General features: G+C 36.7%; 1 protein-coding gene across 2 annotated transcripts; it reads right to left on the reverse strand.

Moving 5' to 3' along the window:
- Nucleotides 1-8,945: 8,945 nt before the first annotated feature.
- Nucleotides 8,946-49,327, reverse strand: LOC144437039 (solute carrier family 35 member E3-like). Of its 2 annotated transcripts, none has more exons than XM_078125910.1 (6): nt 48,932-49,327; nt 38,866-38,976; nt 26,256-26,417; nt 24,643-24,725; nt 18,097-18,282; nt 8,946-10,238 (listed from the first exon to the last, which is right to left on the reverse strand). In XM_078125910.1, exons 1-5 carry the CDS (start codon nt 49,325-49,327, stop codon nt 18,099-18,101), a joined length of 936 nt encoding a protein of 311 aa, XP_077982036.1. In that variant the 3' UTR covers nt 8,946-10,238; nt 18,097-18,098. The 2 variants fall into 2 exon arrangements, with proteins under 2 accessions (XP_077982036.1, XP_077982044.1); XM_078125918.1 differs by having other exon boundaries at nt 18,114-18,282; nt 48,932-49,249.
- Between the last annotated feature and the right edge of the window lie 18,852 nt (nt 49,328-68,179).

Genomic DNA, 68,179 nt, shown 5'->3' on the forward strand with positions numbered 1-68,179 from the left:
TTGTAAAATATCTTCAAGGAGATTAATCAATGCTAGTTTAGTGCTATATGTTTATGGAGATTAATCAATGCTAGTTTAGTGCTATATCAATTAATCAATGCTAGTTTAGTGCTATATCAATTAATCAATGCTAGTTTAGTGCTATATCAATCAATCAATGCTAGTTTAGTGCTATAGGTTTTTCTGAAACCATACTGATGGGGGTAAATCACGGAATGTCTGTCGAGAAAAGAAATTAGTTGCCTGTAAATAACTTTTTCAAAAACTTTGCTAAGTTGTGGAAGGAGGGAAATTGGTCGATAGTTACCAGTGTTATATGGGGACCCTTTTTTATAAATTGGAGTTACTCGAGCAATTTTAAGACTATCAGGAAAAATACCACATGAAAATGAAAGATTTATGATATGACAAAGTGGTGTAGCAATGGCACTAGTGCCATCATGAAGCAATCGGGCAGGTAAGTTATCGTAACCAGTTGCTTTAGAGGGATTTAGTAACATGATTTCATTAATGACATCTTGTTTTGAGATAGGGTGAAAATAAATGGATGAGTTGCATGACGAATGAATAAAGTTCCTATAATTAGAATTACTATTTACATTGTCAGCTAAGTTTCTACCTATGTTTGAAAAGAAATCATTGAAAGTTTCTACAATATGGCGAGAATCTGTTATAGTGTTGTCAGGGTGACAGGTGTGATTAACATCTTTATTGATATTAATTTTGCTAGGAAGACGAGACTGGGGTCCATGAGTTTTACCTCACGAGCCATTGATTTCTTTCCAGAGCTTGGTCGAGTCACCACGGCAAGCTTTAAGTTTGTTACTATAATACAACTTTTTTGATTTCCTCAGAAGGGTAGTCAAAATATTCCTGTAATTCTTGTATTTGACCTTCAGTCCGTATTCAAACTTTTTAGCTACAAGCTTGCGATAGAGTTTATACTTGGTACTGATTGGTTTTTTGAGACCATGGGTGATCCAAGGTTTGCTACGTTTGGTGTGGTTTTTCTTTGGTTTAACAAAGGGTGCGTGTTTTGGAACAGATGTCACTGAAAGTGTCAGTGAAAATTTCATACACTCTGTTTACATCATTGGAATTCAACACTGAATACCAATTAGTCTCTTGGAGAACATGGCAGAACAAAGACTTGTCATATCCTGAAAAGTTTCTTACCAGGGGTAAATCGTCACCATTAAATATTGACATTAAATTGTCGAAAGACGCAAAACTAGGAAAATGGTCAGACATGTCTGTTACAATGGTTCCACAGTTGACATAGGAGTTTGTAAAATTACAGTAAATGTGATCTATTATAGTACTGGAGTGATCTGTAATACGAGTTGGTATAGTGATAAGTTGTTTAAAATTAAATGCAGAGACGGAATTCATTAGTTGTTGCTGTATATTTCAGACAGGGCAATAACATGGAATTTTGTCTGCATCATACTGTTGTGAAATAAATGAAAGTCATCAAAATTCTTCTATAAATATCACTTTATGATATCTTGCTAAAACAACACAACAAAGAGTAGTTGATCACTGTCATTCTCACGATATCACAACAAAGAGTAGTTGATCACTGTCATTCTCACGATATCACAACAAAGAGTAGTTGATCACTGTCATTCTCACGATATCACAACAAAGAGTAGTTGATCACTGTCATTCTCACGATATCACAACAAAGAGTAGTTGATCACTGTCATTCTCACGATATCACAACAAAGAGTAGTTGATCACTGTCATTCTCACGATATCACAACAAAGGTACAAATCATGTAATAGGAGTAAATTTTAAGGAGACAAAATAAATTGGCAGTAAAACGATGTACTAACTTACAAGTATGATTATACAGTGAGGAAGGTTAAACATTAAGTACAATAATAAAATTATCTTTGAAGGCAAAGGATAATAATTTTACAGATACCGGATTAAACAAGCTTCAATGCCATAACTTTTAAGTTCCCCAAGATATTCAAAACCCAGAAAATATACCCACATTTGTGAACAAGTCTTCATAGAAGCCCCCCCCCCCCCCCCCCCCATCAAATACTTTACTTCTATGTGACTGAATAGAGGCATGATTTAAAAGAAATGTGTGGCAACAATACATACTACAAAGCAACTGTGATATTGATGCAGGAAATTGCTGAATTTCAATAATTGAACCTGAAGATCAGAGTCAAGGCCAAAGGTCAATGTCTCAAAAGAAAGTTTAAACCTGGCAATATGGAGGTAGACACTTGGATGTAGTCTCTATGTAGTCACGTTTTTGAGTTAATTGGTAAATCATGAGTATTCACTACAAATACATTGTACAAATGTATAGCTGTTATTGAGTAAAGTTATATATGACCACACAAAGTAATGCATGCGTATGTTTATCTGCTTCTGCATTGTCTATAGACATGATCTAAAAGACATTAGTCATGCATACTTGCTACAAAGTGTCTGCAATATGTAAGCAATAACTTAATTTTGATAGTCTACCCTGTAGGGTCAAGGTAAAGGTCAACTATCACCCATACAAGAAAGCTTGCATCTGATAATATGGGGGTTAGACACTTGAATTGAGTCTATGTATTGAAGTTTTTGAGTTATGCAGTAATAATATACTGATTTTCTACTACAAATATGGCTGTCATTTAATAAAAGTTTATATGAGCACCAAAAATAATGCTTGTATATATTGCTTGTAAACATGATTTAAAAGAAATTGGCAATATGTAAACACTACAATGTGTCTATGTGGTCAAAGGTTTCCAAAGATACCTTGCATCTGATAATATTAATAGACAGTGACACATTTAGATAATTATATCAAAACAAAAATTGACATGCATGTCCAATATGATGTCACTTTTGTGTCAGGTTTGAAAGACATCGGAACACATGAACTAAAGTCGTAGGAAGTTATAATTCCTTAAAGCATGATGGTAGTTGCGTAAAAATTGAGTTGTGATATACTGTTTACTCTGTTGAACAGTTACCATGCATGGCGAATGTTCTATCAAATCACTATGGATACTAGCAAGGTTGCACATTTGCACTATTGTTCAATTTAGTTGACTTTTCCACAGCTTATAAGGAATTATAAGCTGTGTTCAGCAATAAATAACATCTCTTGGCCCTTGAGTATCACAAATACACCTGTAGTCATGCGCGTCTTTGTACGCGCTGAAGACTGTATAAGACCTGTATGTTGTAAAGAGCTCAACCTCTGCTTGAACGTTCCTAAAATCGGCAAAAATCTGTATATTTTTGAGCATATCTTTTTAATTTGCGTCTTTGGTGTTCTCTATTTTAGTTGTGAGGTTACTCAATTATGTTGTCGATCGTAAGGTGTTGTTGGGGTTTGATTTTGTGGTTTTTGATTTGTTGTGGTTTGACTAGAATCGTTTGGCCTGGGAAGCTTCATCCCTTTCCTACATTTATATATTTGTGTACAGGTGACAGTGTTGTTGAAGTGCGTGCCATGCCATCACCAACTGTGAAATGATGTCGGTGTTCTGTAAATAACTAACCCATAATGCATATGTGCACATGCGTCATTATTTGTACACACATTTAATCCATCTAACTAATCAAGTCACACATTCTCGATCTATCAAAAAAAGAACCCAGACTAAGTATTAATTCATTTTATCTCATTTTATTGTATATTCTACATCATGTGTTTATTATTGCAACTTATTCACTGTTGGACGATGAGCTCCATATGGTTTTGCTTGATGTTATTAATAAACTCAGTCATATATGTTATGTAAGTTAGTTGGTGTCTGTAAGAGCATTTTGCCCAATGTTTGGTGTTCTATGCCTTGGATATATGTTGAAGCTTTTAGGATGTTGTCTACAAGTAGTACAATACACAAAGTGTTATGTACCAATGAAGTATACCATGGGTAGTACAATACACAAAGTGTTATGTACCACTGCAGCATACCATGGGTAGTACAATACACAAAGTGTTATGTACCACTGCAGCATACCATGGGTAATACAATACACAAAGTGTTATGTACCATTGAAGTATACCATGGGTAGTACAATACACAAAGTGTTATGTACCATTGCAGCATACCGTGGGTAGTACAATACACAAAGTGTTATGTACCATTGCAGCATACAATGGGTAGTACATAAAGTGTTTTGCACCATTGAAGTATACCATGGGTAGCACAATACACAAAGTGTACCATGGGTAGTACAATACACAAAGTGCTATGTACCATTGCAGCATACCATGGGTAGCGCAATACACAAAGTGTTATGTACCACTGCAGCATACCATGGGTAGTGCAATACACGAAGTGTTATGTACCATTGCAGCATACCATTGGTAGTGCAATACACAAAGTGTTATGTACCATTGCAGCATACCATGGGTAGTGCAATACACAAAGTGTTATGTACCACTGCAGCATACCATGGGTAGTACAATACAAAAAGTGTTATGTACCACTGCAGCATACCATGGGTAATACAATACACAAAGTGTTATGTACCATTGCAGCATACCATGGGTAGTACAATACATGAAGTGTTATGTACCACTGCAGCATACCATGGGTAGTACAATACACAAAGTGTTATTACCATTGCAGTGTACCATGGGGAGTACAATACACAAAGTGTTATGTACCACTGCAGCATACCATGGGTAGTACAATACACAAAGTGTTATGTACCACTGCAGCATACCATGGGTAGTACAATACACAAATTATTATGTACCACTGCAGCATACCATGGGGAGTACAATACAAAAAGTGTTATGTACCACTGCAGCATACCATGGGTAGTACAATACACAAAGTGTTATGTACCACTGCAGCATATCATGGGTAGTACAATACACAAATTATTATGTACCACTGCAGCATACCATGGGTAGTACAATACACAAAGTGTTATGTACCACTGCAGCATACCATGGGTAGTACAATACACAAAGTGTTATTACCATTGCAGTGTACCATGGGGAGTACAATACACAAAGTGTTATGTACCACTGCAGCATACCATGGGTAGTACAATACACAAAGTGTTATGTACCACTGCAGCATACCATGGGTAATACAATACACAAAGTGTTATGTACCACTGCAGCATACCATGGGTAGTACAATACACAAAGTGTTATGTACCATTGCAGCATACCATGGGTAGTACAATACATAAAGCATATCATGGGTAGTACAATACACAAAGTATTATGTACCACTGCAGCATACCATGGGTAGTACAATACACAAAGTGTTATTACCATTGCAGTGTACCATGGGGAGTACAATACACAAAGTGTTATGTACCACTGCAGCATACCATGGGTAGTACAATACACAAAGTGTTATGTACCACTGCAGCATACCATGGGTAGTACAATACATAAAGCATATCGTGGGTAGTACAATACACAAAGTGTTATTACCATTGCAGTGTACCATGGGGAGTACAATACACAAAGTGTTATGTACCATTGCAGCATACCGTGGGTAGTACAATACACAAAGTGTTATGTACCATTGCAGCATACAATGGGTAGTACATAAAGTGTTTTGCACCATTGAAGTATACCATGGGTAGCACAATACACAAAGTGTACCATGGGTAGTACAATACACAAAGTGTTATGTACCACTGCAGCATACCATGGGTAGTACAATACACAAAGTGTTATGTACCACTGCAGCATACCATGGGTAGTACAATACACAAAGTGTTATGTACCACTGCAGCATACCATGGGTCGTACAATACATAAAGTGTTATGTACCACTGCAGCATACCATGGGTAGTACAATACATAAAGTGTTATGTACCACTGCAGCATACCATGGGTAGTACAATACACAAAGTGTTATGTACCACTGCAGCATACCATGGGTAATACAATACACAAAGTGTTATGTACCACTGCAGCATACCATGGGTAGTACAATACATAAAGTGTTATGTACCACTGCAGCATACCATGGGTAGTACAATACATAAAGTGTTATGTACCACTGCAGCATACCATGGGTAGTACAATACACAAAGTGTTATGTACCACTGCAGCATACCATGGGTAATACAATACACAAAGTGTTATGTACCACTGCAGCATACCATGGGTAGTACAATACACAAAGTGTTATGTACCACTGCAGCATACCATGGGTAGTACAATACACAAAGTGTTATGTACCACTGCAGCATACCATGGGTAGTACAATACATAAAGCATATCATGGGTAGTACAATACACAAAGTATTATGTACCACTGCAGCATACCATGGGTAGTACAATACACAAAGTGTTATGTACCACTGCAGCATACCATGGGTAGTACAATACACAAAGTGTTATTACCATTGCAGTGTACCATGGGGAGTACAATACACAAAGTGTTATGTACCACTGCAGCATACCATGGGTAGTACAATACACAAAGTGTTATGTACCACTGCAGCATACCATGGGTAGTACAATACATAAAGCATATCATGGGTAGTACAATACACAAAGTGTTATTACCATTGCAGTGTACCATGGGGAGTGCAATACACAAAGTATTATGTACCACTGCAGCATACCATGGGTAGTACAATACACAAAGTGTTATGTACCACTGCAGCATACCATGGGTAGTACAATACACAAAGTGTTATTACCATTGCAGTGTACCATGGGGAGTACAATACACAAAGTGTTATGTACCACTGCAGCATACCATGGGTAGTACAATACATAAAGCATATCATGGGTAGTACAATACACAAAGTGTTATGTACCACTGCAGCATACCATGGGTAGTACAATACACAAAGTGTTATTACCATTGCAGTGTACCATGGGGAGTACAGTACACAAAGTGTTGTGTATCATTTCAGCATACCATGGGTAGTACAATACACAAAGTGTTATCACCATTGCAGTGTACCATGGGGAGTACAATACATAAAGTATACCATGGGTAGTACAATACATAAAGTATACCATGGGTAGTACAATACACAAAGTGTTATGTACCACTGCAGCATACCACGGGTAGTACAATACACAAAGTGTTATGTACCATTGCAGTATACCATGGGTAGTTCAATACACAAAGTGTTATGTACCACTGCAGCATACCATGGGTAGTACAATACACAAAGTGTTATGTACCACTGCAGCATACCATGGGTAGTACAATACACAAAGTGTTATGTACCACTGCAGCATACCATGGGTAGTACAATACATAAAGTATACCATGGGTAGTACAATACATAAAGTATACCATGGGTAGTACAATACACAAAGTGTTATGTACCATTGCAGCATACCATGGGTAGTACAATACACAAAGTGTTATGTACCACTGCAGCATACCATGGGTAGTACAATACACAAAGTGTTATGTACAACTGCAGCATACTATGGGTAGTACAATACATAAAGTATACCATGGGTAGTACAATACATAAAGTATACCATGGGTAGTACAATACATAAAGTATACCATGGGTAGTACAATACATAAAGCGTACCATGGGTAGTACAATACATAAAGTGTACCATGGGTAGTACAATACATAAAGTGTACCATGGGTAGTACAATACATAAAGTATACCATGGGTAGTACAATACATAAAGTATACCATACATAAAGCATACCATGGGTAGTACAATACATAAAGCATACCATGGGTAGTACAATACATAAAGCATACCATGGGTAGTACAATACATAAAGTATACCATGGGTAGTACAATACATAAAGCATACCATGGGTAGTACAATACATAAAGTATACCATGGGTAGTACAATACATAAAGTATACCATGGGTAGTACAATACATAAAGTATACCATGGGTAGTACAATACATAAAGTATACCATGGGTAGTACAATACATAAAGCATACCATGGGTAGTACAATACATAAAGTGTACCATGGGTAGTACAATACATAAAGTATACCATGGGTAGTACAATACATAAAGTATACCATGGGTAGTACAATACATAAAGTGTACCATGGGTAGTACAATACATAAAGTATACCATGGGTAGTACAATACATAAAGTGTACCATGGGTAGTACAATACATAAAGTGTACCATGGGTAGTACAATACATAAAGCATACCATGGGTAGTACAATACATAAAGTATACCATGGGTAGTACAATACATAAAGTATACCATGGGTAGTACAATACATAAAGCGTACCATGGGTAGTACAATACATAAAGCATACCATGGGTAGTACAATACATAAAGTGTACCATGGGTAGTACAATACATAAAGTATACCATGGGTAGTACAATACATAAAGTATACCATGGGTAGTACAATACATAAAGTGTACCATGGGTAGTACAATACATAAAGTATACCATGGGTAGTACAATACATAAAGTGTACCATGGGTAGTACAATACATAAAGTATACCATGGGTAGTACAATACATAAAGCATACCATGGGTAGTACAATACATAAAGCATACCATGGGTAGTACAATACATAAAGCATACCATGGGTAGTACAATACATAAAGTATACCATGGGTAGTACAATACATAAAGCATACCATGGGTAGTACAATACATAAAGCATACCATGGGTAGTACAATACATAAAGTATACCATGGGTAGTACAATACATAAAGTATACCATGGGTAGTACAATACATAAAGTATACCATGGGTAGTACAATACATAAAGTATACCATGGGTAGTACAATACATAAAGTATACCATGGGTAGTACAACACATAAAGTATACCATGGGTAGTACAACACATAAAGTATACCATGGGTAGTACAATACATAAAGTATACCATGGGTAGTACAATACATAAAGTATACCATGGGTAGTACAATACATAAAGTATACCATGGGTAGTACAATACATAAAGTATACCATGGGTAGTACAACACATACTAGTGTTATGAACCATTGAAGTATGCGATGGGTGATCCTTTCATGAAAATACAAAAATAGTGTAAGTGGAATCCTATGCCTCTTCATTTGCTGTTGACACAGACAAGATATGAATCTTAGTATGAATCATGTGATTCAGACTTAAAGCAGTGACAGTGAGGGAGGACTGTGATCTCATTGACATTGCACATAACATTAATGTATGAATCATTTATTCACAGTATTTCTAATCTCTCTTTATTAGTATAAATACATTGAATAAGCAATAAACTGGCAAATGGCAAATGATTGACAGATTTTATGCTTACAGATCTCTGCAAAGTAACACAATGTAGCATATATAATGTGTATGTTATACATGTAGTTCAGTGGATATGCCAATCATTCAGGAAACACTGTACATGTTAGCCTAAGTATAGACACTGGTAACATATCCTATCAGTACCTACATAAACATATTAGTATTCCATACACACATTCCATAAACACCTATATGTACATGTTTATAGGGTGTTCAATAAAAAAATATTGCATGTAGAAATTCTAATAGGAGAACTCAGTGGCAAACCTCTCAAGTATCAGAAACACTGATTACTCAATCACACAATGTCACACATGCTCAATCAATGGACTTTGTTTGTTTAGGCCAAAACCCCCTCCCCTAAACGCACATTCCAAGTGCGGCATCAGCACATTTTATATAATTATGATGTCACCATAATGAAATTGTGGCAGTTATATAATTACGATTGATGCAATGTAAAACTGACGCCAATGGTGTTGTAGCACAACTGTACAATTGATAAAAATGTTTACCCATATTCTGATCCATTCTAGGTATAGGTGTTCATTTACTGAATGATTATCCAGTTGCCCATCCAGCCCTGTTGTTATCTTTGCAATATACACAGTCATTTGGCTGTTGCTATGGGTGTGGTCATGTTGCTAGATATATTTGCATACATTTTTTGAATGTTCGTTCACTTATCTATGAATCCCTGATGGTATCTTTGCAATATATGTGATCATATGGCTGTTGCTATGGGCATGGTTTTGTTGGTAGGTATATTTGCATACATTTTTGGAATGTTTATTCAAACAATGTTCGTTTATTGAGCTTGCATGACATCGTGCAATGTCCCTTTGTGTCTTGACAATGATATGGTCCAAGGTTATTGTTAGAGTGGTAAACCTCTCCAATATGAGAAAGAATGATTCCTAGTGTCTTGGGATTAATATCATCCAAGGTTATTAGTACGGGAACTACTCACTCCAGAATGCATGAATCATCATCAAAGACTCATTTTCTGTGAAAAGATAGAGAAGAGAATTAATGAAGGACTGTGATATCAGAATGTAATAAGGACTGTGATATCAGAATGTAATAAGGACTGAGATATCAGAGTGTAATAGGGACTGAGATATCAGAATGTAATAAGGACTGAGATATCAGAATGTAGTAAGGACTGAGATATCAATGTAATAAGGACTGAGATATCAGAATGTAATAAGGACTGAGATATCAATGTAATAAGGACTGAGATATCAGAATGTAATAAGGACTGTGATATCAGAATGTAATACGGACAGAGATATCAGAATGTAATAAGGACTGAGATATCAGAATGTAATAAGGACTGAGATATCAATGTACTAAGGACTGAGATATCAGAATGTAATAAGGACTGTGATATCAGAATGTAATAAGGACTGAGATATCAGAATGTAATAAGGACTGAGATATCAATATGTAATAAGGACTGAGATATCAGAATGTAATAAGGACTGAGATATCAATGTAATAAGGACTGTGATATCAGAATGTAATAAGGACAGATATCAGAATGTAATAAGGACTGAGATATCAGAATGTAATAAGGACTGAGATATCAATGTACTAAGGACTGAGATATCAGAATGTAATAAGGACTGAGATATCAGAATGTAATAAGCACTGAAATATCAGAATGTAATAAGGACTGAGATATCAATGTAATAAGGACTGTGATATCAGAATGTAATAAGGACTGAGATATCAGAATGTAATAAGGACTGTGATATCAGAATGTCATAAGGACTGAGATATCAGAATGTAATAAGGACTGAGATATCAATGTAATAAGGACTGTGATATCAGAATGTAATAAGGACAGATATCAGAATGTAATAAGGACTGTGATATCAGAATGTAATAAGGACTGATATCAGAATGTAATACGGACTGTGATATCAGAATGTAATAAGGACTGTGATATCAGAATGTAATAAGGACTGAGATATCAGAATGTAATAAGGACTGAAATATCAGAATGTAATAAGGACTGTGATATCAGAATGTAATAAGGACTGAGATATCAGAGTGTAATAGGGACTGTGATATCAGAATGTAATAAGGACTGAGATATCAGAATGTAATAAGGACTGAGATATCAGAATGTAATAAGGACTGTGATATCAGAATGTACCAAAAAGGATAGACTATATCATACATTTTATCTAAACTTAAGTCGTCGCCGTGCTCCGATCCGGCACAATACTACTATAATCGCATACTGATATCGAGGGCCGAAGGCCTGAGTGACTGTTCTCGCTCGTGCCATCTCCCTTTCTATTACTTATTCATGATGTGACGTCATTTAATGGGGCGTTACTCTATCGTATGATTTGCATACAGTTCAATGTAAGGTCACTCAACATTCAACACACGTTAACTGCAGCGCAAATTTGACCTCATAAATGCATTTTGATGGTCATAATCAAGTACTTTTTCCTTTTCTATCTTTTTTTGTTAAAGCTTGAAACTGCACGGTTTTTTTTAACATTTGTAAATGACGTCATTGACGACCTCGACGCCCAATACATTGTCATGCTCACTAGTCTATGGTGCCGTGTACAGTCTACTAGTACAAGTAGTAGAAGTACTAGCTAGCTGCGAGTCGAAGGAGCTCAAATGGTTCCGACTCATGGACTGTTATCATGCATGTAATTTTTGTGTATTATAAATTTTATTGCTTATTTAGTGTGTGTAAATAAATATTTATAACGCCTTCACTTGTTCGACACTCACTTATTTCAAGTTTGATGATTTTGCCGATGTAGTAAGTTACCTATTACCTCCTATCCTTACTATCATTACATGTAAAAACTACCGGCGGCATATGAACATATGATGGGCTCTCAGAATACAATTCACGTGGCCGACTTGTTCTTTCATAAAGGCCCGGCTTTCAATCCCAGGTTCTCACATTAGTGGCTACTCCACCCCACAAACATCGCCTTATCTACTATCAGTAAATCGAATGCCTAACATATACATATCAATTTCAAGTTTTACTGTCAAAATATACCAAAGACAAGGTGAAGCAGTATCACTATTTTCAATTTTCCACTGCACAAGATTGGGAGTGTTCGTAGCCATAGCTAGGTTACCGGTTGTGGAGGCAACTAGATTAGCGTCAGTGGCCTGAAAGGGACGTATGCTGTGGACGGCATGCAACATCTATTTTTAGTGACACTTTCAATGGAATGGTTTTGACTCTCACCATGGAAGTATAAGTGCGTTATACTTCCATGCTCTCACCAACACCATGAAAATGTAACGCAAATGGGTTATATTCTGAACTCCGTAACTAAGATTACGGTCCGAAGAGGAAAATCACGTTCTATCAAATCATTGCAATGTTATACTATTGTCTTGTTTAGCAGCTGTTACAGTGGTAGCGAGAGAGTGCTACGGAAGCGACTTAAAATTGTACCAACTCTGACCGACACACCACTCAAGAAAGAGATGTTTTGTACACCCTTTTTTACCTTCCCTCCACTGCAGCTAGCATATTATATAGTAATAAAATTCATGTATAAAATGTGTGATAGTGAGGCGTAGATAATATTCAAATGTGTAAATGGTAGACGTTCTACCTGAAACAAAAACAGAAATGTTTAAACCTCTCGAAATGTGCCTCCATATTTACCACAGCTCGGAGATCGTGCTCCGATCCGACACATCTTCAACTAGTGCCTCCTCGGAGTACGGAGTCTATATACCTAAAGCTATGCAATAATTGCACCCCATTATTTCAGATTCTGATTAAGGAGTCAATTTATGTAATCTTTATCACAATGCTATATGATATGACAGTTTGTTGTGTCTTTTCCTCCTTGATGTTTTCTTTTTATGTGTTGTTGATGTCGGGGGTTGAAACTTTGGGTCAGCCAGATAATGAAAAACAGAAAAAAAGAATAGGGTGACCCTAATAAATTGAAGTACGTCAGACAACAATTTAGCATTTCATGATCATCTGATTTGTTAAATTTTACAGTTGAAGAAAGTTCAATACAGGCGATCACGAGTAAAAATACCCAATACCATACCGAACTTCAGGCTCATTTACTTAGTTGAAGTTTTTGCTACACTGTGAACATTTTATTGTTACATATTTAAACAATGCGAATCTTGTTGTTATATTCAGAATTGAAACCATTTTCAAAAGAAATGCGATACTAACAATTACTGTATGATACAAAATCGAGACAATATAAACTTGTAATTTATATACTTCCAGGTAGTTTGAATTTTACACATACTGTGTTGTAAATTAGAACAATGCTGATAAATGGATAATGGTAGGGCAACTGTTCTTCTTTCGACATATGGCACACTTCCTACTTTATTGGCCATGGAAAATATCATTGAAATTTTATGATAGTCAACGCCACGACCGTACGAACAGTAGCTACAGACGTGACATGGACAGAAGTTCTATCTATCAACATTTCATAGCAACGGATCGCGTACACCAAGGGTGCACAGTTGGTTGTGTATAGAAATGGATGTGAAATGATGGTACAACATTGTAACATGTTATAAACTGTGCAGTCAAAGTTTAGAACAGTCAGTCTGAACTTGCAGTCAGGATGAGTAAGATGTCAATTATTGTCACCGAAGATCAAAGAAAGGCGGTCAACGCGTTTTGCACTCATTCTGATTGGGATTGGTCATTGTGCAAGACACAGAGAATATCTGTACTCGATGTGCTCATAACTTGGTTCCAAGCAAAGAAGAAGGCTAGAATTGACATCAATGACAAATTTACTTTTGTAATCGTGTACATGTATATGGCACACTATTTTATTTTTATTTATTTTATTTCAGCTATCATGTTTATTTTGGAGATAAATGTATGCATCATTAGGATTAGTTCGTGTGTGTGTACTACATGTTGATTGACAGCTGCGTAACGTTATCAACGGCAAAGTCGGCGTAGCTTTTCTGACGTCTGACCAAAAGTAATTTCGAGAAATGTACCTCAGATTTCCATGCTTATTGAAAATGAATGTGGTAATTACATACGTAGTACGTCATATATTCATAATGACTTGGTCACAGTACGGTAGATGTCAATGGTCAGTAAGAACACATGCAAAACTGCAGTTTAGTAGGAGCTCTCGCTAGGTTGTTACCACTTGCCTGTTATTCAGCAAAATGACAACAAAGGGCCTTCGCCGTTTATATATGGGATTATATAAGTGCTATCAACGGGGATACTACTAGCACACTGGTGTTGCAGATGTTGTTAGCTGTATCGAGACAATCGGAGCGACTTCATAGGCTATGTACATGCCACTTCCTGTTGGCACACTAACGAAAACATCTTTCCCAGAGACATAGGCATCTATAATTCTTCTCTGAAAGTCTTGACTCACTTGGTGACTCCGGCGACACCATGTTCATTTTGATTGACAAGCTTTGTGAACTATGACCTAAATGTCAAATAGTCTACAATAAAAATGTCCTTACTGTTATCGTGTGGGCATGGCAAGGAACAACAGTCACTCAGGCCTTTGGCCCTCGATATCTGTATGCGATTATAGTAGTGTTGGGCCGGATTGGAGCGCGACAACAACTCAAGTTTAGATAAAAAGGTAGGAAAAACAAGTCATTGAGAATGATTGGGTTTTAAGGAACTGGCAGTTTATGTTGTCATTTTCTTGATATCACTACTCTGATCACGCAACAACAATTGTGAACCTAAATCAAACAGACTTAGATATGTTGTGTCTGCTTGTTGGATATGGAACATGCCTACTCATGTTGTGTCTCCTCGTTGGACATAGGACATGCCTACTCTTCAAGATGACGTGATGGAATAAACCATTCAAAAATAAAGGGTCGGGTACAGGGGGGGGGGGGACCTGTTCAAGCATGTCTGAGTTATGGCTTTGGACATGAAAACTGCGCCAACAAAATCGCTGCCAGGCAGCCATATCGGATTGTATCACGACAAAAATGGATATGCACATATGTCATAGAACACTGTCCTAATACCAACTTTGAATGAGATCTGTTCAAGCATGTCTGAGTTATGGCTTTGGACATGGAAAATTTGCAAACAAAATGGCTGCTAGGCGGCCATATTGGATCGTATCATGAAACAAATTGATGTGCATATATATGCCATTGTATGTTGCCATTTGTGTAATTTCAAAGGAACTTCCAATATATTTTTGTCATAATCTTTCTATTATGACCTCTTTATAGCATGTAACATTATCTGTAATTGTAATTATTGTATTGTTTTGGCGATTTGTTGATAAAAGCTGAAAAATTAAGATGACCTTGACCTTGGATCAAAAAGATCATGTGTTCAATGAGTTGTCCGTCCCCTAAAACCCATGTACAGACTCTTCCGTCATATCTATACCACTTGGGACCTTGAGATCTTCAGTATTGTCATTTTTTTCATAATTGTGGATCTTGATATCAGTTGTCGTGGTAACAGAATTTTTTAATAAAGCATCTCCAAATACGCTTTCGCTGTATTTTTCCTGAAAGACTACGTCATTTCCTATTTTTGTGACTGATTTTCAGCTTTAACAACTATACCTGATGTTAGTTATATAAAACATTTCACCAGAGTTTTAATAAAAATATAGAAAAAATAAGATGACCTTGAATATTGACTTTGACTTTGACCTTTGATCTGAAAAGTCATATGATCAATGTGTTGCCTGTCTCTCCAAACACATATACACATACTTTGATTATGATTATAGCACTTCTGGAGCCTGAGATATGATGTTTTTTAATGTTTAGCATCATTCAAAATAATGTCACTGTTACCATGGAAACTGCCTCCTGTGAGTTTGTGCAAGAGAATCCAGAGGGGCAACATCAGTTTTCCGAAGGCCCAGATATTACTCTAACCAAATATGATGTCAAAAATTGTACTTCAAACTATGTAAGGTAACTCTCGTTTTAACACTTTTTGGACTTTGGCGCCCTGATTAACACATTCTCCACAGAAAAACAAAAAATATATCAGTGAGTGTATATTGTATGAGTAGCCATATCTAGTTGTTCCTCAAAGGTGATAGTTCAAAGGCCTTGTTTAAGGTACACTATTTACAGTATTACTACAAAAGGCTTTGTTCAAGAAACACTCTACAGTGTTAGTACATAAGACTTTGTTCAAGATACACTCTACAGTGTTAGTACAAAAGACTTTGTTCAAGATACACTATCTACAGTGTTAGTACAAAAGACTTTGTTTAAGGTACACTATTTACAGTGTTACTACAAAAGGCTTTGTTCAAGATACACTATTTACAGTATTACTACAAAAGGCTTTGTTTAACATACACTATCTACAGTGTTAGTACAAAAGGCTTTGTTCAAGAAACACTATCTACAGTGTTAGTACAAAAGGCTTTGTTTAAGGTACACTATTTACAGTGTTACTACAAAAGGCTTTGTTCAAGAAACACTCTACAGTGTTAGTACAAAAGACTTTGTTCAAGATACACTCTACAGTGTTAGTACAAAAGACTTTGTTCAAGATACACTATTTACAGTGTTACTACAAAATACTTTGTTTAAGATACACTATCTACAGTGTTGGTACAAAAGGCTTTTTACAGTGTTAGTACAAAAGGCTTTGTTCAAGAAACACTATCTACAGTGTTAGTACAAAAGGCTTTTTACAGTGTTAGTACAAAAGACTTTGTTCAAGATACACTATTTACAGTGTTAGTACAAAAGACTTTGTTTAACATACACTATTTACAGTGTTAGTACAAAAGGCTTTGTTCAAGATACACTATTTACAGTGTTAGTACAAAAGACTGTTTAACATACACTATTTACAGTGTTAGTACAAAAGGCTTTGTTTAAGGTACACTATTTACAGTGTTAGTACAAAAGGCTTTGTTCAAGAAACACTCTACAGTGTTAGTACAAAAGACTTTGTTTAACATACACTATTTACAGTGTTAGTACAAAAGGCTTGTTTAAGGTACACTATTACAGTGTTAGTACAAAAGACTTTTACTCTGTTTACACTGGGACATATTCCCCACAGAATCAGTGACTTAGATTAACTCTGGAGGTAATTTGCGTGTGTGAATGGTCGACTCCAGAGAATCTGTGGATTATTTTACTGCAGAGGTTTTGGTCGATTCAGCTCCGCAGATCCTCCGGAGGCAAGGATTAGCTTGTACTAAGTTGTAGGTGTGAACGCTTAATGCCGGTGTAAGCGCCCTCAATCAGTGTATTAAATGAAATCACTTCCTGTTGGCTGCAGAAGTCGCCATTCGAATCAAGGTTATCAATCGTCAATAATGAAACTCTGAGTCAAAAACCCCTTTCATTGCTCCGTCCAAATGGTCCGGTTAACCGGGCTGGTGACTGAATTCAGAATTTGTACGAATAGAAAACACATGAATTCACGTTGGTCGACATGTCGACGTCGAGCGTGTTGCATGGCTTGTCGAAAGTTAAACTGGGCATCATGACGACGAGTGAAATTGTTAACATGCATGAGAAGACGTCTTCGCTTATTTCTCGAACGCATGAACGTGTACCGCAATAAAAAACACAAGGCAGTCTCTACAACGTCAGCCATGTTGTTTACAGTGAACGCACTACGCTGTTATCGTTGAGGGCGTTTACGCCGGCAGATAAAGGTGTCAAATTCCATGTGTGAACACATACAGCTGATCCCCTCTGTTTACTAATCGTTCTCACCTATTTACGCCAAAGAAAAAACCCGCGAAAAAAGCAATATGAACATGCCTTTTGTTTAAGTTAAGATATTTACAGTGTTAGTACAAAAGGCTTTGTTTAAGGTATACTATTTACAGTGTTAGTACATAACATCAAACCCTTACTATTAGGCCCTCAGTACCATTTTAGGTTTTCTCTCTTGCTCTTCCATTTTGAAGTGAGTATACAGGATGATACCAGTCAAGGTCATGCCAATGCCAAACAGTTGGTTGACCCTCAATGGGTCATCAAATAGAAAGTAGCCTCCCATCAGAGTAAGACAGACTTTGAAGTGACCAACCATGTTGTATCTGATATCATTGGTTAAAGAAACTTTTAAAGGTTCTTTGATATTTTGACCTTCTATTCAATGCAGATGAGTGAAGATAACAATAGAGCAATGATATCTGCCTCACATACACACTTGAACTACTAAATACTAAATAACAAACCTTCAGACGTAGTAGTTTTTGGTGGGCATGGCTAGCATAATTAATGATAATTTCTATAATTAATGACACATAGTGAAGCCCTATTAATAGTAGGCACCCAATCAGGCCTAATTAGTCTTTGCATCTCACTTGTATTTGATCTTGGGGCAGACTTTGGACTTGAAGGAAATGACACCATGTGTGTGTAGATCCAGCCAGCAAGTCAACTACTTATTTTATTACATACTCATACAGGTTTTTTGTACTCCCAAATATTGATATTTCCTTTCCAAAGGTATGGGAAGACATACTAAAGATTCAAATTCGTTATTTTACAGTCTTGGCTTGTTTCACTGTAATGTTTTTCAATGTTGCTACACACAGTAAATCCATTCAGTAGGCACCCACCCTGGCCATAATCTGCCTTTGTAACATCACTTGTTGTATTTGATCTTGAGGCAGACTTTGGACTTGAAGGAAATGACACTATTATGTAATAGTGTAAATCCAGCCAGCAAGTCAACTACTTATTTCATTACATTACTCTTACAGGTTTTTTTTACATCCTAAACATTGATGTTTCATGTTCCATGATGTGGGAAAGGCATACAATGAAATTTAGTTGTGTCAATTAATTCATCCAGAAGGACTTTATCAATTGTGATGAAACTTGCCACAGATATTGATCATACAGAGATATGATAGATTTTACTGAAATTTAGTGCTGAGTCTTAATTGTTAATTTGCATAATTAATGAACTTTGGCAATTAGGGCCTATAGCAAGAAAGTTTGCACCAAATTTGATAAAACTTGGTAAAGATATTGACCGAGCAAAGATAAAATGGTATCAAGTCAATTAATTGCTTATTTGTATATTTGATGAACTTTTGCAATAAGGGATATATAGCCATGACTGTACTTTATTTACTTTTAAATGTAGAATGGCAAAACTGTTTTCAAAGTCCTTTGCCACACTGGTGAATCAAAATTCCAGCTAACCCAGACAATTAAAACAATCACTCCATGATACACTTCGCCTACAGAACGTGAATATATAGTTCACTACAAATACCCCAGGAAAATGCTAAAATGATATCTTTGAACGGGAGCCTTTTTGGTTTACTTCTAGTGGTCTTTTAACCTTGAAAATGTTTGTCAAGCTCAAAGACATGGTCATGTTGCTAGACATATTTGCATACATTTATTGAAGGTTTGATCATTTGTCTATGAATACCTGATGTTATCTTAGTGATATACATCATCAAATGGCTGTTGCTATGGGTGTGGTCTTGTTGCTAGATATATTTGCATACATTTTTTTAAATGTTTATTCATTTGTCTATTAATCCCTGTTATCTTTGCAAGATATGAAATAATTTGGATGTTGCTATCGGCATGGTCTTGTTGCTAGACACATTTGCATACTTTTTTTGAATGTTTGCTCACTTGTCTAAGAATCCCTGCTATCTTTGTGGTTGGTTGTTGCTATGGGTGTGGTCCTGGTTGCTAGGAATATTTGCATACATTTCCGGAATGTTTACTCACTTACCTACCAGATGATGTTGTTATTTTAGCAAAATATAATGGCATTTGGTTGTTACTAAGGGCATGGTCATGCTTGCTTGAGCCAACTGTGTCAAAAAATGTTCAACATCATCTGCAGAATATCACTTCTAGAAACATCTCCCCAAATTTCAGCCTCATTGACCAAGTGCTTTTTGAGATACAAGTTTTTGACCAAAATTCACATTTTTACACATAATTTGCACATCACTGATAAGATCATTAATATTTCTTCATCTATACACCCACATATACATCTCCATTAAATTTGAGCTGAATCTGCTCAGTGGTTTTGGAATTAAACATTTTTAACCAAAAAGACACAAAAAGCCATACTTTTCATATTACTGATGTAATCATCATGTAATGAACAAATCTTAATTTACACACCCATAAGAATGTTCCCACCAATTTCAGATCAATCTGCCTGATAGTTTTTGAGTTTAAGTTTTTTGACCAAAACAACATTTTTTGACCTAGATCACATGCCTGTGATGTGATCATTTTGCTTTGAACAATTTCCCAACTATAGGCACCAAAAGTAATGTCTCCATCAAATACCAAGGCAATCAGTCTGGCAGTTTTTGAGTTTAAGTCGTCCACACACACACACAGTCAGAGACAGACAGACAGACAGACAGACAGCACACCATTCCTATAGCACTACTGAACCTTATCAGTTCAGTTGTGCTAAAAAACCAACCAAACACTTGCCAGTGAAGAAGGTAGTATCCAGAGAAGTACACACTAACAAAAATATGTTTCCCTTCGCTGACTGCCGGTAAATGTTGTCATACACTATAATTACTATTTTCATCAAGGCTTTCTTGGTCACCTGCCAAGGAGAACATGTCTTCTAGAGGAAATAAGTCATTGAGAATGACATAGTCCCCGCTATGATTGGGTTTTAAGGAACTGGCAGTTTATGTTGTCATTTTCTTGATATCACTACTCTGATCACGGAACAACACTTGTGAACCTAAATCAAACAGACTTAGATATGTTGTGTCTGCTCGTTGGACATGGAACATGCCTACTCATGTTGTGTCTCCTCGTTGGACATGGGACATGCCTAATCTTTAAGATGACATGATGGAATAAACCATTCAACAATAAAGGATGGGTTGGGTACAGGGGGGGGGGGGGGAACTGTTCAAGCATGTCTGAGTTATGGCTTTGGACATGAAAACTGCGCCAACAAAATTGCTGCCAGGCAGCCATATTGGATCGTATCACGACGAAAATGGATATGCACATGTATGTCATAGAACACTGTCCTAATACCAACTTTGAATGAGATCTGTTCAAACATGTCTGAGTTATGGCTTTGGACAGGGAAAATTCACATGTATGCCCATGACAAGTAAGACGCAACCTGATTGGCTGTGTGTCTTACTGAGCAGAAATTCGTTTGCATGTGCGCCAGTTCAGATGTAGAGAAGGCGATCAGGCTAAAAACGTAAACATGTACTACGAAGGTCAATTCAGGCAAAATAACGAAGGTAAAATAGCAATGAACGATTAGCCGACATCTACATCGGATTTTAATCAGATTGGTCTTCCCCTAATCCAGGCGTTTAAGCTTTTTGACACGTGTAATGTACCAGTGCTCTGCTATGGAGCTGAAATTTGGGGATATGAATATGCCCGGTCATTGAACGTGTACATTTCAAATTTTGTGAACTCAACTGTCAACTCAGAAGTACTTCTGGGTGAGTGTGGTAGATTTCCACTATCTTGTGTATATATGAAGCGATGTATTTCTTACTGGCTGAACTTGTACAAATGGACAATTCTCGATACCCAAGGGCGTGTTACGAAATGTTAAAAAATCTAGACTCTGCTGGTAGGATCACATGGGCAACAAAGATAAGAGAATTACTATTCAGATATGGTTTCGGGTTGTTTGGATTGAACATCAGGTGGGGGACTCAAAAACCTTTTTAAATTTGTTTTGTGAGAGACTACAAGATTGTTACAGACAAGAATGGTCAGCCTCACTTAATGACTCTCGACGCATGTGCAGTTATGTACATTTTAAGTCAATGCTTGAACCTGAATTGTACCTCTCGTGTTAAAATCATAAAATTTAAATTTGATCTTGCTAAGCTCAGATGTTCTAGTCACAATTTAGCAATTGAAGTGGGACGTCATTGTAGTCCACCTATTCCTGTTGAACTCACAGTGTGTCCATATTGTAAAAGACAAGGTTTTACAGTTGTTGAGGATGAATGTCAATTTATTTTGTTTTGCCCTTTATATAACGACCATAGACTAGATTTCATTCCTCAAAGATTTAGAGCTCACCCCATGAAAGAAAAATGTTTTTCCCCACTGGCATGTAAGAATGAAGTAGTTCAGTACAAATTATCAGTTTTTGTTCATAAAGCTTTCAACACTCGTACTAGTTTTGTTCAGCAAACATAGATGTACTGTATATGTTATCCTCTACCTTACTTTTTCATTTAAATTATTCTTCCATAAATTATTAGTAGAATGCTATTTATTTCCTTCTTCTTTTTCTTCTCTATTGTATAAAATGTTTTGTGTGATGGGCTGAGGCCTTAGCATCTGAAATAAATAACATATAATATGTTTCCCTTTGTAAACTACACTTTTGTCATGCATACTTACCTGGATACGTTATAGGCACAGAGTACCTAAACACAGCACAAAAAGAAAGGTGACAGGAAGGGCACCAACAAGATTGGACATAAAGACTCTTCTCTTTGGGGACATTGAAAACACGATGATAGAAATTTGAAGGTACAACAGCCTCTGTATAGGCAAAGACACTCAGTGGACCTGAGCCTGAGAGGCTACCATCGGTCCTAGCTAAAATATACCACCTGCAGCCTCTAGGGGCAATTCCAGAGGTAAAAGGAAGTGAATGTATAATGGGATCTCAAACGGACAGCCTCCATAATGTCCTGCAAGGAGAACCCTGAATAATGGGCTCATGAAGTGGTCACTACCCTAACGTATTGGCTTTTACCCCAGCCACTTTTTTTTTAAAACCCGGTCACCTTTGCCTGCCATTTGGTGACACAACTGGATGGTCTTTACAAGCCATACAGAGATGGTCTGATTGTAAATGCCTTATAAGGAGTGAATAATCTCTTCCTGGTACCTGATTGACTTGGTAATGTCAAGGTAGCAAGCAGGCTACTGTCCACTTCGGGTGATAATGCCTTAATGCATTACGGTTTTCAGGGCTGACACAAGCTCTTAGCAAGGAAATCGACATGTGCAATTAACAAGACTCAAGTGGTAAAGAGAGACATGTAATGCAAATCACTAATTCTCAATGTGATGCACATTATAGTTTGCTTGATAAATTTTGTGTGACATCAAACAGGACAGATCAACCAGAGATGAACTGAAAATGCTCCCATATGTGGGGAAATGTTGTTAATGTGCTTGCTGAGACTTTGAAATGTCTTTCTGTACTGTCGTACCTTTGTGTAATCAATATCTATAGCAAGTTCACTTGAAATCAGTACAGTCCTGGCTATATATCTCTTATTGCAAAAGTTCATCAAATATGCAAATTAGCAATTGAATCGATATTATCATATCTTTGCTGTCAATATATTAAGCAAGTTTCATCAAATTTGGTGGTCTTTCTCGGAATAGGCCCTCATTGCCAAAGTTCATTAATTATGCAAATGAGCAATTAATTGACTTCACCAAATTACAGCCAGGCTGGTTGCCTACTGAATGGATTTACTGTGTGTAGCAACATTGAAAAACATTACAGTGAAACAAGCCAAGACATATAAAATAACGAATTTGAATCTTTAGTATGTCTTCCCATACCTTTGGAAAGGAAATATCAATATTTGGGAGTACAAAAAACCTGTATGAGTATGTAATAAAATAAGTAGTTGACTGTTCGCTGGATTTACACACACATGGTGTCATTTCCTTCAAGTCCAAAGTCTGCCTCAAGATCAAATACAAGTGAGATGCAAAGACTGATTAGGCCTGACTTGGTGCCTACTATTAATAAGGCTTTACTATGTGTCATTAATTATAGAAATTATCATTAATTATGCAAGCACCACCCATCAAAAACTAATCAGCGCTAAGTTACAGCCCAACAATGCCACATTATAAATTGCAGAACATTTGCTTCAGTACCTTTTGAGATATCATTGGAACAAAATTTCTGCACAGACAGGCAGATGGCCGGACAGACAGACAGACAGACAGACAGACAGACAGATATCGCCACGACATTACCTCCCATACGGGAGCTAAAAACCCATGCCATTCCAACGTTATTGTTTATTAAGGTGTCCAATGTGGACTTATTTAAAATTAGATAAAACTTACAAACAAAAGAGCCACATCCAGCCCTGTGGCTTATAGGACACAAAAAGAAATTTCAAATTAAATACGTAAATAAATAAATATCAAATACGTTTCAATTATAAATAAAGGTTTTCCTACAATTAAATGCTTTGTGTAGAAAGTTTGCGGTATCAATGGGAAATGTTAACATTAAATGGCATAGTTTATCGTATATGTCCATATGACTAAAGTTTGGCATTGAAGTTATTATTTTATCCAGTAATGCTTTCCTTAGATAGTTGTATAAATTACAGTAAAACATTAAGTGTACTATTAAAGTGGAAAGCTACTCCTGTTTGAATGGCATGTTCAAAGGATACGTGACTGCAGATGTGTTCCCAATTATCCAATATATAGATAAATTAACTGAAAATGCAATGATTCCTGACAGTAGCACCAACACCTGCAAAAAAAAAGAATGCCATTGTAGCACAACTGATACAGTATGGACAATGAATGCACACCATTACTTAGTTGTTACTATGGGCTGATCTTGTTGCTAGGCAAACATGTTCATTTTTACATGTCTGTCAGCTTGCCATCCTTCTTAGACTGTCGACAGTTGTTCGTGCCATTTTTGTTACGTTTCATCAAAAACAAAGTCGTCGCCTCGCATCCGTAGCACTGAATACTAATGCATACTGATAGGAACTGCGATTGCCACAGATTGCCGAAGGCACGAACGACTGTTCTTCCTTGCCGCGCCCTCACACGATAACAGTAAGATAATTTTTACTGTAGAATGGTTGACACTGGGGTCATCGTTCTCAAAGCTTGTCAATCAAAATCAACATAGCGTTGCCAGAGTCACCAAGCGAGTTAACATATCAAGACACACTGGAGAAACTTGGATATTCACATGTGAAAGACTTTCAGAGAAGAAAAATTATATGCATGATAACAGTCCATGAGTTGTTGCCAATTGAGCTCCTTTAACTCGCAGCTAGCTAGTAGACTGTACACGTACAAGGAAAGGTAAATTACTTGTCATGATTATGACCATCAAAATACATTTACGGGGTCAAATTTGCACTGAAGTGTACATGTATATGCGTTAAATGCTGAGTGGTGTATGCAAATCATACGATAGAGTAAAGCCCAATTCCAATTCACATCATGAATAAGTAATAGAAAGGGAGATACAGCGAGTGATGACAGTCGCTCGTGCCTCTTGCACTTGCTGATCAGTACACAGTTATAGTATTTCTCCGGATCGGAGCGAGGCGATGACTTTAGTTTTAGATAAACTGTAGCAAGAAAGGCACACACGACTGTTGACAGTCTACATCCTTCTAAGTCATTACCTTTGCAATTTACATCATCATCATCAGTTGGCTGTTGCTATGTGCAGGGTTTTCTATAAATTTAGTAATAGCTGACCAAATTAAGAAAGGGCCAACAAGCTGCTGCGCGACTGGCCCAGTCATGGAGTGACTGTCAGAGGGTAAATGTGCAAGTCTGCTGCATGGCTGGCCCAGTCATGGAGTGACTGTCAGAGGGTAAATGTGCAAGTCTGTAGGCCGGACACTTTGAGGATTGTAAGTTTAGAAAACCCTAACGGACTCCTTTTAGAATATTTACCTTTGATTGGCTTGGATTAGTTTGGTTTAATTCACCATTTAGAATAATCTCACTACATTTACTATATAGTATATGTATGCACTTCACCTCATGCATAAGTTATTAACATTAGAGATATGCAAATCATTTCTACACTTTTTTGTTTTGCATGCAATATGAGCATGAAGGTCTGATTTTTAAATTAGTATTATCTCTTCAAGTTAAAGACTGAAAATTAAGTTACAGTGTCTACACATAAATATAGTGTGGTTAGGTTTATTTTCATGTATGTTGTGTGTATAAATGTATGGTATCAATTGAAGGGTGATAAGAATGTTTTTACCCCAAAATTGAAAAAAGATCATCTACTAACCAAAGCCTCCATTGGCCAAGATATACCGAAGAGACCTCCTGGTTGAAAGGGTGATTCAAACACTGGTACAGTGGTAAAGAGAAGTCCTGCTGATAGTGGTGCTTGATAATACAACAACTGCATTGAGTTGACCTGGTATTCATGTTGCTTTGACCCAACTAACTGAAGCAAAAATACGTATGATAATACATAGTTACAGTATATCAATTGTACATTATGTAAAGTGCCCAGTCTGTGACTCTTGAAGTACATGTACAGATGTCCACATTTGCTGAACACTTTTACCAACTAACAGAGATTGGGGTATTACATATATATCAAACTCTGTGGCAATAAAAATAGCACAACTATTCTGGGCATTATGAACATGAAGGTGGCCATATGTATTGAGGATTGAGTTTTATTTTGGATTTGAACCAGATTTAAACTGAATGCCTCCTGTAAGGGCAAACGTAAGTTGCAATGATTTGTTTATCCCGACAAGTTTGACAAAAGAGCGCCAATAGTGTTGAAGCACAACTGTATATACAGTTTTAAAAACGTTTATTCACATGGTGAGCCATAATAGGTATACATGTTCATTTACTGAATGACTATATTGAGTTACCTATCCAACTCTGTTGTAATCTTTGCAATTCATTTGACTTTTACTATGGGTGTGGTCATGTTGCTAGAAATATTTGCATACATTTTTTGAATGTTTATTCATTTGTGTATTAAACCCTGATGTTGTCTTTGAAATATATGTGATCACTTGGCTGTTGCTATGGGCGTGGTCTTCTAGCTCTAGGTATATTTGCATCCATTTTTTAAATGTTTATTCATTTGTCTAAGACTCCCTGATGTTATCTTTGTGAAATACGCCACCTTTCAACTGTTGCTATGGGTGTGGTCATGGTTGCTAGGGATATTTGCATACATTTTAAGAATGTTTACTCACTTGCCTACAAGATGTTGTTATTTCAATACAAGCGACCTATCGGAATAGCTCTGCTACTCTTTTTAGTTTTTATTTTGGTAGCGATGTAATAAAGTGGTTAGTGGTTTCATATGATGTCTCACTGTAAAACACATTTTACACAGAAAGTTGGTAAAATATTGCACTTTTATACCATAGTCACCATTTTATAAAAAAATTTACTGTTATGAAAAAACAAAATCTCAGAAAAATAATGACTGGGAAATGCACACACACACACACACACGAAGGATTTTGAGGTTGGCTATAAATAATTCCAGTGTCTCACAGCTTTAACCCTGGAAAATTTTAATAATGAATGAAATAAACTAGGGATCTAAAATAATTTTGAGGCAATTCGAATTTCAATTTTCTAACAAATTTACCAAAAACACTGTCCATAAGCTTAATTGTCAACAACATTCAACTTGTAGTAGACATAACATCGTCTAATATTTAAATTTACGGAGTGTCTTGTGACCGGCGCCTGTCAGCAGACTCGGCCAATTTTTTTCATCATTCCATTGTATTTAAACCTTGTACTTGACATTTCGCAATATTTATAATTCTCAACAAAATACCTCAACATGCTTCACCTCGCTCATACTCAAAGCAGTCCCGGTATGATCACTGACATGACTAGAGAGAACCTTTTCGGATTTACATGTAAAATGGGGAAAGATACGAAAAACATAACGCAATGTCTGAAGCCAAATTAAAGTTGTAATTATTTTAATTATTTTTACTTATAAATATTTGCATTTTGGAAATGGCAAGACATGTTCATGTCGCTTACATCACAGATAACTAACACCAGTGTGTTTACATGTAAACTGTCGGCCAATAAACAAAGTTTGGTCGATTCACTGTACGTACTGCTCTTAACTTCACCCGCACGCCTATGGCCTAGGCATGCCTTGCCTTGCTTATGCGAGTTGTCTTCATTCTAGTTCACTGTCACTCCAAATTGCACGACAATGTAGAATTAATCACAAGTTACATGTTATCTGAAAACATCAAACTTTTATAGTGGGTCTGAAGTGTGATTTTAATGAGTACCAAGAACTCCCGCGTTGCTAGCTGCTTGCTGTGGAAAATCGCCCAGTCAAACGAGGTCAGCTTCAACTTCCAGGTCAAATCAGTCGTTTTCTACCGAAAACTCTTGAACGGACTGTTACACAACAATCCTACTAAATTTACTTGCGATGGTTATTTAAAACACACATAAAAATCCACCTTTTTGTGAAATTTGTAAACTTTCCGGTCCGTATTGAGGAAACTATGAGTGAAAAACCGGGTTGAAATTTCAGGACCTCAAGTATGTGTCCCGAATTCGTCAGAAAATCGGTATTCCTAAATGTAATGCCAAAATTTATTTTGCTGGCACGAAAGAAGAGATGTCAGTTGAGGTTTAGGCGTTTACAGTATTTAAAATGGTGGACTCTAGTGAAAGTTACAGTGAGTTGAAAATACCCAAAAATAAGGCCCTTGATCAGCCATTCAAAGTGTGACGGTTGCTATCTGGAGGATAGATTGTATGCAAATGAAGGTATTGCAGATTGGTTGATTATGTAGAAGGGGTGCAGAATTTGGATTTGAAGTTTACAACCCTGTTTCGAACAAACACTTGTCATTTGGGCTCACAATGTGTAGAATTATGACTATAGCACATATTACATTGCTTGTTTGTCGTCAATAGTGTCTTTTGAAAAGTGGCAGTTTACTTAAAGTCTTGTGGACTGATTTCCAATATGGCGTCGGTCACAATGCTCATTAACATATTAATTTTTTTGTTAAATTACAAAAAAAAAATCATAAAAAATAGAAAAGAAGATGTGCTGACTTGAAATTAACAAATCTGAGTAAGCTACCCTCTGCACATCAACACACCAGATATCAAAGCAATCTGACAAGTAGTATTTGAGGAGATGATGAAAATATCATTTTTAGAAGAAAAAAATCGTAAAAAATTGAAAATGGCACATCAACTTGGCATGAACAAATCTGAATAGACTTCCCCCAGGGAACATGCAAACCAAATATCAAAGTATTCTGACTGTCATTTTCAGAGAAGATGATGAAAATATATAAAGTTGACGGACACCAATGATTCACCTATACTCTATACCTCTATACCCACCTATACCTAAAGCTACGCTTTCAGCTTTCGCTGACAGCGGAGCTAAAATATGCCATTTGGCTGTTGCTAAGGGCCTGAAGTGGCGCTGACATCATTTTCAGCAGTCATTCCCCTTGGCTCATCTCCCGTTGTCTCCTCAACTAAGGGCTTCTATGAACGATGGAATTCTCATCCTTCCACTAAATTGAGGTATCATACAATATTGATTGACTAGTTGTAAAATACTATTACATGTACATTTGCGATTAGTAGTGGGAGAATGATTTTATTCTGTATATTTTATACTTATATTTATATTCCGTAAGTATTGTATCATTTTGATAGCAACTGTGTGACATGGAAAAGACAATGAAACAGTCATGAAATCAATAGACTGTTGCATTTGAGTAGACGCTATGGTGTTTGTAACATCACATATAAGCTACATGTATTTTGTTTATTTTACCATGTATTTTGTTATTCACTACAAAGTAAGCAATATCAAACATGCCAGCCGTATCTTACACATGTAGCTTTAGAGTCTAGTGCTCACGCTACATCACCAACTTGTCAGCGGGCCTTCCATGCATATGGTGGGTTGGCATCCCAGGTTTTTCATGGTATTCAAGGGTGACTACCACTTTTCGAACTTGGTAGTCATTTTGGAAAGACTGGTAGTCAATTGACGTGAGACTACTGCTAATTTCAAGCCCTGCCATCATTAATACACCCCCGGATGTATTCCCATTAAATTTCAGCCCAATCTGCTGAATAGTTTTGGAATTAAAGATATTTGACCAAAAAGGCACATTTTTAGCCCTAATTTGCATATTACTGATGGAATCATCATGTCATGAACATATCTTAATTTACTCACCCCTAAGAACGTACCCACCAAATTTCAGGCCAATCTGCCCAGTAGTTTTGGAGTTTAAGTTTTTTGACCAAAAATCACACTTTTTGACTCAATACACACATCTCTGATGCGATCATTTTCATTTGAACAATTTCCCAACTAGACACCCAAAGTAACATGACCATCAAATATCAAAGCAATAAGTTCAGCAGTTTTTGACTTTAGGCTGTTTACAAACACACGCACACACACACACACAGACAGACTCTTAGCAATGCCGATACATGTACATGTAGCACCACTGAACCTCATCAGTTCAGTTGTGCTAAAAATCACATTTTTAATCCTCACTTGCACATCTCCAATGGGATCACCATGTCATGAGCAATCTTTTGAGTACATACCCCTGTCAACATCTTCACCAAATTTCAGGCAAATCTGGCCTGTAGTTTTTGATTAACCAAAATCACATTTCTTTACCCAAAACACAGACTTAAGGTGCAATCATTTTGCTTTAAACAATTTCCCAACTAGACCCCACAAGTAATGTCCCCATCAAATACCAAGGCAATTGGTCTGGTGGTTGTTTGAGTTTAAATCCTCCATACACACACACAGACACACAGACAGACAAACAGGTGGACAGATCCGCACCACACCTTATCAGTTCTGTTGAGCTAATGACATTTTTTGACCCAAATTACATGCCTGAGATGTGATTAGTTTCCTCAAAGATAAAATCCTCACCAAATATCAAAACAATCAGCCCAGCCTTTTTTTAGTGTAAGTCATTCACACACACACACACACACACACACAGACTGACAGACAGACAGACAGACAGACAGACAGACAGACACCGCACCATGCCATAAGCACTACTGAACCTTATCAGTTCAATTGTGCAAAAAGTGAAACCAACATATGCTATGTCCTTGTTTGTAACTCAATAAATTGCAGAAGATCACTGAATGTGTAAAATGTTTGATTATTGTACATATAGATAGATAGATATTATTTTATTATAGTGAACAGATACAGTTTCACATACATAAGTACTTACGTACATATAGATATTATTTTATTACAGTGAACAGATACAGTTTCACATACATAAGTACTTACGTACATATAGATATTATTTTATTACAGTGAACAGATACAGTTTCACATACATAAGTACTTACGTACATATAGATATTATTTTATTACAGTGAACAGATACAGTTTCACATACATAAGTACTTACGTACATATAGATATTATTTTATTACAGTGAACAGATACAGTTTCACATACATAAGTACTTACGTACATATAGATATTATTTTATTACAGTGAACAGATACAGTTTCACATACATAAGTACTTACGTACATATAGATATTATTTTATTACAGTGAACAGATACAGTTTCACATACATAAGTACTTACGTACATATAGATATTATTTTATTACAGTGAACAGATACAGTTTCACATACATAAGTACTTACGTACATATAGATATTATTTTATTACAGTGAACAGATACAGTTTCACATACATAAGTACTTACGTACATATAGATATTATTTTATTACAGTGAACAGATACAGTTTCACATACATAAGTACTTACGTACATATAGATATTATTTTATTACAGTGAACAGATACAGTTTCACATACATAAGTACTTACGTACATATAGATATTATTTTATTACAGTGAACAGATACAGTTTCACATACATAAGTACTTACGTACATATAGATATTATTTTATTACAGTGACGCAGTTTCGTACATAAGTACATACATACATATAGTAAAGCAAAATTCTTTGCAAAATACAAGTTGTAATTAATGTGAACCCCAGCCAAGTAGTTCGCTTATAAGTCACTTGTACCCAAATAAGTCTTCACCTGTGGTCTTCAAAAATATGAATCCAAAGTATCACTTTTACTAACAAACTTTTTACACATTTCTTACCTTTTTGCACTGTGTTCAGTTAAAAACTCAGACTGGAACTATGTTGTTTCACATTGATTTTTCAAATAGGAAGCCATGATAAAATTGTTTTGTAAATATAAAATAAATACCCAATCCTCATTGATATGGTAATCTGTCTAAATATTAAGAATGCACTTTTCAAATTCAATATGATTTACTACATATATCAAACATAACAAAGTGCACAGATTTTAAAATGTTGTGTGATTTAGCTGTTAGTTTTAACCCATTTGCATGATTAACAATTTTCACTAATCATATCTTCTATATCTTCACATGCACACTTATAAATTGGTATATACATTTGTACTTCAAACATACCTAATCGCATATGTTCTATTGCGACCCAACAATTTTTTATAGACTGCCCTTATGGAAGGCATTCTGGTTACGATCTAGCCTAATTTCCAAAAATCATTAATTATGCAAATGACTCATTAAAACTACAAGCTACATTGACAAGATTTTCAGGACTGGTGTCCTTTGTTTCGTTTGAAGTATGTACCAAATTATACTGATCTTGACGTCTGCATTCTTAAACATACCCTAATTACTGAAAATCATTAATTATGCGAATGAGTCATTAAAACTACAAGCTATTTAGGGGTGAAATCAAAATCAAAAACATCGTAATTACGCGTCCTACTGAGTAGTTACGAGTAGCTACCAGTAGTTACTATGTACTACTGTGAATATTCATAAGTCTCTACGCATATTCATGTACTTTAGGGAAGGCAGATATATCAAGTGTATCGTAATTACGCGTTAGGACGCGTTACGCCGAGTAAAGACGAGTGAAGCCGATAAAGGACGACGAATATTCATAAGGTTTCACGCATATTCATGAGCCAAAATTTGTACATAAACATTTATTGTCTGTCGATCAGTAAACTGAAAGACGCGGCTTTACGTTGTTCTACGGGTTAAACAATACATATAATATTAGTATGTGTCTCCAAAGAGTTACCCATTTGTATTTCGATATATAGCTTCCGATCAAACAACATGTCTTACCTACGTCTAGTTCTCAACGAAGATCAGAAGGTACAGGGAATATTTTCCCTGTCAGCCCTTTTCAGGTCCCTGATCTTCGTTTCTACATAACTCCATTCAACATGCTGCCGTTCACCCCAGTCGGCGTCAAGGAATACACGAAATCCGTCCATGTACGTCGGTGTATTTAATTTGATGTACAAACACTCAACAGATAATCTAAAAAATCTAGCTTGGTTTTTTCCTTTCTTTCTTTTGTATTGTTCATAAATTTGAGAATAAGGGACGAAAATCAGTCGGCGAACGTTACAAGGAAGATCACAACGTTTCGTGAATAAATCGCAGACTTCTTGAATATATCGATTTCTGTACTATTGAACAATTGAACTCGTAAATGCCCTTTGGAGTGATAATTGGGCAAAGAAAATCACAACACTACACAAAACAGATGCGATAATTGTGAATCGTGTTTTTCAAACGACCACTTTCTCCTTTTCAGTGTACGGTTTAGCCACAATAATCAAAGTGTCAAGCGTCGGCATAACGTTGATCATTGACAGCGTTTTACATACTAATAATAATAGGGAGGATGAGAAAAAGACTTGGGAAAGTTGTCAATGTCTTCCAGAATGCGTATTTCCGTCAGTGTTTTCATTCACACTCTGCATGTGTACGTACGTCCCACGTTGAAAATTCACCTATCAAAACACCAAACCTTAGCTTACTGTTTTGTTCATGAAATACATAGTTTTTTAAAATTATTATCATGCCCTAGTTATTTTCATCATGGTTACTTTTCGACATTAGAGTAACCGTGTTTCAATAAAAATCGTTATGTTTTGGAAAAGAAAGGAAGAAACTGGAGTTTAATCCTTTACAATATACAATGACTAACAATGATATCACTTTCCACGAAATTACAAAGTTTTTGAAAGTCCCGAATCATTCATCTGTCAGTGCACTTTGTGGTGATATTACAAATTGTCTTGGACACAAGTTCATTTGTACACTGTCATTTACATGTGTAGTGTTAGCACGTTATGTCCCTGGTGTACAATACCACAGGGCGTGTATTATAGCTTAGGGCGGCCCTTTTAATTTTTCTGTTTCTCATCTCACGACAGATCCTAATTTGCAGCTCCGACATCAGAAAAAAACAACTTTTTTTTTTATTTCCGACCGACCCCTGAGTTCAACACAGCAAGATTGTAAGGTTCAAACGAACATCAAACGTTCCTCATGGCGTCTTAGGCCAGTGTTCTGCCGAGGCCGCGACCTTGCGACATTGGCCCTCTAAAATTACAAATGACGCAATAATTTTCCCAACTTGCGTCGCTTTGGTGCATTCATTTTACGGCAGACATAAAAATTATCTGAGTCCAGGGCCAGGCCCTGACGTCAATCCCACAAGAAGTATACTGACTGCGTAAGGGAAAGTTTTGTTGAAATCATATAAGGTACAGTGACAACGCACAGTTCTATTGTTAACATAAAAAATGCCACAAAAAGATCAACTTTGATAAACTTAATCTACAAATTGAAACATTAGGGGGAGTAGATGAGACGTCTAAATTGTCGCCGTCTCTCGTCACATGTTTTGTCTACCGTCACTGTTGCTACATTTGTACCTCTGACCTACTCACTGAAGTGTGCAAAACACTGAACTTGCTACAGGAAATCAGAACATCTATCTGCCAAAGCTCAGAAGCCAATTTATGGGACAGGTTGTGTTTTTTTTCATTTGTTGATGGGGGTTAGATTAATGGAAACGAAATTAGTACATGTGTATTTTAATTCCGAAAAGTTGTGTTAGGGGATCGCGTTGCATGATGGTGACAGTGAAACATATGAATGTTGGGAACTGAATCAATGCGTGATCACTGGCATGGCCACTATACGGCGTTCAGGGATGAACAAATCATTTTGTGAACTGGTGGTCCCTGGACCAGTGCCTTAAAAAATCCAGTGGTCCTGCTGAAAGAATTAATGGTACAAGGTAAAACTTGTGCAGGTCCGTCCAAAAAAATCGCTAGTCCTGGACCCAGGACCAGTGGATTTGTTCACCCCTGGCGTTACAAAGCATCCTAACTTTGACGTTGTTGATAGTTTTAGTTCAAGATTTCTGAGTTTCAAGGACACCTAATGTCAGCTTTCCGTATCAAGTTTACAGTATGTAACTAATGCTGTCATTTGATATAGTAGGACCAAATCATGATGCACAGCCAGTAACGGTAATTAATAAAAAATAAATTATTTCAAAGTTTGTTTTACTGCATTATTTGTAAGTTTTTCGTTCACATTTGGTACTTTTTAAACTCGAGGATTTGTTTCTTCTTCAAAATGTTGTTTTTTCTTAACCTCATGAATTTGAAGAGGGAATGATAAACACAGCAGTGTACTAATTTATATAGTAGATCGCTATACCGGTCATGAGTACTCAGGGCTCGAAACAGTCTATCTGTTGGCACGGGGCTACCACTTTCAATATTTGGCAGCCTAAGTGAGCTACTATTTACCTAAAAGGCTTACAAAATATCTCGAAGATCTACAATGTGGAACAATGTATTTGCAATGAAAGTGTCGATTTTTCGCGACCGTGCATGTACGATAAAAAAAATGTGCCGTGCAACATTTTAACTACAAAAACAAAATATGACACTGCAACGACTACAACGCATTCTCCCGCTGCTATGCTCACTCTTTTAATTTTAGTTGCTGTCACAATGTCTATGAATGAACGTTGGGCTACTCACTCCGCAATCCGATATTTGAGAATTGTTTTTCATTTTACAAATCACCGATATTGTTTCATTGTTTCACATTGAATAATTCTAAACTTCATTGTTGTTGAAAACTGTAATTTCCATTCTAAAGGGTTGCTTTGAGGGTAACATGTAAATTAGACGACTGCATAACCGAGCACAAATGAATCCATGATAATTTTCTAACTTGGACGTCATCACACCGTGATTACAATTTGAAGTTAGTAGCGGGGGATTCGCCGGGCAAATTACAAGTAATTCAACTGTTTCTGAGTCACTTTTCTCTATGTTTCTTACCAAGATATTACATTTGTTTATGGCTTAAGTTCAAGTAAATTACATTTTACGTTGGGAAATTGCGGAAATACAAGGTTTCATATCACTGAGTCCGCAGCCTGAGAATAGTAAACCGGTCATTCACTAATGAGTCAACATGGCATTGCTGATGTCATGTGTGTTGATTGCCGATGTATACATATTTGGTAAATGACACTCGTAGTCGTTCTCGGCTTAAATCCTATCGTATAAAATGAAGTTTCAGTTGATATTGTTCGCAGTAATTATGAATTTCTAAGACCTGTTTTACTTGTAGTCGCATTTAAAAGATATAAAATTGGTCATGACATAAGAAATGGGCGTACAGTGCGACACACTCAGCACTAATCACCGTACCACTGCACTGGCACTGGCATACCGTAATCCGACATCGTAATTAGTTGTACTTGTATTTTGGAAATTGAACTTTTTGGTGCAATGCAAATTATTTTGATCTTTTCTTGCTTCATCATCATCATAAGCACACAGGGTTCTGGTTGTATAATTGTGGAAAGGTCATCACATTCCCAAGGGCCGCGGTCGATTACCGATACATCGCGTACAATTTAATTCGATTAAAAATTTTGTATGCACACCTTCCTCTTCTGTCTGTGTATTATTATATTTTTTTTTAGACATCTGGATGTCTTTTTATCATTTAACGATATTAACTAGTTGTATGTACCTTTACATGTGTTGTACGGGGCTACCTGGGAAACAAGTTCATTTCGAGCCCTGTTGATTGTGCATAGTTCCGATGTTTTTTACTTTTTTTCAAATTACGGTCAAAGACGCACAAAGACGATGTCGGTAATGGAAACAAACCAAGGCGATAACATCAAATAACATCCCGAAATGCGTGAATACGATGTACTTATAAGTTATAGAAAACAAAGGAGGGCAAAAGTCATTATCTATTGTCAGTTATTCATGAACTACGAACACCTCATTATCTCCCGTTTCTCGTCGTTTATCGTCTTCACGCGTCTTCACCCGGCACAACTCGTCCTGACGCGTAATTACGGTGCACTTGATATATCTGCCTTCCCTTACTGTACTGTACTGATAAAAAATTAGTTGTTGTTTTAGAATATATAAAACAAATCCCATTTATCGATGATATAAAAGTCAAAACTGCACTTCCACAACCCGGAAATTCAACTGCATTTCTTGCCCTACCATGGCTGCCAAGTGTGAGCTTGTAAGTTGAAGTTGTAGTGTTAGTTTGTCAACCGTGCAAAAAACAAAGTCTAACCGTGATTGATGCTTTGAGACTCTCTTCAATTGTATGATAATCTTCCTCAAAGATTTACTGTTATTCCAGGACTGTTATAATATTACGTTCATGCGTCCATCACAAATTTTGAATCGATGCAGTTTCTACATACTGTCATGTACGTTGTAAAAGATTTACTGAATATTGAAACTTTGATTTCGTGCGTATCTAATTGCTTTTTGGTGAATATCGCCCATGAACTTACACTCATAAGAACATGTCCAGTACTAGTTTCATCAGCACATTACTGGCTGGAGTACATGTACGTGGTTTTCTTTGATGATCAAAAATTATGACAAACTACGACTAACTACGATAGAAGACGATGTCATCATTGGAACACGGAAGGCGAGAATCATTATCTATTGTGTGTTGGCGATAAAAAAATTATGTGTATCTACGCTCAAAGATGACATCTTTACGGGAAACAAAGAAAAGTGAAGTGATTATATATTGTCAGTTATTCATGAACTTGAACACCTCATTACCTCCAGTTTCACACAGTACATCAGAGCTACGAGGAGCTACTTGTCGCTACTTGTGAGGACGCATAATTACGGTGTGTTTGATTTTGATATCGTCCCTTAATTGCATTTATGCGACAAGTGCACTTTGTTATCATCAATATGTGAACCAAATTATGCTGAATTTGAAGGTTGCAATCTTAGCTCTTTCACCACTATTCTCCCCATGGGACTGTATGCTATCCACTAGGCCCCTCATTAGCATACACATGATAAAAGTATGAGTAAGTGTTATATGTACTAAAATTGACAAAAAAACTTATAATTGTCTAATCTTTGAAAATTAGGTATCATTTTAAAGCCAAATAAATTTTCTACATTACACTTCCAATTACACACATCCAAACATCAAATATACAGCTAGAATTTGGGTTAAAATGATAAAATTTTGTTTTAAAAAACTGTGTTGCTTATTTATTGTCATATCACAAATACACAATACATTTATATCACAAATAAAATACAAAATACCAACATTCATGTTCCTACAAAACTACTATATTCTGGTTATATGGTCAAAATGGGCGAAAATGTGATAAAAAGATTTAAAAAGATTTAACATAATTACCAAAAGCGATATGCGAATGGCTTATTAATGGCATGATTATCAAAACCTAATTTGTTCTCGTCATTACCCTAAAGAACATGTGCACCATATTTCGTTTGAATTGAGCATGCCTTTTTTGAGAAAATAATGAGACACACTGTAGACAGAAGACAGGCATACACACACATAAACTTTTCATCCCTAAATTACAACCTTCCCTTATTGAAGGTAAAATTTACAAAGTGAGAAATGTAAAATGGACATACCACTTGGTATAAAGATGTTACAAGGACTCCAACTACTGCAAACACAGTTCCAAGAACATTAAACCTTACATCATAATATGAATTTAATATAACTCCCATTGTGATTGGTATCTGTAAAGAAAATAAACCAATATTGACTACATACCAGTAACTGTACAAATATACAATAACAAATTATGCAACATGCATAGCAACGCGTATAGCAATGGGAAAGAAAGTAGTCCACAATGCTTTATTTGGGCAAAGTGTCCCAGTCCGTGATATAGAAAATTACTGCCTGGGTAGAGCTCACGATTTCTCCATAGCAATACATAGGGACATGATTATAGTTATTTGATAAATGAAGTAACTCCTCAAGTGTGTTGGTGAATAATACAGCTCAAGTATGTCTCTTACATGTTGGCCACTGCAATAATTCTGGTTTTTTATCCTTCTGAGGCTTTTCACTAAAAACTAATGCTGCAAATCCACCTGTACAAATAGTGCAAATCTGCATCCCAGGTCTGCATTACACAAAGTTGGGTAGATTTTTATATATGCCATACCTGCCAAAATTCTGATATTTCCCTCTTAGTATTCAAATATGGATTCCTCAACATGAATGGTAAAACCACCAAGGCACATGCTAAGTTTGAAACCTGTATGACTCTGAGAAATAATATTTTCTAGTGGTTTGCAGAAAAGCATGAAAATGTTGTTTTGTCAGCATGGTTAATGTAGCCATGTTGAGGCTTGGCAAGGCTTTTGTTATTTTGGATACAAATGGAGTAAAGTAAGTGGCAACATGATGCCACAGTGACATTGATGTACATGTAATCTCCTGTGGTGGGATTTACATGACCATTGATTGGTTACAAGTTCGAGAGTAGTCATTTGATTTGCTACTGCATTAGATGGTTAGCATGACTTTGAGAAGTGGTGCCATTCCAGGCTCACGCACGTAGGTAGGAGACACAGACATGGCAAGTGGCCAACCTCTTAACATACACCATCGTTTTTCCATTTTTCAACATGTCAGATAATAAAGAGCGACCGCACTCGTACTCAGACTGGGTCGCGATCACAGTGCAAGTTGTAGAGTAGGTAGAGAGTAGCGCTCATAATACAGTAGGTTGCTAAACAACATTGGTAAACTCATGGACACAAAGTTACAAGATTTCAGAAAAGAGATACATTTGTAAACTAACGAGAAGAGGAAAACATCAATGAGATTCAAAGCCAGCTAAAATACAGAGAGCCAAGAACATTTAAGATAAAAGGGTGTGAGAAACAATTCAAACATAACAAGTCATTGAGAATGACATAGTCCCTGTTATGATTGTTTTTTAAGGAATTATCACTACTCTGATCATGCAACAACACTTGTGAACCTAAATCAAACAGACTTAGATATGTAGTGTCTGCTTGTTGGACATGGAACATGCCTACAACAATAAAGGATGGGTCGGGTATGGGGGATTGTATCACGACGAAAATGGATATGCACATGTATGTCATAGAACACTGTCCTAATACCAACTTTGAATGAGATCTGTTCAATCATGTCTGAGTTATGGCTTTGGACATAGAAAAATCGCAAACAAAATGGCTGCCAGGCAGCCATATTGGATCGTATCATGAAACAAATTGATGTGCATATGTATGCCATTGTATGTTGCCCCTGTAACAAGTTTGAAAAAAATCGGTCCAAGCATCTCCAAGAAATGGCTGTGGACGGACAGACGGATGCACGGATGCACGGACACACGGAACCCAATCGTCCGGCGGGGACTAACAAGTGTGATTATTTGGCTGTTGCTATGGGCGTGGTCTTGTTGCTAGGAAAATTTACATACATTTTTTGTATGTTTATTTAATTGTCTATTAATCCCTAATATCTTTGTGAAATACACGACCGTTTGGCTGTTGCTATGGGTGTGGTCATGGTTGCTAGGGTATTTGCATACATTTTTTGAATGTTTACTCATTTGCCTACCAGATGATGTCGTTATTTGATCAATATATACTGCCATTTGGTTGTTGCTAAGGGCATGGTCATGGTCGCTAGGGCCACATTTCTCAAAATGTTTTAAAGAGAATCTGCAGAATAACACTTTCAGAAACATCTCACCAAGTTTCAGACTCGGTGACCAAGTACTTTTTTGAGATAAGTTTTTGACCAAAAATGAACATTTTTACACCTAATTTGCATATCACTCATGGAATCATTGTATGCTTAATATTTCTTCGTCAATACATCTCTATATGCATTCCCATTAAATTTCAGCCCAATCTGCTCAGTAGTTTTGGAATTTTAGATTTTTAACCAAAAAGACACATTTTTAGCCCTAATTTGCATATCACTTATGGAATCATCACGTCATTAACAAATCTTACTTTACACCCGCTTAACAATGTTCTCACCAATCTTGCACCAATCTGCCCAATAGTTTCTGAGTTTTTTTGACCAAAAATCACATTTTTTGACCCAAATCACACACCTGTGATGTTATCATTTTGATTTGAACAATTCCCCAACTAGACACCCAAGGTAATGGACCCACCAAATATCATGGCAATCGGTTCAGCGGTTTTTGACTAAGATGTTTACACACACACACACACACACACACACACACACACACACACACACACACACACACACACACACACACAGACAGAGACAGATGTCGGACGATCCCTATGGCACTGCTGAACCTCAGCTCAGTTGTGCTAAAAATGATATACCAGATCAGGGTTCGACACTGGAGTAAAAAACTCACTATCCCACAGACTAGTAAAATTGATAACACAGTCAGTGGTCCTGCAAAAAATTTGGTGGTCATGTCTTTAAAGGTGATTCAAAATGCTCACATTCACTATCGCTAATTTGCTAGACGACATGTTTGTGAAACGCATTCTGGTTTTAAAACTTTTAAAAAGCGTCTGCAAACACCTTAAAATGACCTTTTTTCAGTCAGTTCCCTTCGGATTTACTTCGAGAGTTTTCGGGTATTTCCGGTCCCATCTAGACCACAGGATTTTATGACGTCATAAGGAGTACAGCATTAGCAATAAGACTATGACGAGCGTAGTCACTTGGTGAATAAAAATCAACAGCATTGTGAAAAAATACATTGCTGGTGGTTGTAATAGACATCAGTAAACAAAAACTAGTCTACATGTCTTATTAAGGTACACGGGGAAGAATCGCCTTGACTATTTCCGACGTAATCCGACACAGCACGAAGTGTTTTGGACTTTGAACTTTATGTCTATGCTCACGTCCCACCACGGCCAGTCAAAAGGAGGAACAGATAGTCCAATGTTCCTGCTCCTTTACCAAAATATACTCAAGAATTGTCATTGCCGACAAAAAAAATCTTATTTACTGCACTAATCTTTTAAAATTCCCGCGATGTCACAACTCGTACACTATCGGGTGATCCGTTATGCAGAGACCTACTTCCGCATTCCACACCATTATCATGGCGCCACCTGTAACCTCTCATGAATATTTATTAAATACGTCATCTTCGGCTTCGTTCGGCAAGATTTTTCCACGTTCGGACTAATCCTTGGACCCAACTTTGCGTGTTAGCGGGAAGTACCCGGATGATAATGTAGTTCTATGGTAATTCTTCAGACTCTGACCTATCGATGTACTCACTTTTCAATCGGATCACTCGTTACAGTTTTACATGATTTCGCCTGGGACTTGAAAATGACAACGTTTGGACTCAAAAATGGACCATTTTCACAGTTTTTACTTATAATTAATTGGGAATTCACCTATTTTCTTATCAAACATCGATAGAGTATGTTGTTTTGAATGTGTCTAGGTCACAGTTCAGGGTGTACGCCAAATACATTTACAGGAAACGCTCGCCGAAATTTTCACCAATTTTTTCATGAAACTTCGAATACAGACTTAAAAATACCTAGTGAATCAATGTATGAAAAAATAATTGCTTGGTGGAAGGAATTTTCTTTACAAAAACGTCAAATTTGGTCAAGATTTTGTGAAAAAACAGCAAATTTCCATATGAGTGACATGTGAAGTCAACAATGTATGTTAGTAATTGTTACAGATCTAAGGGCCTGCACTCGGCAGCGGTCGGCCAGCGGTTCTTCCCCGTGTACCTTAACCAACATTTACCGATATTTACTCACACTTTCTCACTAATTGTCAGTGTCTGTGTGTATAAATTTTTAAATATTATCTCCCCATATTTTGGCAAAATAAATAAAAACGGCTAGACTAGATATACATAAACACTTGTAATGTCACGTTTCACATTCATTGACTTTTATTTATCTGATTTTTTATTAATTGCGGACAAGAAGCATTCCGATACCGTCCTGACGAGCATTGACGGCATCTTGATGACAGCATATTTTAGCCAATCGTACTCGCGTCGCCTTTTGTTGAACGGCGCATTTAACAACAAATAAACATATTTCATCTCGAATAAATATACTAGCTATAAGAATACCAATGGGAAACTTCAAGAAGGCGTATCCGGTACATTTGTTGCTCCCATAATACACTAATTGATTCGATTTGCTCCGAGCATATGGAAGCACGCTCCGAGTCATTGCATCATGTAAATGGAACAACTTACTGTGACCGACCTAATTTTGTTGTCCATATATAAAATGAGAGTGACCTGTAAATGTTTCACAGTTTTCGTTGTGGTCTTGTATTGTCACATGTTTGGCTTGTGAACGCAAGTTTACGCCAGGGCTGTCTAGGGTGCAATACTCTAGTCCGAGTCTGAGACCCATGTAAAACCTCAGAAACTCGCATTCGGATCGGACTAAACAGAAGTAGGTCTCATCGACTTGTTGGGGACTCAAATTATTGCTTGTTTTTATCACGGTATACAGGTGATTATTATATATTTGATTATTGATAGGCAGTATACATAGGATAGTTCCGCCGATCAAAGCTGAAGCAGTGTATGTGTACGTATGGACTCGGGAGAGCACATTCGTGTTGGGTTGAATTTATCCACGTGTTGATATAATCCATATTTATCAATTAGATATATTGTAAAATTCTTCAAGTCGTACAGAAATAACGTCTCTAACATCAAAACAAACACTGAGAAATTGGACCGGACGTGGCTAAATATCTAGTTGTAGGCTTTCTTTCATGTGCTGGGGTCACAACCTTGATTGCCAACGTCAATATTGTCCAATCATATATAATATCATGAACACATCGCGATATTTGATTTGTTGGTTTCCTAAACTGTATACTTCGAATACCATGATTCGTTACAAAATTGAATGTTAAATAGGATTGTTGTATTAAGTGATATCGCAACAAGGGAAACCATACAAGTTTTCTTCCAGACGAGTTGCTAAAGTCATGTAAATGACAACATGAAACTCACAAAATTTCCTCAATTCGTTACAATTTTACTGCTGATAATATGGGTAATCTAATAGCTAGTATATTTATTCGAGATGAAATATGTTTACTTTGTTGAGGACCACGATAGATTTAGTCTAGCATCTCGACTGACTGTATCAACAGATTGTATGAATACATATTCAGTCTAGTCAATCTCGTTCCTCTCATACACATTCCAGTGCTTTACCCCAGCAGTGTTCATACAAACATTTATTTATTTATTTATTCAGGTAAACCAACGGGCATAAAGCCCATTTACAGGCACCTTTAAACACTTGTCACCCAAGAAGTCCAGTGAGGGCCATCCCTCATGGGTTCAGTGTTAATGCAGGAGAAACCGGAGTACCCGGGGAAAACCTGCGTTGTTCGGTAGAGTCAAACTGAACAATACTCTTCTTACTTACAGCGTGGTAAATTTAATCGAACCCTGAATAGGGTTCGAACCCCGACCGCAGTGGTAAGAGGCAAGTGGTTTAACCACTTGGCCACCGACAACCCACCGACATGATGACATTGCTGCGTCCCCATAGGATTTTACTGGAGGTGGGGTAACGACAACATGAACTTGTTATTACCTGCTAAATTCCCAAGATAGTCAAAACAGCTGTACCAAATGACATTGCTGCGTCCCCATAGGATTTTACTGGAGGTGGGGTAACGACAACATGAACTTGTTATTACCTGCTAAATGCTAAATTCCCACGATAGTCAAAACAGCTGTACCAAATGAATATTAATGAGGGATGATGAGGACTTGTCAATTTGTAATGGATTACTACTGACCATACTTGTTTATGTACTGACATGCGCCGTTTGCAATTTGCTCACTATGGGGTCGAACCACAATTAACATTTTTAGGAACGAGATTGACGAAACTGGATCTCAAACACTATTTTTAGTCGTCTGAGACTGGAGATGTATTCATGCAGTCCGCTGATACAGTCCAGTCGAGATGCTAAACTATGATACTGGATTATGAAAAAGACAAGAGGAAAAGACAACAATCGATTCATTCTTGAAAAGGAGAAAAAACTTGTTTGTGCAGGTATGTACATTTTGTAATTAGGATTTGATTTCAACAAAACAATCTTTATTAGAAGTACAAATGTACTGTATACAATGGAAAATGTGCAACATATGAATGTTATATCACATGATAAGTGACACAATAAAATGATTTCAGTGGCAAAACCTTGTCACTTAAGTCAGCTTGATTATTATCTAGTCTTTGGTAGCTTTGTGCAGTTGATCACTCACTTCATAATAAAACTGATTTGATTTCTGTATTTATTGTGCTACTGTTATCTTATCAAGATGTTACAACAATTAACCCACTTTTCTGAGTGGTTTGTTCCACACTCTGTGATGACAATTTTAATTCATCATCGTACAGATTAGCTTCACATGATACTCATTTCAGAAACATGAACAAAAATTGAAAATGTCTGTCATTACTTAGCATACCATTTCCTATTTTTCAGGTACATTAAAGTGTACATGCAAAGGTACATACTTTTTTTCGTAATTATGTTTATTTTGCCATAAAAATAAATGAAATTGCATTCATACCTCTAAATATTGCGCGCATTGGCAAGAAAGTCGCAAAAATACTTGCCCCCTTAATCCCCTGTGCTTCGACTAACTTCGGCACCGCAACCAGCTCACGAAAGGTGTCGAGGTCCCACGTGTTACAAAAGCCTTCTAAGCCTTTGTGTAATGTTTACTTATGAATTACTAATTACGCTTGCATTATAGTATTATCTGTAACTGTACATATTGTGGTGTACCAGTTTAGTCTTCCGACAACAATGGTTCCTTGGTGTTTTGTCGGCAGCACCCGCAGTGAAACATCACCCTACACATATTTCCGAGTGATATAACTGAGTAGGTAATAATGGGTGAAGGCAGTTGAAATCACGTAAAAACTGGACAGTGACGCCATACAGTGAAAGTCGGTAAATGTTACCGGGGCCGGGGTTCTCCACGCCACCGGTGTCGCCATGATCAAAGCGAAAAAAGGAAGACAAATAAAATAATTTGAAATGATGTTTTCAAGAAAGCAAGTTAGCTTTATAAAATATTTTCATTACGATAGCATTTGTTTTTAAACAATGCGTAGTCCGATTGTATGTTTTGATTTCCATGTTGCTGGGAGTTGATCGTTTTCATTGTGATACATCACATACATCGTCGGAATCATATCAAAGTAAAAAGACGCAACGCTCATTGTAATGTTGCTATTCAATTTTGTTTCCATTGTTTTGTCTACATGAACAATTACCGTGTCATGCCAACCACATGTCAAAAGTGGATGGACACAGCAAAGCACAGTCAGCACTAAGCTTCACGCTCCCAGGTCAAATAACTTCCACAACGTAAGACATGTCTATCCATAAAAAACTCAAACAAAAATGGTCGGAGACAATACACAATACACCACAGTACAGCCAGCTTCAGTGAACATGGGCCGTGCTTTGAAAGAAGATGAAACCACTTCATGTCACTGTGTGGATGGTAATGAACGCAGTAAAAATGAAATAAAGTACGTGTACACATAGCTTTCAAGAGGGACGGTTATCCAACAAAACGTTCTGCTCTAACGAATTTGTGGGTCTACTTTCGCGAAGATTTTGAATGGTCATAGATTGAATGTACTGTTACAACACGCTACATTTGAACAACTTGAGAGAATATTATGGGGAACTCTTTAAGCCATTCTCATTCTCTGTATGTTTGATGGGTATGGAAATATTACATAATTTTCGTTTCGATTACATTGTCTGCAGGAGCTGTTTTCCACCCATTGAATAGTTATGTCAACAAAGGACGCTGATAACAGCATCACTTTATGTAAACAACACGGCTTCACTAGGACATACTCATTCACTACCAGAGGAACTATCGTTACTGCTAGCGGTCGGTTCGAATGAATTTGGCTAAATCACACCATCAGATGTTAATGCTGGAGTGTATTGCTCTACGCTTGAGGAATCTGATCAATATTCAACGTCGGGTTCTGGCGAAAACGGGTTTTGAAGTCGACCTTCTGGTTCGACCATAATGGCTTTGCATGTAAAGATACACTGACGAATGCGTTTGTGTTCCCGAAGTGACGTCATAAAGTTCCAAATCCTGTCCTATCCATATGCAAATGAGAGGTACTTACCTGAAGGTGCTCTGTGGCTGAGCCAAGAGTGCCTCATTTTTTGCGCAATTTCTCGTGTTAGAATTATATTGTACTATTACAAACCAGATTTCCTTTATTTTTATGGCAAAATAAACATAATTACGAAAAAAAGTATGTACCTTTGCATGTACACTTTAATAAGTTAATCCTCCTGCAAACCAACAATTTCAGCGTCACAGAGGTGGTCACGACACTCCTGGAGGAGGTGCTGAATTGTATTGTCTTTAGCATTTGGGTATAAAAAAGAGGAAATTTCAAGAAGCCATGCACGTCTGAAGATAATGTAATGCCTGAAGATCTAAAGAGATTCAGTTGTTGATGTTTCACCTTTTCACATGTTGTGAATATTTCATTTTCAATTGACAAAGTTAAATAAATGAGTATAGAGAAAGAGTGGTGTGAGTGTCAACATCTAATTTTCATTACTGTTATCAAGAAAGTGGCAAGTCAAAGCCTTATTGTACACTTTAGAAGTAAGAAAAACTGATTAGCATTTTCAAGTCAGCCAAAGTACATGTACCAGATTTCATTATGGCGTGTTCATCAAAAAAAGCTGTTTTCCATTGGTGTAAAACTTCATATGCCTACAGTAATCAGTAGCAAAACATTACATTTCATTTACAGCTATTTGTTATTGGTAGTTGTCTTTCTAAAAATTCTTGGAAAACAATGAATAAGAAATCATAAAAATGTCACCATTCAAGAGATCTCTTTGTGTAGTAATATACTAATAACATTTAATTAGGTTTACTTAGGTTGTATACTGGGCGCAGGCCTCTAGGCCTCTAATAGGCTCTATGTCCAGATCTGGTTGCTGAAGTCCTGGTATTGTAGTAATTTTCTCTTTGTAGTCATACTTGATTTCCTGGGTAGACAAGAACTTATCCAGGCGCTGTTCAAATGAGTGTACAGACATGATTTGGCAGGGAATTCCATTTAGTTACAATTCGATTTGTGAAATAAAATTTCCGGACATCAAGACGGCAATGGTGTTTCTGTAGTTTCAGTGAGTGTCCTCGAGTTCTTTCAGATGTATCTCTTGTAAGGAAGTTTTTATGGTGTAAAACTTCATATTTCATCAGAGATTTGGAACATATTATGTTGATCATCATAGTGTCTACTATATAACTAGGGATATCCCATAGGAGTCATCTGATCGGGAAACATCTCCCACAGTGGAGAAAATCTCCTAATCAGGGACAGTACTCTCGGAATCATGGATAAGGTGACCATTTTGAACCCCAACCAGGAGAATTCTCCTGATACGGAGAAAGTCTCCGTTTTGGTCTAGTGTGCCTTGCTGATGTATACAGGTTCACTTACATTTATCAACATGGATTTTTTTTGAATACTTACAAGTAAGTTTGTAAACTGTACCATGGAGGACTTCCTACCTCCATGCATAATAAAGGACCATACGGTGATACGCGTACAACACGGATCCTACATGTACGAATAATAATAGTGACACACCTACCAGAGTTAACTTTATCCTTGTGGAATACTTCTTTTCGTAGAAGGTCCGCTGTATAAGTAAAATAGTTGGAGTTGTCATGGCTTTTGCCAGTTGATAAGTTCCGACTGTGTTATTTTGTAAAGACAAGTTAGTGAAAACCACGAAGCCACAAAAAGTGAGACTTAGCGGAATCATCCCAGTCAGCGGAAGATTCTTTCGACAGAATATGTTTGTCCGCTCGCAGAAGACGAGTGCAATCGTCGTTACAATAAAGTGTATACATGTTAAAGTAATGTTCGGGAAGCCATATTTTACATATATCCACTTGTTTAGGAAGACAATACATATTGAAGAGCACAAATTAATGACAAGACCGGCGAGCAGTTTAAACCGTCCTAGGCCTATGTGCCCCGCCATTTTATCCGGAAGTGGGTAACTGATAAACATACTATACAATGTATACACTACATGCGTTTTGGGATTGTCTCGTAGGCAGAGCCCTCAGCGACGAGAGGCTGGGTGACCGGGGACTCGGATAATGCCTGGGATAACCACAGGGGTCAGCGAGCACAGGGGCGTGTAATATTTCATAGATTGTTGTTTTCCAGGTCTACGGACTAAATATAACAACCTTTGATTATATATTCCTACATGTAAGGGGAAGAGACAAGGAGGGACATCGATTCACGAACCTGTATAAACTCCTCTATACGTCTAGCTATTTTGAATAATCAGCTCGTTGCCGATTTGGTGTTCGAAATTATGCCTATATAAAGAAAGCCGTTCAAATCCCCCGGAAGCATCACTACTTTATGGGCCACCGAAAATGAAATCAATTTCAGTATACACAGAATCACAGTTTGACATGGTAAAACTGCAGTTGTATTGGAAATCGTACAAGTATACTCACCAGGAAGCTGTCGCAATCCATGGTTCGGGGTTTAGTGATAGGGATGTGCTTCTGAATTTGAAATGTAGTGGTCATCTGATGTCATTAGTCAATGCCCCTTTCTGGGCCAATCAGTAATGAACATTAGAGGGCTACATCATTTGACTTGCCTTTGACATACAGAGGAGTGTATACAGCGCTCACTTATTGTAAACTTATGATAATGAAGTTGATTGTTTAGTTATTTGTGGAGATTTAAATGCTCGTCTTGGTCACCTGAGTGACAATATTCATGACCTTGATGATATTCCTGACAGGCACCCCATTGATCAAAATGTAAATCAGCATGGACGTGATTTTCATGAATTTTTATTAGAATCTAAGTTTTGTATACTGAATGGTCGCTGTAATGTTCCTAATGACAACTTCACTTCAATTTCAAGTAGAGGTACTGCTGTTGTTGATTATATATGTGTATCACATGATCAAGTACGCTACTGTAAAAATGTCAATATTATTACCATGCAGAATGTTATTGATAATTATAATTTGCAATACTTGTTAAATGACAGATGTAAAATTCCAGATCACTCAATCATTTGTTTTGATTTTTATCCTTTGAATTATTGTATAAACCGCAACCATGGACAACAACCGTTGAATGCAGAATCAAATGTTCGGTCATTTCGAATATTGAAAGCTGTCGTGAGGTCCAGTCCGAAATTGATGACATTTATGATAGTCTATGTGACTGTATAACTAAAGAAATGGATGAAACGATTCCAAAATATGATTGTTCTAATCGTACGCGAAAGAAATTTCGAAGTCATAAGACATACTGGAACGCAGAGTTGTCTACTTTATGGAATGATATGAAGGAAAGGGAAAAGGTGTTCGTACGGTACACAGGGTCAAGCGTCGGGTAAACGAAGACTGCACGCGGATTTTAAGAAAGCGCGGTGTCTATTCGACAAAAGACTGCGATTTCATGAAAGACAGTATAGGAGTTCGGTAGTTGATGACATTGAAGCTTCATGTCTTCACGATCCTCGTCAATTTTGGGATAAATTAAAACGACTCGGACAAACGAAAAGTAAACCAATTCCGATGGAAGTATATGATGATCTGGGATATATTTCATGTTCAACCAAGGACGTTCTCAACATTTGGCGCCAAGAATATTCCACATTGTATAAAAACCCTATTAATGCTAATTTTGACGATAACTTTTTTGAGAGAGAATGAATGATCATAAACAAGTGTTAGAAGGACATATGGATGATCCATTGTATGAATGTAACTATTTATTGAATAGGAATTTTCCTTTAGAAGACGTTAGAAAAGTAGTTATGAAGGCAAAGAAGGGTAAAACAGTAGGAGTTGACAAAATTCCTTACAAAGTGTTGCAGAACGATGAGGCCATTTCTGTTCTACATCAACTTTTTCAATTGTGTTTTGACTCTGGTAAGATCCCTGATGTGTGGAGAAGGGCCATTATTTCACCCATTCCAAAAGATACAACAAAGGATAACAGAATCCCACTAAATTACAGAGGTATTAGTCTACAATCTTCTGTAGCTAAGTTGTATAGCGCTGTACAACCGACATTTGTAATAATTGCCGAAATTTGTAATAAACCGAAATTTGTAATAAAATTGCCGACATTTGTAATAAATTGCCGATATTTGTAATAAACTGACGACATTTGTAATAAATTCTGTGAACGACAATTGTAATAAAAATTGCCGATATTTGTAATAAATTTCAGAAAAAAATGTGTAATAAACCTGCCGAAAATTGTAATAAAAAAAAGGTTAAGGGAGTTCCTCTCTGACTTTCAAAGAAATGGAATTACTCATTCTAAACTTAGAAAGGATTTAAAATATCGTCATTACAGGCTTCCTAGAATTAATTTACAACAATTATGTCAGCCACTTGGATCTTTGAGTCTTTGTCAATCAATCAATCAATCAATCAATCAATCAATCAATCAATCAATCAATCAATCAATCGATCAATCAATCAATCAATCAATCAATCAGTCAGTCAATAATAAGTCTACTTATCTACCTAGCTACTTACTTACCTACTAGTACCTACATTATATACCCAGCAGTACTCATGTACCAACCCATCAGTTCAAATCATAATTCACTTGATGAACACGTCGTGCTTTATTGAACGAATGTAAATTTTGATCATTGGTGGACGTGTTGTTAAATTGACTTTGTCAAAAGATAACTTGTCGGTTGGTTGGTTGGTTGGTTGGCTGGTTGGTTGGCTGGTTGACTGGTCGGTTGGTTGACTGACTGACTGGCTGGCTGGCTGACTGACTGACGGAGGGATGGAAAGACGGGCGTATGGAGGGTAGCTAAAAAGTAATTTCAATCTGTCTTCTAACCTGATTTTATCTAGTTCTTAAATCTTACTTCCTCTAGTGTACAAGCGGCGAATGTATGAGTTGTTTGTGATTGTGAAGGCTTCTGAGTGATGAGTGAATATACGAACTAGCATCATCAATCCATCACTTGATCAACATTTCGTGGTTGTATGATCGAATGTATATATTTTAATCATTGCGGACAAAGTGTTGGTTGGTTGGTTGGTTGGTTAGCTGGTCGGTTGACTACCAACAAACTGATTTCTCTAGAAATCTTAGAAACGGCGATTTCACAACCAATTTTAGAGTGCATTTGGGGGCAAAAATTGAAAGCTTCATAATGGCTTGAGAAGTAATTGATATGAGTATTTTTAAAAAACAACAACAAATTAGTTAGTATATCAATAAGTCTACAGGGACATATTCTTGTCCGTGAGTGTGAAGAGATTAATATGCATAAAGGCGAATATTTCAGACATCATACATTACGGACACTTGGTGTTATGGATACTGTATATCACTATATCTCACCAATGTCTAGCGACACACATACCAGTTTCCAGGTTCGATTATTGTTGGTCTGTGAACTAATTGTACTTATGTATAAAAAGAAACATAATCGCTTGCCAATATTTGCCTGATGGTTTTATTAACACAAACCTATGACAGGCCAACCAACGATAAACTCTGATATATAAAGGAAGAATTTTGGATTTGAATCATAGAAGTAAATACATAACAATATAGTTCTGCATCAATTTTTGGTGCTAAATACCGGCGCAAAACTTCCCTGGCTTAACTTGTAGAATAAGTTCTTACACAGGGAATTTTGATAAAGTTTCTTAGATCCAGGTGTTTAATTTGTTGAAATCTAGGATTGGTGAAGATGAGGCACTTATTTTGTAAATTTTTACTGTCAGTTTTACTTCAAATGTCGTTACAAATGTCGGCAATTGTGTTACAAATGTCGGCAATGTTATTACAAATGTCGTTAGTTTATTAAAAATGTCGTCAATTTTATTACAAATGTCGTTAGTTTATTACAAATGTCGGCAATTTTATTACAAATGTCGGCAATGTTATTACAAATGTCGGCAATTTTATTACAATTGTCGTTAGTATATTACAAATGTCGTCAATTTTATTATAAATGTCGTCAATTTTATTACAAATGTTAGTTTATTACAAATGTCGTCAATTTTATTACAAATGTCGTCAGTTTATTACAAATGTCGGCAATTTTATTACAAATGTCGTCAGTTTATTACAAATGTCGGCAATTTTATTACAATTGTCGTTAGTTTATTACAAATGTCGTCAATTTTATTACAAATGTCGTTAGTTTATTACAAATGTCGGCAATTTTATTACAAATGTCGGTAATAAGTTATTACAAATGTCGGCAACGTTATATTACAAATGTCGGCAATTTTATTACAATTGTCGTTAGTTTATTACAAATGTCGTCAATTGTATTATAAATGTCGTCAATTTTATTACAAATGTTAGTTTATTACAAATGTCGTCAATTTTATTACAAATGTCGTCAGTTTATTACAAATGTCGGCAATTTTATTACAAATGTCGTCAGTTTATTACAAATGTCGGCAATTTTATTACAAATGTCAAAGTTTATTACAAATGTCGGCAATTTTATTACAATTATCGTTAGTTTATTACAAAGGTCGGCAATTTTGTTACAAGTTTTCAACAACTTTATTACAAGTATATTTGTAATTGGTACAAGTCTCTGTAAATATACAAAACAAGTTGTAATGTTATATATAGTGGCCACAACAACATTTGGTTGTGCTATTATAAAACATTCTACAAGTTCATCGCGACTAGATTGCAATACTATGCTATACCGAATTAACAACTACCAACTTCAAAAGATACAATCTGTACAGAACGCCGCTGCACGACTCATTACCGGTACAAAGAAATTCGATCACATCACACCTGTTCTACGTAATTTACATTGGCTGCCTGTTGAGAAACGAATTCAATTCAAGATCATTTTCCTGACATACAAAATTATCTCCGGCAAATGTCCAGATTATCTATGCTCGCTAATAGACATCATAGTTCCTCGGCGCACACTTCGTTCATCGGAAGGATTACTTTTATCAAGACACGACACCAACACAACAACCAAAAACTATGGTTTCCGCGCCTTTTCCATCGCAGCACCGATCCTATGGAATGAACTACCTTTTAAAATCACTCCTAATTGTTCTATTGAATCTTTTAAACGCACCCTGAAAACCCATCTTTTTAAAGTTCATTATGGAGTGTAAGATTTTAATTTTTCTCTCTCCACTTTGTATATGGCATTTTAATTATTATTATTTTTCCCATATTTTTTATTTTCATGACGCATTGTAGTTCTTTATTGTATGGCATTTTTTTAGTATTTTATTAATCGGTACCTCTTATATGCAATCTTTTTTTCGTTATGCAAAGAGCACTGAGACGTAGTGTAGTGCGCTTTTAAGAAATTAAATAATAATAATAATACATACATACATACATACATACATACATACATACATACATACATACATACATATATACATACATACATACATACATACATACATACATACATACATACATACATACATACTACATACATACATACATACATACATACATACATACATACATACATACATACATACATATATGCGGATTGATTGAAATAATAATAACTTGTTTAATTGTTCAATTAATTATTATATTAACCAGTTCAATTAATCCTTGTTAAATCCACTTTCGTTTGACGTGATGTTTTTGCGATCCTGTATTTCTTTATTTAGATAACCCATGTTTTAGTGTGAAAGGAAGGACCCTCCTTAATGTAATTTTTTATTACAAATTTCGGCAATTTTATTACATTTTTTCTGAAATTTATTACAAATATCGGCAATTTTTATTACATTTGTCGTTCATAGAAATTATTACAAATTTCGGCAATTGTTACAAATGTCGGTTTTATTACACGAAAAACGTGATTTTAATTACAAATATCGGCGTTATTACAAATTTCGGCAATTATTACAAATGTCGGTTGTACATAGCGCCTTGTTAAATTCGCGATTGCTATGCTATCTCGAAGACAATAATATCCTGGTTGATGAACAAAATGGATTTCGAAGAAATAGATCATGTCAAGATCATATCTTTGTTCTGTCATCAATCTTAAGGAATAGATTAGTCAATGGTTTATCTACATTTGTTACTTTTATCGATTTAAAGAAAGCTTTTGATTATGTAAACAGGGACTCTTTAATGTATAAAGTGTTAGTAAACGGAGTTGATGGTAAGATGTACAACAGTATCAAAGCTATGTATCACAATACTAATGCTTGTGTAAAAATCAACTCTTTATACACGGATTGGTTTGAAACGAATATTGGAGTTCGTCAGGGTGATAACTTGTCCCCCACTTTGTTTAGTTTATTTATAAATGACTTGGCAACTGACTTGAAATCAATGCAGAAAGGTGTCAAGATTGGTGAAGATTATGTGCCGTTGTTGCTTTATGCTGACGACATTGCGTTGATATCAGACAACGAAGTAGATATGCAGTCAATGCTTGATTTTGTCTATGATTGGTGCTGTAAGTGGAGGTTATCTGTAAGTGATGTAAAATCGAAAGTAGTTCATTTTCGTAAAAAGAGTCATGTAAGAAGTGATTTTGAATTTCATATTGGTAGAAATATTTTGCATTATGTAGATCAATATAAGTACCTAGGAGTAACACTGAGTGAACACTTGGATTTTTCGATTACATCATCTAGCCTTGCGGATTTAGCCAGTAGAGCCCTTGGTGCTGTAAACTCGAAGTTCAAAGTACTTAAGAATATGGGTTTTAGTAGCTATTCCAAGCTTTTTGATTCATGTGTATCCCCTATACTTGATTACTGTTCAGCGGTTTGGGGTTTTGGAAAACATGAAAGATGTGATACGATACAAAACCGAGCCTTGCGATATTTTCTCGGTGTTAATAGGTTTACCCCAATACATGCATTGACTGGCGATACTGGTTGGCATTCGTGTAGAGTTCGTAGACACATTTCGATGATTAGATACTGGAATCACTTATTTCAACTTGATGAAAATAGGCTGACCAAGAAAATATTTTTGTGGGATTTTAGTCTCGGAAATTCTAACTGGTCTTCAGAATTAGGCACTATATTTGATGATTTAAATATAGATAGTGAAACTGATTTTCTGTTGCCAATTGATCTAAAAAATGTAGAAAAATGTAAACTAAGAATTAATTTAGAGCAAGCTTGGTCAGAAACGGTGCACCATAAACCAAAATTAAGAACATATAGAATTTTCAAAACTAGTTACGGTGTTGAACCCTATGTGTCCATGAATTTATCAAGAAGTCAACGTTCTTTCATGGCTCAGTTCAGATCAGGTGTATTGCCCCTTCGTATAGAAACTGGACGATTCAGAGGGGAACCGATATCTGAAAGAGTTTGCACCCTCTGCCATGATGATGTCGAAAATGAAGTTCATTTTCTTTTGCACTGTAGTTTTTACAATGACCTTCGGGTTTCTTCTTTTGATTTTGGAGATGAGTACACTGACTTACCTGAAAACGAAAAACTAAGGTACTTGGTAGCAAGAAAAGTGCGGAAAATGACAAGATTTATTGAGAAAGCATTTTTAATGAGAAGGGACAACTTGTACATTAATTCATAACTCATATTTACGCCTTGTAAATGATATTTTCATTATTGTAAAAAAGCTCCTCAATCTGTTCCAGTTATGTTTTATTTCACTTTAGGTGACATATAAGCCTATTTGGCTGGGAGGTTGTGTAATATAAATTGTTTTTTCCGGTAGTCTGTTTACCTCATGTCACTATAATAAATGATTCTACTACTACTACTTCTACTACTACTACTACTACTACTACTACTACTGTAAAAGGTCCATTTTTCTTGTTACAAAAGCATTTTTTGCCCCCAGTGATAGTGTACAACTTTACTTGGCACCTATTCTTCATGCAGGTATGTTTTTGTTTTGAAAAAAGATAATCACCCTTTTAATATTTCTTCGTAGTATATAGAGATTGATACATTTGTAGCAGCAAGATTCGTACGGTATTTTCCTAAGAAAACGGCATTCTAAGCAATAAGAAAACAACAATCTCTGAAATATTACACGCCCCTGTGTAAATTGATTGAACAATCGATTGATCGATCGATTTATTGATTGATTTATTATTTGGTTGAATGATTGATCGAATGAATGATCAATTTTTGTGGTGCAATATAACTTATTTTGTGTGTGATATTGATCAATTCATTCATTGAGTTTTGTGGTGATATAAAAACTTTTTTCTCTTTCCCTGTCTACTTTTCTCTCTTTCAGCTGTATGTATAGTCCATCTGCTAGACCTCGGATGTTCTTCCGATACAATACGGCGCACTACCGAACATCGCTATCAAGCTTAAGGATGGAACATCCGAGGTCTAGCAAATGTCATCTCTGCAGTTCAGGGATATAAATAACTGCCAATCAGAGAACCGCATTAGCGACAAGCACAAGCAGAGGACAATTTTTTCATGCATATTCAGCTCAAGGAGGGGCTTGTAAAAACCACCAATGCCTTAACTGAAAGGTGTGAATGACAATGTCTACACACTCATCAAACTCACAATTACCATAAACCGATAAGACATAGTAATGATGTAAATGTGTTTGTCAGCACTTGCATGCAGATATTCCCCACCATAGGTTTACCATGGCATTGACTGAACAACTCAGAAAAGCAATTGAACATGGCAAAACAAAACTTTCACTGGACGTCTTAAAAGAGAAGCAGATTACAGCCATCGCTGCCTTTTTGCGAGGTGATGATGTTTTCTTTGTATGTTGCTTTTTACATGTTAGAGCTGTCTTGTAAAGCTTGCAAATTATTGTCTGAAAGTGTCTGTGAATAGCCTAAACATTGCCTTTAGAAGTAAAAACCTCCAGGGCTTCTAAGGGGACACCCACTAGAACCCCCCATAAGACGTAGACATGTTCCAGTCTCAAATCAAAGTTCTTCCCTTCACCTCTTACTGTCAAGATGCTATGAAACTTTATTTCAAAAATGTTTCAACCTCACGTAGTTGTTTTTTACATGTTAGAGCTGTATTGTAAAGTTTGTAAATTATTGTCTGCAAGTGTCAGTGAATAGCCTAAACATTGCCTTTAGAAGTAAAAATCCTCCAGGGCTTCTAGGGGGAGACCCCATAGAACCCCCCCCCATTCACACACACACACACACACACACACACACACACGAGGTAGACATATCCCAGTCTCAAAGCTCTTCCCTCTATATCTTATCAGATGCTATGAAACTTTATTCACGAGGGTCAGTGACTTTTTCTTGCCACAATGGGAAAAACACTGACACCCCCCCCCCATCACCCCCAAGCTGGAGAAACTGACCGGTCTATGTGAATGTCTGAGCTCACCAATCAAATTTCCGATTTGTATTTTCAGTGTGTCATCATACCATGGCATAAAAACTGTCAATGATGTTTATTTAATTGAAAATCAAACATGTATAAAATATGTAGTTTTCTAAATAAAATCTGTGTGTGATAGAACAGCATCTTTTTACTCTCTGTATTACCCTGTGCGAAAACCAAACAGAAAATTGTGGCAACAAATGTAGGTGTTCAACATTGACGTAAAAAAAATCCGGATATCTCAAAGAAGCAAAGAAAAAAAAAGTTGCCAGCACAGGCGAAGGAGAAAAAAAATAATTCTCAGGCAAGCAGGTGGGAAAAAAAATAATGACTCTCCACCAATCTTCCAAGCCCCCCCCCCCCCGATATCGAATGGTCTACCCCTAATTGGGAGAGATCACTTACTTTAACAGTTTGCTTTATCTCGTATCTTCTAGGAGATTATCACACTGGACAAACAGTTGATCATGCATTAAACAAGTAAAGAGTTCCTCATTAGTTTATGCATGATCGACTGTTTGTCCAGTGTGACAGTCTCCCAGAAGATAAAAGATAAAGCAAACTGCATTAATGAAAAAGTAAACAAAGAACAATTTTTTTATAAAGAAAGTAAACTAAAAACAATTATTTTTAAACAAATATGGCCAATTTCAAGCCCTATGATCGAACATGTACACACGTAAATACGTGTTATACACTACACGTACAACAACGATGCCAAAGACGTCCTGCTCGAATTGTCCGTCATGTACACTGCATTAAAAAATAGACCTCCAACATGTACCTCAGAACATTGATCACTGCAGTGAAGTCAATGAAGTATTATATGCTTGGACTTCCCTGTATTGCAAAGTTCTTGACTCTCACACTCCAATGACTAAAGTACACATTCGTCGAACCCTGGATAAGGGACCGACCAGTTTCTCCAGCCGGGGGGGGGATTTTCCCATCGGGCCGACAAAAAGTCACTGACCCCCCCCCATCTGTAAAAACAAAAACAGGCTGACATACCCCCCCCCCCCCATGCTCTATATCACGTTGCTCTATAATACTCCAGGAGTCCCCAAAAATTCGCACCCGTCTTGTGAGTGAGACACGGCTGAGTAGAACCATCGAGCCTGTAGAACACTCACCCTGGGTTCGGGTCGGTCACAGAAAAACCCCGTTTCCAGTGGGGTTCGAACCCGTGACCTCCCGACTGCTAATCCTGTGCGCTAACCACTACGCTACAGGGAGCCGGTCTCACAAATACTTTACAAGATCCTGGAATAGCACTATCACATAATTATTGACAACACATGATAAATATATTCAAAACGGAGTTTAATCATCTAGACCGTGAAAGATAGGGGAGGAGAGCTTGAGAAGGGAATATGTACACCTCTCGTGGAGGTCCTAGAGACGTAGAAGCTATACATGTTTTTTTTTTACTATTGAAGCCCATATTTAGACTATTATGACACTTTCAGGTACTATCATAACTAGGCAAAGCCCATAAGCTCGCGCAGGGTAGATTCATTTGTGACCGGCTGCCTGGGCCAGGGTTGATACACTTGATTTGGGTCATTTTCCAGGGGTATTGACCATCAAAATTTATTTTATTGAATGACATTTAATTCTCTGACATGGACGAGAAGTAAAGAAAGTCAACACTCTATGCAGTTGTTGGTTTCAAAAACAATCATAGCCATTAGATTAATATTGTTCATTTTCAATCAGCCAACTTATCATAGACTCTCCACCAAGTTACTTTGGTCTTTGGACAAATGTTTTGACATGTTGCCGAACATCACGATTTCTCAATTCAACTGGATGATTTAGGAATGTTACTGTACCAACAAACATAGAAAAGTAGTTATTCTTTTTAGAACATGTAAAAAAATCAATTATCGACAATATAAATGTCAAAACCACACTTCCACAACCCGGAAATTAAACTGCGCTATGTCATCAGTGGTCCGTATCGCATACCGCCGTGCATCAAACTTCTAAATAGTGTAACAATTTCTCCTTGAGGTACAGTGATGCCTCGATACTCGTTACAATGTTACGATAATCGTGCCAACAGGCCTACTGTTACAATATTGCAATGCATAGTGATGTTATGTCGCCTATGCTATACGATGATACAGTAGCGCGTGGAGAATGCACGTAGTATATGGAAGGCGCACGCGTGGTCACTGCGCGCCGCAATGCATCCCTGGGAGAACCACCAATTTCTTCGTATAGTATATACGATGCACATGCGTAATATCATAACTAGGCAAAGCCCATAAGCTCGCGCAGGGTAGATTCATTTGTGACCGGCTGCCTCGGCCAGGGTTGATACACTTGATTTGGGTCATTTTCCAGGGGTATTGACCATCAAAATTTATTTTATTGAATGACAACTAATTCTCTGACATGGACGAGAAGTAAAGCAAGTCAACATTCTATGCAGTTGTTGGTTTCAAAAACCATCTATCCATTAGATTAATATTGTTCATTTTCAATCAGCCAACTTATCATAGACCCTCCACCAACGTACGTTGGTCTTTGGACAATTCAACTCGATGATTTAGGAATGTTACTGTACCAACAAACATAGGAAAGTAGATATTCTTTTTGAAACATGTAAAAAACAATTATCGACAATATAAATGTCAAAACCATACTTCCACAACCCGGAAATTAAACTACGCTATGTCATCAGTGGTCCGTATCGCGTACCGCCGTGCATCAAATTTCCAAATAGTGTAACAATTTCTCCTTGAGTTGAGGTACAGTGACGCCTCGATACTCCTTACAATGTTACGATAATCGTGCCAACAGGCCTACTGTTACAATATTGCAATGCATGGTGATGTTATGTCGCCTATGATATTCGATGATACGGTAGCGCGTGGAGAATGCACGTTGTATGAGGAAGGCGCATGCGTAGTCAGTGCGCGCCGCAATGCATCATTGGGAGAACCACCAATTTTTTTCGCATAGAGCTTTCGCTCGCATAGTATATACGACGCGCATGCGTACAAGTCATTGAGCCGCTGCGCGAGCTACTAGTCATTGAGCCGCTACGCGGCAGCTTCGCTGCCGCTGCGCGAGCTAATAATTTCCAAGCTTTACAAGACAGCACCATCAAGTACCAGAAACTATTATTTATAACTTACATATTTACATGGAGTTGAAATATATGTTCTTAAATGATTATAGTAAAGGTCAGCACATCTAATGGTAGTATCATTGGTAAGGGAGATTTGGAGTTTTAAGGCAATATTTGACTATCTTGGCAAACATTTCACATCTTAAAAGACAATAACATCTCAAATTAGAATAGGGTGAAAGTGCTTAAGAAAAGTTTAATATCAGGACATGGTTCGGTTCGTCTGCTGATTGCTGATTGAATGCATGAGTGACCTCTGGGGATGAGGAAGTTCCTAGGGTCTCCTCTAGCAGATCCGGAGGATTTTTGATTCTATTAAGGGCAATTTTTAGGTTATTAAATATATAGCCTTAATTTTTGAGGTAATGTTTCAAAACTTCAAAGTTTTCGAACCTAATTAAAGTTAATGTAAGTTTTAAATGAGTTTCCCATTTCACATAAAAAGGGCCCGTAACACTGGCACAGTGGCATTAATATTGCATGTATAGTATTAAACGTCACTGGTATGTTAGAGAACTTTAGGTGGTCATACCTAGTGTATAATACTTAAATAGAAACTGGAATCTGATGAGATGTGGTGTCCAAAATTGAAAGTGCATCTACTCTTCATACTGTTGAGTAGAACAATTTAGATTAACTTCTTTTATAAACTATCTCTGAAAATTACCATTATAAAACCTTCAACTTCATTTAATTTCTGCCCCAAATTCAGGATATTTTGGTAAATTCTCGTCATGAACTCATAAATTGAAGTCTAAAAGCATTTAAACTTTGTACATACAGTGACATTCTCAGTGTTGCGTAACAACATAAGTTCTCAACATCTCAACATCGCTATTTCGTACCAGATACGATTGAACGGTCAACAAGTTTTAATATGATATGATGTGTAATTTTAGAACTTCATTATATGACTTCATTGTTTTGTAGAAGTATAATTATAATATTACACAACTATTTTATGGTCTTTGAGATATGAACTTGTATTACTAATCTAGACAAAGTGATTGGATATTGAATCTCAGATGATGTTTTTCATAAGACTTAAGAATACGTCACACTCTACGAATAGAGATTTATGTAAACTTTGAAATGTATTTAAGTTGGGGTTTTAGCCCATCTAAGGAGGAACGGGGTCGGAGATTGGTCATGTAATAAAATCAACCGAGTGAGTTCTACTCTACACAATCCAAGTCGGTACGGTACCTCGTAGAAGAGATGGTTTGAGAAGAAACTAGTTGGTCGGCTATATTCAACGTTATAGTCTTAAATGGAACAGACTGACGATTGAAACAGCAGTGCGAGTGAGTACTTCCCCGTTTGAACATTAGATATCGATAAACTGCACAGTAAGCACCGGTCAACAACGTTTCAATGGTGGAGTGAATCCGGGGCTTGGCCATGTATCTGGTTCTAGAACTAACATTATATTCTCCGAAACTAATGAACTCCGAAATGGACGATAAACACTAAAGTAAAAACACTGTAACAGTTGTATGATTGAACTTGATGGACCGCACCCAATATGTTCATTTGCCGTAACTATATGAACACTGATGTATTAATGATTAACGCATTTTCAACTTACAACACATAATGGGACTTGACCTATTGCCGCCAAATTTACAGGCGATGAGAGAGTGAAGAAATGGCTTTGTAAATTCGATGCATATATTAGTTTAAAAGGATACAACGATGACCAAAGTTTGCATACCTTCACTCTATTGCTAACTGGGGAGGCCGAACGATGATTTGTACCTTTACCAGAAGACATCGCAGTCAACTGGCTTACGTACGACTGGATTGCATATGGCGTTTTCAAGATGGGGGTCCAAGATGGAAAGTGGACCAGGAATTGCAGAGACTCAAACAAAGTGACTATGAGAATATTGAACAATATGCGTCTCGTGTTAGGGACATATTTTGTCTTTATGGTAGAGATATTAATGGCGAGGAAATCTTGAGTATTTTTTTGCAGGGGATGAGACGTTCGTTATTTGGACCTGTTGTTCTAAAAGATCCAACTAGCTTCATTGAAGCGGTGAATTTTGCACGTTTAGCAGAAATGGTACAGGATTTGGATGTGAAACAGCCAAGCATTTACATGACATGTTCTGTAACTAGTGTGGTAGCTAGAGAATACATGAATATGTATAGAGTAGAGGTATGTTTGAACTCTTACGTGATATTAAAGAATTCATGTAAGAAACATGGACGTCGATAATAATGAATTATACATGTACCAGTCAGTTCAGACAAGGCTATATGCCATTGTAGAAAAGGATTGTCTTCTTCCATCACAATCCAAAACACAATGACCCCCCCCTCCACAATTTTCAAAACAGCATGAACCCCCCCCCCCCACTGCCAATTTCAAAAATCCACCCAATCCACCCCATCCCCATCCCGAAGAAACTGACCGGTCCCTAACTACATCAGTCAGGAACAAAATGGGTTCGCAAAATGCATCACCGCACTCGTCTTAAAATGCTTCATGTTTACTGGTGTGAATATATAAAATTTCGTAACCTTGTAAAGTAAGGATTAGGTGTGGCAAATGTAGATTCTTCCTGTACACGCAATCCCATCCCTCTCGCAAATAATTGTACCAACTACTTTGCTAATGTTGGTGTGCACGTTTAGGATAAACTTCAACCGTCTGACCGGGCCCTTGATGGATCACATACCAGCACCTGGCATTCAATTCCAACTTTCAACTCTCTCGGAAGAGGATGTACAGTCAGAAATATTCTCACTGCCATCAAATAAATCACCTTCCATTGAAAACATTGACTCGCGCTTGATTAAACTTTCGATGTCACCGATTGTTCAGTCACTGAGGGAGCGATCGGTTTTTACGGGCACCTTAATTTGAGACTCAAAGAAGGGGGGGGGGGGGTTCCATCATTTTTACAAAGTAAATAAAGGGGGCGGGGTCACCATATTTTCACTTCTGGAGACTATTTATATATAATCTCTCGGTATTCCGAATGAGTGCTACGTCATCGATATAGATGTGCAGACATAGGGGAATCATGAGTCCGAGATGACGTAGCACGAATGAGAAATACCGGGAGATTATTTATTTATTATATACATAGACCCACTATTTATTTCTATTATGATGACAATTTTAAACTAAAATATTCCGAAAATTACGCTGAACGTGCATCAATTTTACGAAGTGATGGGGCTACAGCGCTCAGCTCTTCATTCAGTTTTCAGCAGAATGTAGACACCATTGCGACAGCTGCCGTCGCTACTACTGCTAACATATATGTTGAGATCAGTAAAATTACACCACAGACTTTCAGGAAGGGAACATTTTGACAACGACGGGACGTTTGTCAAGAGCAGTGATTAATTCTTTGACAAAATATAGACACTTCCATCGGAAAAAATGAGACATATTCAGAGACTGGCTAACGAATGGGTGCCTACACTGGTTATGCATAGAACTCGGCTCAGAGTCATACGATAAAACATCAACACTGGCAAGTTATAATGTCGAAAACATTGTGAAATTTTCAAAAACACATTGTCAAAGGTCGATCAAAAGTTCTAGCAATAGTTTAATTTAACGGACAACGATTTCGCTGTGTTGTGCAACTATCACAACTGGAAGTTTTTACGATGTTGATGTCAGCATGTTTAACTACGTTAGTGGCTGTACGAAAGGAGATAGATGTGTCCAAAAGAGGTGTATTTGTTCATTGTTTACACTAATGATGATGGTGGTGGTGGTGGTGGTGGTGGTCGATGTTCGGTAATCCATGAATAGCAAGGAAACTATATTTTCAAACAACAACATTGTAACTGTACAGGTTGATGATGTTTACAAATAATTCAAAGTAGTTCCGACCATATTACTATAGTGTGACGTCAAAGTATAGTAATATGAAATATATGGATTTCATATTACTATACTTTGACGTCACACCCTGGGAATATGAGGGTCTATGTAAATAAGGAACATAATCAAACGGAAAGTTGATGCTTGAAAGATGCCAGCTGACGGGCTGCTGTGCTGTGCTGCTCGCGCTCAAATGTGTTCCTTGCTTATACTATAGAGAGGGGTATAGGACCGGCATCGAATAAACCAATCAATCATGTTACCTCAAATTTTTGTAGTGATGCTCATCATATCTGTGTCTCTTCAAAATATACATTTTGAATGAAGGAGAAAAAACAGCATTATTTAACTGATTAAACAGAAAGCGTCCATGAACAAGAGCGATGTGGTTTCAAGCATACACATACGACCAGGAGCATGAGGCAACACCTGGTGAAACTCGAAAATGATAATGATGTCATTCAGGTAATAAAGGCCCAAGTTAGCTACGAGTTACATTTACATATTTACTTCTTTATTTATAGTATATTTTAATAAACTCATTATACACGTCTACATATACTAGTATTTGTTATTTTGGGTATAAGGCCAGAAATGGAATAATTAAAAATAGTATATGTATATGTATGTATTATATTCTGGTCTTTTAAAAAAATGAAACATTTTTTTTTATAATAATCGCAGAAAAAAAGTTTATATAAATATGGAAGACTCCAAAAAAAAAAATAAAGAAACAAAAAAGGTATACGGATAGACATGGTGCAAAATCGACGCTTAGTGCGATCGCGACAGCTGACATGCTCCGCTGCTTGGCGTGCTCGAGCTCAAACGTATTGCTTAAACTTGTAATACAGAGGGGTAGGACACGGCATCGAATAAACCAATCAGGACGCTTGAAATCGAACATGTGACCCATGAATTTTCTACTAGATCACCATCAAACAAATCTGTGTTTATAACTTTGTTTATCAGTCATTCACATAACATATATCCTCCGAGAATCCGATTAATATTGTGTTCACCTTAGAATATATTTCTTTCTTGGTAGTTTATGGTGTATGAGAAAGGGGGGTTTCACATGTATCCTGGTAACATGTATTAAACTTTTTTATGGTCACAGGTATCAGAGAAGAAGTGAAACACAAACACTGAAAAGTAATTTTTGATAAGACATGTGGTTCGTACTATATGGCTATGCAAAGTAACAGTTCAATAGTTTGTACATGTATGATAAATCAACACATTAGGGGTGAGATTAGATCAGCTAGCCCTCGGATGTTCTTCCGATAAAATACGACACACCGCCGAACAACGCTATCGAGGATGGAACATCCGAGGTCTAGCGAATGTCATCAGGATATAAATAACTGCCAATCAGAGAACCGTATTAGCGACAAGCACAAACAGAGGACAATAGCTAAATTTTCATGCATATTCATCTTAAGGAGGGGCTTGTATAAATAACCACCAATGCGTTAACTGAAATGTGTGAATGACAACGTCTACACACTCATCAAACTCACAATTACCATAAACCAATAAGCCATAGTAATGACATAAATGTGTTTGTCAACACTTGCATGCAGAGATTCCCCGAGGTCATAGGTTATTGAATATATTAAAGTATATATATATGCATAGATGGCCCAACCCACCGCTCAATGTAATCTCAATGGAATGTCCGGTCTGAAAATGACATTCGCTAGACTGTTCGGGCAGGCCCTCACATGCGAACTTCGTTCGCTTATAGTTATAGCATCGAAAGAAAGCCCGAACGTCTAGCAGCAAGACTAGGGTGAGATCAGTAGGTAAGAAAACTAATTCTTTTAGTAAGGCCAAGAACCCCTTCCCCATCCCCTTCTAACTAAATTGGTAAAATTATTGCACACAGCACAATCAATTTCAAATCAGTATGTACTATTATGTCATGCCATGAATACAAAGCCAGTATGTAGTGAGGAAAAATAGCTCTTTTATTGGCACAATAAATGTATTTTAGTGCCATGCATAACAAATTTTTTTCCTATTTTTCAATCTGACATTTTTAGAATTGTTTGTATTGGGGTACAAAACAGATTTCATTATAAAAGACCTCCTCTCACCCCCACCCCACACTAAAAGAATTTAGTTTTTACCCTACATTGAGCTATTGATCTCAACCATAAATCAATTTGGGACTTCTAATGGAGATGATTGTAGTTATCATACATTAAAAGTACAAAAATATATAGGAACTAGACTAACTATATACATGGACATTGGTTATCCAATATCTAGACACAGGCTGGGTCAGGCACTTTCAGTCACAGTGTTTGCCACATATTATTTCAAAGTGTCCTAAATTGGTTATGTTTGTGCAAAATTCCACATGTTCAGGTCAATGGAGGAACAGAGTTTTAGAGCAGTATTTCATTTCATATGTTTTACATTTACAGCTACACATGCAAGTTTTTGTACCACAAGATGACACAATGCAACTCATGGCATGCAATGCCAATAGCGAGAAGTCATTTCTAA

Source organism: Glandiceps talaboti, chromosome 1 (assembly GCF_964340395.1).
Source record: "Glandiceps talaboti chromosome 1, keGlaTala1.1, whole genome shotgun sequence".
Taxonomy (NCBI): Eukaryota; Metazoa; Hemichordata; class Enteropneusta; family Spengelidae; genus Glandiceps; species Glandiceps talaboti.

Coding starts and splice junctions, on each gene's coding strand:
- LOC144437039 (XM_078125910.1), bottom strand. CDS start 49,327: ATGGCGGGGCACATAGGCCTAGGACGGTTTAAACTGCTCGCCGGTCTT. Junction 24,726..26,255: donor CTTGGCCAATGGAGGCTTTG/GTTAGTAGATGA, acceptor TTTTTTTTGCAG/GTGTTGGTGCTACTGTCAGG. Junction 18,283..24,642: donor GGGAACACATCTGCAGTCAC/GTATCCTTTGAA, acceptor CAATGATATCAG/ATACAACATGGTTGGTCACT.